This window comes from Pistacia vera, unplaced genomic scaffold (genome assembly GCF_008641045.1).
Source record: "Pistacia vera cultivar Batoury unplaced genomic scaffold, PisVer_v2 Contig980, whole genome shotgun sequence".
NCBI classification, from domain to species: domain Eukaryota; kingdom Viridiplantae; phylum Streptophyta; class Magnoliopsida; order Sapindales; family Anacardiaceae; genus Pistacia; species Pistacia vera.
The window spans coordinates 76,867-148,955 of record NW_022196868.1 but is presented as its reverse complement, the minus strand read 5'-3'; the positions used below and the strand labels follow the sequence as shown (position 1 = coordinate 148,955).

The 72,089-nt window shown below is 34.7% G+C and overlaps 4 protein-coding genes and 1 pseudogene across 4 annotated transcripts; 3 read left to right on the top strand and 2 right to left on the bottom strand.

Annotated features, from left to right (window-relative positions):
* Nucleotides 1–19,336: 19,336 nt before the first annotated feature.
* On the top strand, nt 19,337–23,471 carry LOC116121434 (urease accessory protein D-like). The gene is made up of 8 exons (XM_031407395.1): nt 19,337–19,454; nt 19,547–19,612; nt 19,711–19,830; nt 20,634–20,867; nt 21,764–21,846; nt 21,988–22,156; nt 22,586–22,738; nt 22,852–23,471. The coding sequence occupies exons 1-7, from the start codon at nt 19,350–19,352 to the stop codon at nt 22,697–22,699; spliced, it is 891 nt and encodes a 296-aa protein (XP_031263255.1). The 5' UTR covers nt 19,337–19,349; the 3' UTR covers nt 22,700–22,738; nt 22,852–23,471.
* An 11,100-nt stretch (nt 23,472–34,571) lies between these two features.
* LOC116121422 lies at nt 34,572–35,172 on the top strand. Its single transcript, XM_031407385.1, has one exon. It carries the CDS (start codon nt 34,607–34,609, stop codon nt 34,997–34,999), a length of 393 nt encoding a protein of 130 aa, XP_031263245.1. The 5' UTR covers nt 34,572–34,606; the 3' UTR covers nt 35,000–35,172.
* A 1,862-nt stretch (nt 35,173–37,034) lies between these two features.
* LOC116121426 (protein CHROMATIN REMODELING 4-like) lies at nt 37,035–40,567 on the bottom strand. The gene is made up of 3 exons (XM_031407387.1): nt 40,479–40,567; nt 39,392–40,049; nt 37,035–39,298 (listed from the first exon to the last, which is right to left on the bottom strand). The coding sequence occupies exons 1-3, from the start codon at nt 40,565–40,567 to the stop codon at nt 37,250–37,252; spliced, it is 2,796 nt and encodes a 931-aa protein (XP_031263247.1). The 3' UTR covers nt 37,035–37,249.
* Nucleotides 40,335–42,663, bottom strand: LOC116121435 (RNA-binding protein 2-like). Its single transcript, XM_031407396.1, has 7 exons — nt 42,620–42,663; nt 42,445–42,534; nt 41,704–41,847; nt 41,317–41,608; nt 41,135–41,196; nt 40,869–40,949; nt 40,335–40,603 (listed from the first exon to the last, which is right to left on the bottom strand). The coding sequence occupies exons 3-6, from the start codon at nt 41,815–41,817 to the stop codon at nt 40,881–40,883; spliced, it is 537 nt and encodes a 178-aa protein (XP_031263256.1). The 5' UTR covers nt 41,818–41,847; nt 42,445–42,534; nt 42,620–42,663; the 3' UTR covers nt 40,335–40,603; nt 40,869–40,880.
* A 13,444-nt stretch (nt 42,664–56,107) lies between these two features.
* Nucleotides 56,108–59,392, top strand: LOC116121425 (annotated as a pseudogene).
* Nucleotides 59,393–72,089: the final 12,697 nt, after the last annotated feature.

The following is a 72,089-nucleotide window of genomic DNA, read 5'->3' as shown; positions in this document are numbered from 1 at the left end:
AATCTCTACTCAAAAGATTTCTCAAATCTCAACTTGGTTGGATTTACTTACCTTGTGCTTGAGTAGTCTCTCCTAAGCTCTCTACTCTTGTTGGATTCCAATCTTCTCTTAACCCTAATCATAAACTTCATAAGAATTCAACCTTTACACAAATAAATCATAGATAAAGAGCTTGAATCCTTACCTTTTGATGCCTTGAATCAAAACCCTATGAAAATCTACTCAAAAGCCCTCAAATTCCTTGGAGAAGTGAATGAAAATTTGAGAGAAAAAAGGAGGAGGAGTGTGGGGGGTGGAATGAACGAAAATAAGGGTTTCAAACCCTTAACACTTTAATTTATAACCACACTTTCCCATTTTGCCCTTGCACTTTCGCTAAAATTCCATCTATGTCCCTTAGTCAATTACCATAATGCCCTCATTTTTATTGCATTCTCCATGAAATTTTATCTCTTTTCACTCCCCACAATTTCAACTAATTTTGAGTGAAAAGACCATTTTACCCTTAATGCAAGTTTAAGGGATTTTCTTCACATTTTTCTCAAAATAACTTTAACAAAATTCAACTAAGGGCCAACCAACCAATATTAACAATATACAAGCTCAATTGAGAATAAATCAATAAACATTCAAGTAATGCAACAATAATTTAACTACGTACCTCAAGTGGGGCGTTACAGTCTCAAAAGTGGCCACCCATCCGGCTAGAGGGTTCTTTCGAGAATGTTCCCCCGGGCCATCAAGTTGAGTTGTGACGCAAAGGCCGCCCTGATGCGCTCAAGATCCCCGATGGTGATCGAGGATTGGGGCTCCTTCCATAGTTTATGAACTGGAGACGGTGGGGATTGAGCCAGTTGGATCGAAGCACGGTCAGAGAAGCCCGCAGCATCGGGGTTCGAGCATTTGGCAACGAACTCTTCAAATATCTCAAGGGACACATCCCCTAATACTGTCGAGCCAACTAGTGAGTCGAACATCCTATCTATTGTACAACTGCTAGAAAAAGACATGGTTAAAGCTCGACTCTAGGTACTTGAAAAAAAAAAAGCGAACATGTGTTAGAGCTCGAACAATTTAGTGATCATTCCACATTCGCTTTCATCTTAGGCACCTAAAGTAGCTCGCGCAACACAATAAAGTCACGCGACCTACCCGAGACACCGATGACCACCATGGTTAAACCCTTTTAACACCCGAGACCATTAGAAATGCACCCCAAAAACCCTACTAAAATCTCAAAACAACCAATGTGGCCACTACAGTGGCCACCCTTTAGCACAAAAGTCAGAAAATTAAGTAAAGAAGGGAAAGAAATCTTACCGGATTAAAGAAGCGCACTAGAACTTGTAAGAAAGGCTACCGTGACGATGAGAGTGCAGTGGCAAGAAAAAGAAGGAGGGTGGAAGAATTCTCAGAATAATTATTCTGAATATTCGCCCCCTTTTATAGTGATTTTTGCATGGAAGATGAAAGGGCGAAGTTCAATCTCGACCATTGACTCACAATCGATCCTAGCCCTTCGTTTGTTGAGCGATCTCAGCCCTTGGACATGGCCACATGTCGACAATCCACGAGGTGTGACAAACCATTGAAAATGACAACCGTCGTCGCACGACGTCTCAACTTCGTGCATGAACAATTGTCATTGACCACGTGCAAGGAAACTTAATAGACAAAGGCTGTCGGATTTAATGCCGCACGACCATCCGAAAATTACATTTATACCCTGACTTTTGTATTCTGAGTTTTGACAGGTGGCGTAGGTAATAATGTCCAAGTGTGAAGAATGTCGACCAGATGTAAGATCGACCGTGGAAGCCCGATCGAGCATACTCTCAGAGACTCACTAGTAAAGCCGATCTTGACATCAGATCGAGCGATAGTCTCCGAAGCCCGAAACGAGCATCAAACACTAGGGGACAGATGTTGTGTGTGGTTTTTCCGCCAAGCTCGGGTCGACGCGAGGATATAGCTTAACCCAGAATGACCTCGGTGACTATGATTGATCGACCCAGCATAAGCTCGTCAAGCTATAGCTCGACCCAGCACAAGCTAGTTGCGGAGAACCCGTATGATCATTCAATCAATTCCCAGATAACTTCAGATCCCAGATATTATAGGAACGATCAGATTAACAACAATCTTTGCACAATCTTAGCGTCTAATCGCAAGAATATCGGAGTTGCAGTCCCAATCAATTGTAATCCCTTTATTTTCGTTCTTTCCTTTATTTAAATCTTGTTTATATATACCCCCCAAAACGATGAGGATGTGGATACCAAATTCTAGTTTAGAAGTAATATTGTAAGCTTTCACAGCAAATAAGCAAAACACAGTGGACATAGGCTGTTAACTTCGCCGAACCACTTTAAAAGTCCTTCTTGCCATTTATTTTCTAGCATTTTCGTTTACCCATAGCTAATTACCCGTAATCACGCATACATCAGTTTTGATCCCGACAAGGTCGATCAGATCTTGCTGGTTGGTGTAGATTTATGTATCAACATTTGGTTATTAAGGAAAAGGTAGTGGGAGTGAGTGATTGGGTTTTTTTTTTTTTTAATTATTTTATACTTCATTGAAATAACCTAAAATTTTTATTTTCTCTAATTGATATACACTACCAAATATAGAGGGTTGTAATTAAGTGATATTTGTTCTACTTGAGTTATTATAATGACTGTGTGGTTGAGTATTTGCCTAAAAATAATGCGTTTGTACTTCATTTTTAATTAATATTTGTATGAGTTAGTTTGATTGGAGGGGTTTTGGTAGGATTATCTAATAAAATCAGTGATTCGCTGTCATACTACAGCTGATAAAATAAATCAGTTTTGGTCCATGGAAAACCAAATTTCCGATTTTATTAAAAATAAAATTAGTTGAGACAGCGACCACTTGAGCGAAGAAATTCTAGTTGGTTTTCTTTTTGGAAAAAGGAAGAGAGGAACACATTGCTTGCCAAATTCCTCTGCATGAATGAGTTGAAAGACCAGGTGTGCTCATCTTGGTTTGCTTCAGTTGGGTCTGCAAGTGATTATCCACTTTGGTCCAAGTGGGTTTTATATGGGGAGGTGTGATTAGAAGCCATTCATTTTATGTTATCTGGTTTTATCTTGGAAATGATTGTATCATGTTGTTGATAATTTATACTGTAACATTCTTCAAAATTTGCAGTTAGGTAGTGACAATGGAGGTTCTTCAGATGAAATCTCTCCTATATACTCTTTGTGGGCCACATTTATTGGCCTTTCCATTGCCAACTATGTAGTGGAAAGGTCAACAGGGTGAGTAAGAATACCTTGCATGATACAGGTTTTGTTTTGAATGATATTGTAATCTCTTGAAAGTTTTTTGTTTTATGAGTTATGCCTTTTTTTTTCATTTCTGACTCTAATATGTTTCTGGTCTGCTTCCTGTTTTATTGATTTCTTACCATCATTAGGTTTGCTTGTTTTTTTCTAGATGTATAGTTCTTCTAGTTTAGAGAGATGTGTTCTTGCTTACTAGTAAAAGACTATTTGCTTTAATTTATCTGTCTTTGCATGTTGGCTATGTTGAACATTTCAAATATCTGTCTGATATTTACATTTTCTTTCTTTGTAGCTGTTGATACAAAAATATGCACCAACTAAAGAATTCCAATCGACCTTGGCAGGATCAAAATGGATGTGCGTGTGATTACAGATAATCAGCGATTGACAAGCATTGAATGCAATAAAGTAAATGGCAATAAGAATTTTTAAAGTGGTTCAGCGAGGTAAACTCTTAAGCCTCACGTTCATTGCTTTTTGTATTTGCTGTAAGAGTTTATAATGAGAATTCTGTGAAAATTTTGTAACCCGTTTTCCATTATTTGAGGGGGTTTATATACAAGGTTTGTACAAAGGAAAGAGTGAAAATAAAATGATTACAATTTATTTGAGCTGTAATTCTGATATTCTCACGATTGGGTACTGTGATTACACAAAGATTGTTGTTGATCTAGTCATTCCCATGATATCTGAGATTTGAAGTTATCTTGGAATTAATTGAATAATCTTTTGGGTTGTTCGTGACTAACTTGTGCTTGGTTGAGCTATATGTCGATGAGCTTATGCTGGGTCGAACAATTGGTAGAGTCGAACTAATTCTGGGTCGAGTTACATCCTCGTGATTACCCGAGCTTAGTGGAAAAATCACACACAACAGTAGGCAATGAGGGTCGTGAATATGTTCTAAGGCGTATTCTTCGTTGAGCTGTCCGATACAGAGGTGAGGTTCTAAAAGCTCAAGAAGGATTTTTCAATGGGCAGGCCGGACTATATGCTTTTAACTTAAATACCAAATTGGAATATTGTAATTTAAAATTGTGAGTAGAAATGAGATAGAATTATGCAAATTATCTATTTATATAATCCTAGTTTGAGAGTGGAATTAATTAAAGTCAAAGGTTAGCTTTTAGTATTGGCAACTCAGTAGTTCTCAAAACTCTTGGAGTTTTGTTATCTGTCCTCTAGCCTCCACATAATGCGATTTCTTGGTACAATCTGAACATATATATCTTGTTTTCCTATCCACTGTTTTCTTATACACTACTAAAAAAAAACCCTCATTCTTGACAGATAATAACTGTTGAGAAGGGGGTTTCTTGACAGTTTTTTACCCGTTATTGAAGCCTTTGTCAAAAAAGGGTTGTGACCATTTTTGAATTCTCAAGAATTTCTTGACGGATTCTTGACAGTTATAACCTGTTAAAGATTTGACGGAATTTTAACCAATTCTTGAAAGTCTTCGAATTGTCAAGAGTTTTTAACCAAAAATAATAATAATAATAATAATAATAATAATAATCAAATTTTAATAATAATAATTTTCCATGTTTGATAGTCTTAAAACTATCAAGGATTTTTTGTAAATATTTTTATTTTGTAATTAGTTTATTTTCCTGATTATTACCAATTGAATAATGGAATCAATAATACTATATGTATAAACAAATTTTACAAAGATTTGTGTACAAACTAATATGGCATAAAATGAATGGAAGAGTGAATATAAAAAGTCAAACTCATCATATTCACTCTTCCATTTATTTTGTACCACATCAGTTTGTACATAAGTCTTTGTAAGACTTGTTTGTACATGTAGCATTATTCTAATAGAATATTGCAATGAAATTCTTCATAATATTCCTCAACCAACAACAATTATCACAATTCATAAATAAATTTAAACATTCGACAAATCTGTCCTAGAGACAGATGAATGAGATTTTCATAATACTGTCAAATTATATGCATAATCATTCTTGCCAACACTCATATGCATTATCGAATTTTCATAGAATAGCATATACAATCTTTCTCTGAATTCTGAGACCATGAGTCAGATATAAAAACATAGAAAGTACACAATAGATAATCCTTAATGTATTCAAATAAAAAAGTAGATACAAAAAGGGACAAGCTAACCAGAAAAAGAAAAGGCACCATTCAATTGTAGGTGGCGCGGAAAAAGGAAACGAAACTATGAAGTAGAATACAGATCAATCAAATGGTTTTATGGAATGGAGGTCAACATACATGGCTGGGTGGAATGTGCTTTCCGCTTAAGAGATCCAACGGAACTGTTCCATAACTATAAATCACACTCTCAGGGATGACTTTGCCTGCAGAATTTAAAAGATCTAACAAAACTGTTCCATGACTATAAACTAAAATTAGAAACAAAGTTCTTAATTACCCGATCCATTATTCCAGTTAGTATCAAGAGTAATTTAAAAATTCAAAGTAAAAGATTATAACAGTACAGGCATATATGTTTAACATAATCCTAACATATCCACAGGGAAAACAACTATCATTAATTACAAAGGGTGCAATAGAAATTCATCGGAAACTGTCTAAATTCTTGATCTCTTCATAGAATTTAATTTATCTTCACAAGCAAATCCAATCCCATAACAACAACAAAACACAAATGTGTGCAGGATATAAAATAGCACAATCACACCATTCCATCGTCTTATTGCACGTATAAGGGATTTCCAGAAAACCCAAAACATCAATGCATCAATGTTCTAAACACAAGTGGATCACTCGTTACTTCCTTTCGAAATTTTCAAACATCTAATCTTGAGAAAATTCCTCTCAGAATGAGAATGGCTTCATTCAGAAATTTTCATTAGTTATTTCTCTATAATGCATAATTAGATTTCCAAGACATGATAATTTGAGAAGAAAGACATATAATACAATTAAATTTTAGTCAAATCCTAGAGAATATTTGTTATCATGTGATACATGTAGAAGTCTCACAAGCCACCCCACATTCCACTTCCACGCAAGCCCCAAGCAAATAGCCATATCTTCATCTAAAATGCACCACCAACCACATCTTCATCCTTTGAGACTAAATAAGAGCTTGTCTCTCCACTGCCAAGTTCCAAGATCAAGCTTTATGAGTCTTTTACTGCTTTTTAGTTATTAATTGGTTATGGGTAATTACCATATCCTAGAAAATAGGATCAATTACTGAAGTGTTGTTAGGAAGTCTTTATAAATTGGTTGAGTCATATGGTTTGTTTTCATGTTATTTTTCTGGTTTAGCAGTATTAAAAGAAAACTCCTTGGAGATCAAATCTCTCTCGAATGAGATTACTCATCCCTTCCTTCCTTATTTCTTTATTTTCTTAGCACAACAGGTCGTCCTGCTCGTAAGGCTTCTAAGGCCTCAAGCTCTCAGGTGCACATTTTGGTATCAGAGCCAGGTAGGTCAGAGGAGAGCATCAAGCGACTGGAAGCAGAGATGGATAACATTTCTCATACCCAAGACCGTAACCGCCTGGAGATGCACGAGCTTTTCACCACCATGTACACTCTCCTTGATCAGTTGAGTACTCACTCTAGAACTGACCAAGGAGAGACCTCTCATGGTTACACCAACGCTTCACACACCACTCAAGGCACTCGATCGATGGTAACTAAGTTAACCAAGCTAGAGTTTCCCAAATACTCTGGAGCAAATAATCCTACTAGCTGGATATGTAGAGCTGGACAGTGTTTTGAATTTTAACAAATTGCTCCAGAGGAGCAAGTGGCACTAGCAGCTTATCACTTGGATGGAGAGGCCTAGATGTGGTACCAACTTGCCAAGGCAGATGGCGAGGTTGAGACCTAGTCCCAACTCAAGAATGGGTTACAAAACCATTTCGGACTTATGCAGTTCCAAGACTTCTTCGGTGACCTATCTAAACTTTGCCAATATGGAAGTGTACGTGAGTATCAAACCTAGTTTGAGAAATTACTAACCCGTGCAAGTTCATTATCTCCATCATAGCAAGTGGGCTGCTTCACTAGTGGACTCAAAGAATCTATCCGTATGGAGGTGCAAGCATCGCGACCTTTAACCTTAAGAGCTGCGGTAGGCCTCGCTAGGCTTTACAAAGCCAAAGTCTCTGCTGGGGTGAAAAATTCAACAACACAAGAAGCTTCTTGAAACCTATCAATTTTCACTTTGCTTCTCTCAAATTGATTTAGCTCCTCTTGCATTGCATGAACCCAATTTTCATCATTAAGTGCTTCATCCACTTTCTTAGGTTCCACATGGGACAAAAATGCAATGAAGTGGCAATGTTTCTCATTGATGCTCTTGTTCTTACTCCTTGAGTGGGATCACCAATAATTTGAGCATCTTTCACTTCATCTCTCGCTCTCGGAAATGAGATCTCCTTTGATGATTCTTGAGGTTCCATAAATGTATCATTTTCATTGTTGACCTCTTCTTGATGTTCTTCTTCCTTGTTGTCGGTTAATGGCGAAGTTTCATCTTTCATTTCAAACTCTTTCATTAACTCATCAACTTCTTCTTCATTAAGATTTTTTGCATTCTTAGAAGAAGATTCATCGAATAACACATGTATAGATTCTTCAACTAAAAGAATTCTTTTGTTGAAGACTCTATACACTTTTGAATGAGAAGAATAACCAAGGAAAATTGTTGCATCTGATTTGGCATCAAATTTTCCAAGGTTGTCTTTACCATTGTTAAGCACAAAATATTTGCAACCAAAGGAATGAAAATATGCAATATTTGGTTTTTTCCCTTTGAATAACTCATAGGGAGTTTTCTTGAGGATAGACCTAATCATAGCTCTATTAATGATATAGTATGAAGTATTGACCGCATCAGCCTAAAAATATCTAGACATATTATGCTCACACAACATGGTCCTAGCCATTTTTACTAAAACTCTATTTTTCCTCTCAACAACTCCATTTTGTTAAGGAGTCCTAGGTGCAGAAAAATTATGCTCCATGTCATGTTTATTGCAATATGATTCGAAGAATGTATTTTCAAATTCTTTTCCATGATCACTTCTAATGCAATCAATTGCATAACCGACTTGGTTTTGCAATTTTCTAATCAAATGCAAGAATGATTAAATGCATCCTTTTTATGCCCAAGAAATAGCACCCATGTAAAACATGAATAATCATCAACAATCACAAAACAATAATGCTTACCTCCTAGACTAATTGTCCTTGTGGGACCACACAAATCCATATGCAACAATTGTAAAGGTCTAGAGGTTGATACAACATCCTTTGGTTTAAAACAAACATGGGTTTGTTTGCCTTTTTCACATGCATCACAAACATGATCCTTTTTTAAAACAAGCTTAGGCAAACCATGTACTAAATCTCTTTTTGAAAGCTTTGCAATAACATTCATGCTTGCATGACCTAATCTTCTATGCCAAAGCCAACTTTATATCTTCATCTTTTGTGGACAAAAGACAAAGGTTTTTGGATGCAATGTCACACAAATCAACAATATACACATTTGAATTTTTATGACCTATAAATGCAATCTTATTAGTCCTGGACTCAATAACTTCACAACACATGGATTGAAAAACAACTTTAAAGCCTTTGTCACTCAGTTGACTAATGCTTCAATCCATCAACAAACAACACATCATGAATAGTTAGAGACTTGTTGCCGATAGAGTCAATGTCAATGGCTCATCCTTTTAAGTTGTCACCAAAACGGACATTTCCTCCATTCTTTGGCTTCAATAATGTGAACAAGCTCTTGTCTCCCATCATATGTCTTGAGCATCCACTATCAAGATACCACTTGTTTGCTCCTTGCTTCTTTGATTCAAGACACACCTACACAATGAAATCATTCATGTATTTTTTGGTACCCAAATGGCCTTAGGTTTGTGGGAGTTAGTTTCAACCATTCCCTTAGGAATCCAAGCCTTTTTTACTACAAAAGGTTTGCTTTTCCTAATAGGACATTTGTGTGTGCTATGACCAACTTACTTGCAAAAACTACATTCCCTAAAAGATGTTTTTGGTTTAATGAATGGTTCATGCATTTTGTTAAAAGGTTGCTTATTTGAAAACATGTTATAGCCCAAACCTTCTTTGTTAAAGGCACATCTTTGTGAAGCAAGCATTTCATCAAGTCTGTTGCTTCCTAAAGTGAATTTACTCAAAATTTCTTTAGTGTTTTCAAGCTCATTTTTGAAATCAATGCTTTCATTTTGAAAATCCGCACAAGATAATTTCAAAACATCAATTTCTCTACTCAAAATGATTTTATCACATGCAACACAATCAAATTCATCTTTGAGTTGCTCATGTTCACTTAAAAGCTTTTCCTGATTACTCGAAAGTTTTTCATGCTCATTTTTCTCTTCAACATGCGATTTCTCAAAGACAATTTTTCATATTCTTCCCTTAATATTCAAATGCATATTGTAAGTCATTGAAAAAATAGTTTTTAGAGTCATTTACCTCAAATTCGAGTCTCCTTCGGAATTACATTCATTGGCCATGAAGCCAAGGTTGGCTTGCTCATCTTTTGACCTTCCACTCCATATGGCGGCAAGAACCATCTTCTTGTAGAGCTTTTCATTCTTGTTCCATTTGGCTTGAGAACAATCTTGACAAATATGACTGGATTTCTTACACTCATGGCAACTAATGCTTGATTTGCCTTTTTCATCTTCATTTCTTGGTTTGAACCTTTGGAAATTTCTTCATTTGAATCCTTTGTTCCTTCCAAGAAACTTAGTGAATCTTCTTGCCAAAAAGTTGATTTCATCTTCTTCTATAGAGGAATCACCTTCCTCTTCTTCATTTATCATCTTGACGGCAATCTCCCTCTTTTGTTTGCTTTCATCTTTTTTTGGCTTTCTCTTCATCTCAAAAGTTAACAAGCTACTAATGAGCTCATCCATTTTCATCTTGATGAGATCTTTGGATACCTTAATTGCGGTCACCTTCATTGTCCAACTTTCCGACGATGAACGAAGGATTTTCTTTACAAGCTCAAAAGTTTCAAAACTTTTTTCCAAGACCCTTGAGGTCATTTATCAAGTTTGAAAATCTCTTCTACATGTTGGTGATGCTTTCTCCAGTTTTCATCTTAAATAGTTCATAGTCATGGAATAACACCTCGATCTTTGATTGCTTCACTAGGCTTGTTCCTTCATGAGTTGTTTGAAGAATTTCACATGCATCTTTGGCCATTTCACATGCCAAAACTCTTCCAAACTATGTAGCATCAAGAGAACAAAACAAAATGTTAAGTGCTTTGTCATTTAAGCTTAATTTCTTTTCATCAATCATAAGTCATTTTTTCTTTTTGGAAGACTTGTATTAGGGTCAATGGGAACTTGATTCCCTTGTTCTACTATCTTCCATAAATTGTAATCTATGGATCTAATATGAAGTCTCATTCTAATTCTCCGTTGTGTGTAGTTTACACTACAAAACAATGGGAGTCTTGTAGTACAATGACCTTCATTAAAGAGAGGTGTTGATGAACTGGTCATATCTAGATCGATTAACTCTTGAAATCGTTAGGGTTTCTGCACAAGAGCCCAACCTCTAATACCAAATGCAAAACCCTATATGGCAAAATAATGCCGGGGGGGGGGGGGGGGGGGGGCGCGTGTGGTGAATATGATACTTTAAAAATATTTACAAAATAAAAATTTTCACCAACCCAAACAAGTTATGAACATACAACACCAACAAGATAAACAATAAATATGAATGATGCTAAATAATAAGGATAATCAATGTTAAACAATGAATGAGAAAAGAGATATGAAAATGAGCAATCAATGTGAGTTAATGATAATGATGCTTCAAGTAAATATGCAAGGAATAATAAATGAGTTGAGAGAGAAGAAATGCTTAGAGATTTATAGTGCTTCAGATCTCTATCCACAAGCCTCCTACATCCACTTCTTCAAGGCAACCTCCTTGAAGTTCCACTAGAATCAGATTTCGCCTCTTATAATAGTTTGACAAGATTTCACCTCTTAGATTTACAAGATTTCACCCACAAAGTGTTTGATAAAAAGTGTGAGAAAGATTGCCTCTTAAACTAGGCTTGAATACACAATAAGAACAATACTCTCAAAGGTTTACAAATGAGTACAAGAGAGTGATGTTTTTTTATTTGGATTTTAAGCTCAAAGGATTATACGTGAATGTTTCATATGACTTTGAATCTTTGATATTCTCTATGTCTTTTTTTGCAATGAAATTCCCTAATTATTGCTTCACTTCTCCCTTGGATGCAAAGTGTTGTTACAACATTTAATGCATGTCTAAAAAGACTACAGAAATAGAGGAACGAGCATTCCAATTTTGTGAACGGTCGTTTTTGGCACTAACGATCAATTCTTACAACTTTAGGGTTTCTGGTATCGCACCACCACCGTGAATGGTCATTCCACCACAAGGAACTGTTAGACCATTGGCTCCTTAATATCCACAAAAGTTTCGGAAGCATGAACGACTTCTTGGAATGTTGACATTCAGCCATAAATGATCTTTGAGTGTGAACTATCATTCCACCATAGAGAACGGTCATTCCACTTTTGATACCTGATCTTTAACACTTGTCTTCTAAGATTCATCAAAGGTGTGAAGTGATTGAATTCTGAGGACTTTGACTTTTGACTTGGATGGAACGGGTGTGTTGCTTGGTCGTGCCAGTGTGGGTGACTATGTTCCATTTTAAATAGAAGCATGCACGATCACACGAAATGTTGTCATGTGGAGAGGAACATCCATTTGGGCAACTTTGTAAACAAAGCAATGGTCGTTCCTTTGACTTGCACGATCGTGCCAACAAGGAAAACTGCATTTTGTTTTTGGTTATGACTTTTTGTCATACCTAAGCATGTTTGCTAGAAAACTAATTAATTCTTTGATTAGTTTTGTCACGTCAAAACACATTACGGCTCAACAAAATTACATACAAAAGGTGCTTGAATGTTTTAGCATGGGTAATTCCAAACCAGTATGTACTTATTTGGCGTCTCATTTCAGATTATCATCTTCTTTATCAACTTAGACTGAGGAAGAGGTGGAACACATGTAACGTGTTCCATTTGCTGATGCAGTTGGCAGTTTGATGTATGTTATAGTTTGCACTAGCCCTAATATTTCACATGTAGTTGGTGTTGTAAGTAGATACATGGGAAATCCAAGTAGAGAACATTGGAATGTGTTGAAATGGATTATGAAATACTCAAGAGGCTTTGCGGATGTGTATTTAATTTATGGAGGAAATCATGATGCAAGTGGAGTTGTTGTTAGTTAAGTAGATTCTAACTATGCAAGAGATCTTGATAAGAGACATTCTTTGGTTGGGTATGTTTTCACTCTTTCTAGGTGTGCTGTCAGTTGGAAGGTACACTTCAGCCTACGGTTGTACTATCGACAATAGAGGTAAAATATATGGCAGTAATAGAAGCAGTGAAAAAAGCGTTGTGGTTGCATGGTTTAGTTAGCAGTTTGGGATTGATACAAAAAAGACTATTGTCTTTTGCGACAATCAAAGTGTCATAAACTTGACCAAAAATCAAGTGTTTCATGAAAGAACTAAGCATGTTGATGTCAGATACCACTTCATGTGAGAGATCATTGTGTTAGAGTAGGTGCCCTAGAGCCAATCCATTTCGTAAATGTTGACTCTTGTAAATAATGTTTATAACTAATAAAGGCATTTTCTACAGTATGTAATTCTTATTTACTATATGTTATAATGTACGTCCTTAGAATGGTAAAACCTTGAAGAGGGTATCGAGTGTTTCAAATCTCAATAGTGAGGACCCTTGATCACATATGGTGGCCATTCTAGAATCGTTCGTAACCCTAGTATTATTCTAAATAATGACATAGATAATATGATAAGGCTATCATAGTGTTAAACGACCTTGTTGAAAGACAGTAACTGATCTCACTTGTCAAGGTTGTTTGTGAACAACCTGGTTCAACACATGGGTGCTTGTCATAGGCGAGTTCACTCGATAAACCCACCAGAGGATTCCATATAGATGGTAACCCCAGTGTATGTGGAATAAATCCTTTAACAAATGGTGGTGCATCTGGTCCTTAGACTTAAGATCACCAGAGCACCTTGTGTACCAATTAGTGTAGTTTGACACTAGCTCAACATAGTTCTACTCAAAGCTATCAAAACGGTAGTAATTAGCTACATCTAGAAGTATATCAAGACTATGATAGATTGATAAAGGATTCATCACTCCTGAGTACGGGAGAAATTATCTCACTAAGCAATTTGGTAAATGGGAACAACACTAAATCTATGGCCACAGTGTGATTGAGTTGTAGTTCAATCCAATCTATTTCCAATCATTGGTCCAATAACTGAATACCGAGATGTCAACGATATCCGAGGTTGACACTACTTTTGTACCTCGGTCTTGATGAGATAATGGATGATGAAAGGATTTGATTGCACAATAACCGTATCGTTGATAGATAAGCTGTTTCGTTGAATCTGAATCTGTCCGGTGGCCATGATGTCTTGCTAGAGGTCAATTTTGGTTTATGTTTAGTGAGACGATTGATTGTGTATCAATTGCAATATTGCTCATTGTCGATATGATGAGAAGCCTTGGGGCCACACACATAGAAGACAGATTAAGGATAAACAAGTGAAGAGTATTTTTCGTCATTTAAGATGAGAGCGCATTTTGGTAATCTCACAATACAATTAAATTTGTTGAGGTTTTTGCTTATATTAATTTGATATGGAAATTAAAATTAGTGAGATTATGTATGTATATATATATATATTATTATTTTTTAAATTGAATTTAAAATATGCCATGTGGAATTACCTTGTGATGGTAATTTAATATATTGATTTAATCTATTATGTAATATATTAATTCAAATTCCATAATAGATTAGGGTTTTAGATTTGAACTATTTAAATGCAAAATAAAAATTACATAACACTAATATTCTAAAAGACCCTAGCCATCCACTCTCTATCTCTCTCTCACTCTCCCAAGCCATGGTCGCCCATTGTTGGGGAGAAGAATCCTTGAACCTTGCGGTTTTGACTAGCACTTCGAATTGCTAGATAATCGTCGTCTTGTTTTCGTGTGGATACTGAGAGTTTACTCTCGTCTCAGAGTGTGAGCGATTCGCATCAAAGAAAGAGCCTCCAAACGGTGGTATAAAACCTTGAACGTTTTTATTTAGTATCGGTTTATATGCTAATAATGTAAAAATTGTGTGTAAGGATCTAGGGCTTATGGTTGTTGTTGGGGATCTTTTAATTTCCACTACGTAAAACTCCATACAACAACTAACACATTGAAAAGGGAAAAATCGTAGTTGAGAAGATACCTACAGCAGAGAATCCAACAGATATGATGACCAAACCAATTCCAATAGCTAAGTTCAAGCTTAGCTTGGACACTATTGGATGTTTCAGATAAGCTATAGTATCGAGGAGAGGCAAGAGAGGATAATATGTAATGATTGTAGGAATTCAAGCCAAGGTGGAGAATTGTGAAGGTGTCTTGAATTCTCCATTGGGAAGACACCTGGAGGCTTTAAGCGATGACCAAACTTCTTGATGGCAGCTGGACTCTTGGATGATTGTTGGCTCGGTTTGGTAAAGCAATTTGGAAGACTCTTATAAGCTAGAAATCTGGTAGCATGAAAGAAAAACACCTAGAAGCTATCTTCTTGATGGCAGCTTGAGAGAAAAAAGTTTGGAGCGGTTGAAGGCAACTGAAGCTATCTTTAGTGGTGACTAAGCTTGAGAGGAAGATAGCTAGAGTGGTGGTCGACTGAAAAATCTCTATATAAGGGCAACATAAGCTGCGGAGATGAGATGTGAAAATATGAGTAAGTTAGAGTGATTTTGAGAGGAAAAATCAAAATACCAAGTCTCATATTTGTATCCGTAGGAGAGTGTTGCGAGAGAGGAGAAAATTGTATTATCCCAATTACAAAGTGAATGGTTTTTTCCCGCAAGGGTTTTCACGTAAATCTTGTGTCAAATATTTTATATCTCCACAGCTTTACGTTTTTTGGCATTTTTCAATACAATACAAATAATATTGCGATGCCATATTATCCCAATACAGACTTTCACATGGAGAGAAATGAATACGAAAAGGAAGATTTAGATTTATTGGAAATTTTCTTTTAGGTAAGTGGTAATTTTATAAAAGAATAAACAATACAACCTAAAGAAGGAAACTCTCCTTTAGAGCCAAGCAGTGTACCTTGAACAGACCCAAGGGACCAAAATATACAACAGCAACAAAAGGGAAAAAGGATATACAATTTCTATGAACGAAAATACTAACCTTCAGACAAAGAATATCAGCAAAAACCAATGGAAAAATAGGCACAAAAAAAAAAAAAAAAACCCTCCTAGTACCATATGGGCCCCGAAAAGGTAGCCACTGTACACCCCACCAAAAATCAAGCAGATCTCCTATGGCGGAAATTTAGAGTGTCTCAGGTAGAGAGAATAATTTGTAGCACCAAAAGGAAGAGTCGATCTAGGCCTTTTGTCTAAACATATCCAATTATCTTTAAAAAAAAAAAAATAATTTCAATTTCAATTTCAATTTTTTTTTTTCTAATTTGTGAATTTGTCAAATTTGACTCTAAGTATAAGGTGCACGCAATCTAGCTCAAATACCCTCAATCATCAAAAAACACAATTCCGGTATAAGTGTTATATGTAAAAGATTACCCAACTTTCACACCTTCTCTATAGTTTTAGCTTGACTTCGAAGCAAGTTGCTTTATTCTTGCATAACTCAAGTCTTTGCTAGCCATGACCCACAAGAAATTTAGCATGTCAATAATATTACCACCCACAACCTTTTTATACAAACTTATATGACAAAAGATGATTGGATGAAAATTTATTTAAAATTTAAAATCACCCAATCATCTTTTGCCACATAAGTTTGTGAAAGAAAGTTTGTATAAAAAAGTCGTGGATACATATTTCCAAAGCCCCCACATTCTCACTATGTACCCAATTATGATTCCAGGTGGGTCTCTTAACCATTTAATTATTGGTCGTTTGATCGTTTCGTCAACCACTAACCTTCATTTCACTTACCCTTTTTATTTTAATTTAAGTTGACAAAAAGATCTATTTATAAAAATAGGGCAATAATACACTTACAACTCAATCTAACAAGTTTTCTCTAAAAAAACAAAAATGAAAGTTAGCAATTAGTCAGCTTGAAATAGGTATAGAATACACAATTAAGAAATACCACGTAAAAGTTATAAGAGAAAATTTGTAAAATAGAAATGTGAGACAATCTTTATTAATATAAATATCTTGACGAATCTGAAAATAACAAAATGGGAGTGTAACAATCTTTAATACTATAAAATTGTGTGCCCATATGAACTATTTATAACATGAAAATTTTAGGTCGATAAGATAAAAAGAGGAGCAACAAAAATCTCAAAACTTATATAATGGATAAATACAAAATGGGAAAACAAAAAATATGATAATCGTCAAACTCCCATACAATTGAAAGTGTACTCTAAACCGAACAAGATTTCCTAGTTATCGATTTTTTCAGTTTGGTTTGGTTCGGTTACTGGTTCCAATTCGAGTATTGGATATTTTTTAACACCCCTATTTATAAGTATCGGGAGCCATCTTAGAGATTTTGCTTTAATTATTGTTAATTTCGCCTAATGGAGGATAATTAACAATAAAATTTAATTATAAAGACCTCCCTTGAGGTTTCAACATATCACATATGCATAAAAAAAATATCATTAGCTTAATACAAACACCTCAACTCCTTTAACTTCAAGGGCTTCGTTAAAGAAATTTTACAAAGTAAAAATTTAAAAACTGAAAAAATTAAAATATATTTTTTTGAAAATTGAAAATTAAATATTAAATAGTAATTTAAAAAAAATAAGATTATCGGTTTCAACAATCTAAGAATAGTGGTTCCGACGATCGCTAATTGTTGGACACCTCTTTCGGAAAACAAAGTATTTTTTTTAAATAATATTAAATCTTAAATATATTTTATTTTAAAAATTGTTTTCTAAATATTTTTTTCTATTTTGAAATATTTAATTTATAATTTTGTGCTTTAACAGAAAAGGTCTACTTTTCCCTTCCCTCAAACCATCTTCAACCCATTGCACCAAGTTGGTGCAAGTTTTGCACTAAATTAGTACAAATTTTGGTGTAAAACATTATTGCATCTCCAACCCACTACACCAAATATTATACCAAAAAGAATATTCCTTAGAATATTCTCTTTCTCTTTCTTTTTCTTTTATTGTAATAATCAACAATTAATCTATTTCACTCATTATTTTTGTATATATTAATTAAATATTGGGACTGATATTTTTATTAAATAATAATTACTTTGAAAATTATACTAATTTAATAAAATTAAGCATTTATTTAATCAAATAAACATTACATTTAATATAGAAAAACATTACATAATATAAAATGATACCAAAAAGAAAAAATAATAAATAACAACAGCACAAAAATAAAATTTCATATTGATAGTAATTTAATTTTCTGAATTAGTATGTTCTGCCCACAAATGATCAATTAATGCATTTCGAAGAACATGGTGAGCCGTTGTATGAATTATATCATTATTATGAATTTATTATTATAAATATTAACATAAATAATAATCAAATTAAATTAAATACAAATAATCAAATTTGATGTAAAATTTAATAATCAAATTAACTTAACAAAATTTAAAAAAAAAAATTGATGGTGCTACAGTGCCACACCAATTTGGCGCAGCAATTAGCACTGGGTTGGAGCAAATTGGAGGTGCCCTCAATCAACTTTCACGCCAAAATTAATGGTGAAGGATGTAAGGGGTTTATTATAGGGAGTAACATGTTAGTTTTGTATATTGGAGGGCGTATAAGGGAAATAACCTTAATAGAAGTTAAAGGATCGGGGCAGTTGTGTTAACCTAATAATCTTTTCTACGTGCCTATAAAATATTGAAATCTCAGGGGAAGTCTAGTAATTAACTCTAACAATAATTAGAGAAAGAGTAATATTAGATCTATAATATTTTTTATACAACATGATATGACAAAAGATTATTGGGTGAAAGTTTATTTTTAATTTAAAATCAATCAATTATCTTCTGTCACATTATATTGTATTAGAAATGTTGTATAAAAATATTATATGTGTAGTATTATTATGCAAATAAAATTAACCGAACCTAAATGTACATTTGCTTGTACTTATTGCTTCTATCTCTTTCATCGTTTAACATTGTTATATAACACAATTTAATGTTCTCATCAATTGTCTAATTTGTCAAATAGCATGCTAAAAATGATTAATTGATTTTAAATAAAAAAATAAGAATAATACTACAAATACAATATTTTTATACAATATGACATGACAAAATGCCACAACACTTATTGCAAAGTATTAAATACCTTTAAAATTACCAAAGAAACCCTAAAAATTATCAGAAAATTGAATAAAAAATATCAAAAACCTCTTACAGATATTAAAAATCCCTTGCAAATATCAAAACCCTTTGTATCTGGAGGCATTTAATAGTTTCTAATAATCATTTGAACGTTTTTAAATTAAGCATCAATAATATTATACTTACATAAATTTTCATACAAAATGAGGTGACAAAAAATGAATGGAATAGTGAAACAAAAAGTCAAACTCATTATATTTACTCTTTCATTCATTTTTTTAATCACATCACTATATTTGTAAATCTTTGTAAAATTTCTTTATAAATATAGCATTACTCATAAACGTATGAAATCAATCCGATTTAAGTTGATTTAACTCAAACCATTATTTATTTTAACCCATGCATCTTTAGGAAAAATTAGGATTGGGCCGGCCCAGCCCAGCCCAACAAGTCTATAGTAACATTAGAATCGGCCCAGCCCAGCCCAACTCCTTTCGCGACCTTGATGCCATAAACCTTTGAAAACTCACAGAAGAGACCCTCAAAGTCAGAGATGGAAACAGTAACAGGGAAGTTGGTAGTTGAGAAAGTGAGAGGGAAATCAACTGTCACAAGATGCTTCTCTAAATACCCTCTTAAATTCATCATCCCCAATAAGGTTTTAAGCTTTTCTCTCTTCTTGTTCTCTCAATGTATTTATTATTTATTTAATTACATTTCTGGCCCGGTAACGTTACTGGTTCATTGCAGGTGGGTTCTTCGGAAACTGATGCGGTTTGGATTTATACTCTCACTTATGGTGGTGGGATTGTTTCTGTATGTTGCATTTCTTACTCTTTTGCTTTGTTTGTGAATTGTAGCTCTTCAAGTTTTGATTTTTTTTTTTTTTAATAAATATGTGTTTTTGTTGTTAGGGAGATTCTATTTCTTGTGAATTTAGTATTGGAGATGCCTGCACTGTTGTTTTAACTACCCAAGCTTCCACCAAGGTGTATAAGTCTCTGGGGTCTAAGTGTTCTGAGCAAATCATGGAGGTAAAATTCTTGTCTAGAATGCCATTGGAAATGCTTCTGTAGAAAGCACTTTGACTGATTTTAAGTAAATAAAAAGTAATTCAATGCTTTCTTACGAGAAAAGTGCTTTTCTTTTAGTTGTTTTGATGAAAACCAACAGGTATCAAGGTTTTTTTTGTTTTTCTTTCAGAAGACACTTAACCTATTGCTATGAAATTAGCACAAAAGCGCTTTTAATGGTGTCAAAAGTGCTCCAAAACACAATCTATCTCATTTTTTGTCAATCTTTGTTATGACTCTGGGGTCTAAGTGTTCTGAGCAAATCTTGGGGGTAAATTCTTGGCTAGAATGCCATTGGAAGTGCTTTTGTAGAAAGCAATTTGACTGATTCTAAGTAAATGAAAAGTACTTCAAGTGCTTTTCTTATGAGAAAAGTGTTTTCCTTCTAGTTTGTTCATGAAAAAAACAGCTATCAAGTTTTTTTTCAGAAGATACTTAGCCTATTACAGTGAAATTGGCAAAAAGCGCTTTTAATGGCATCAAAATTGCTCCAAAACAGAATGTATCTCATTATTTTTCAGTCCTTATTAAGACACTGCCTAGTGCTCAAGCCTTGGTTGTATCTTGTTTTTGGCTGCGTTAATTGATTGTTATGTCTTTCTTACTAATGCTTGCAGTTTAGTGCATTGATGTAAAGCAAGAAGTAAGACTTGTAATTCGATGTTTTGTAGACGCAGTCATAATAAAGTTAATGATTTATGAATTTATATTTGGTATGGTGAATGGTTTGAAGTGACAGCGGGTTTATCGTTGCCATGCAGTAGGCAAGAGTTGGAAGTGGTGCCCTTTTAGCTGTGATTCCGGATCCTGTGACATGTTTTTCCACTGCAAGATATTCTCAGAAACAAATCTTCAGAGTGGTTTCAGACTCAAATTTGGTTATTGTCGATTGGATTACCAGTGGACGCCATGAAAGTGGCGAGAAATGGGATTTTCAACTATATAAGAGCACCAACAACATATTTGTAGATGGCGATCTGCCTTTGTTTCTCGATACGGTAATTTTTCTCTCTATTATTATTGTTTCAATTTTCACATGGAAAATTTTCAGATATCCTCATCACTTGCAACTTATCGGTTTCATTGTCAGTTAATAAATGTGCATGCCTTAGTCTCTTGAGTTTCTTAGATATTGAAGTGGGAACATTTTATGTTTGTAGATAACTTGCGGGAGCTTATCATCCCAAAAGTTGAGACACGGAACTTCCTCTTGGAAGCATTACTATACAGATTGTTTTGTTAACCATTTTTTGCTTGACTATACCTCAACAGTTCCATAACAATAAACTTGTCATCAGTTAGCAGCCATCATTTGTTCTTCTTTATTTTAGTGAATGATAACAATTCCATTTATGGTTCTAACTTTCTGATAACGTCTACAATACGTTTTGTTTCTGAAATTTCCCGAAACTGTCCAGTTTCAATTTACATCCAGCCGTGCATATTGTTTATTTCTGGTTCTCTAATGGCATGTTACTTCTACTCCTGTGTCTACAATACTCTATTTGTAATCTCTTATGTGTAGTAGCTGGTATAATGATATATTGTGATTTATGTAGCTGAATCCGAACTGTTGGGCAAGAGACATATCTTAGCTTAGTGCTGTTTGTGGTAGGCATGGGAGAGATTTGATGCCAAGCTCATAATATGAAATTTCATTTGCTGTTCATTGGCACCTTTTTTGTTAAAATTTGAAGAACCTAGATATGATAGAACGTATGCAAACTCAGGTTATATAATATTTTCATTTATTTTTAACTTCCATGGTAAATTATTGACCCTTTTTTTCTTAAAAAATATTATTACAAAAGTTTCAGCCACATGCATTGAAGGTTGTAGACTCATACATCTTCATATATTTCAGTGTCACAATTAGTTAATTGTTTTGTTACAGGTACTGCTAGAACAAGGAGGCATTACCAACATTGCAGAACGCATGCGAGATTACCAAGTCATTGCAATGGTCATACTTTTGGGGTAGATACTTCATCATGTACTATAACTTATCTCCACCTTGATGATTTTACAAATTTTCAATGTGGTTTTGTTAGTTTCGTTATGATGAAAAGCTATTTTAGAAATTGAAATTAACTGATCAAAGTGATTGATGCATTATAGGCCAAAGCTGAAGCATATTCAAAATCAAGTTCAAGAAAATGTGAAGAGGGTGATGTCTGAGCAATTATACGCTCCTTCCATTGGATTGAGCCATCATGGGAAAACAAACTCTGATCATCGTTTGGCCAAACCAACCTTTATTGCTTCTTGTAGTGTCTTTGGTCCTAAGGTATGTTTGACCAATTTCATGGATTGCAATAGTTTCTGAATTTTATCCTAACTAAGACAATTTACACCTGTCTATTAGTGAGTAATATGATTTCATGTTATATGCTCTCTCCTGTGTGTATATATGATTGTATGTCTCACGATTTTTTGACATTTTTGTATTAAATGTTGATGTACAATGTAAAGTATTGATGGATTGTTTCTCTCTTTTTTTCATTGAAGGAGAATTGGATAACCAGTTAATCATATTATCATATACCATAGATTTATCATAATATACGGGATTTGCTCCTTTAGGGCAAGAAATTGTCTTTTTTCAAAGGGGTATGGGAATCAGTAGATATGAAAGCATCACTTCAATTATCCGGAACACTATTGTTATATCATCGTAACATGCTTCAAGGTTCCATTAAATTCTGTGTGTCTGCAGGGAATAGGTATTGTTGTTCGAATAGCTGCCATGACGACTGAATCAGTATACAGGTTCCTGCAGCATCAGTTATCTGGCATGGAGCCACTACTCGGGGTATCCCCGTATTGTTGAAAAGGGGCTCTGATAATTATTCGTCTCGTTGAAGTTATTGTGAGTATCAAATGAAGTAGCTTCTTTACTTTTATTAGGAACTTGAAGAAATTATGCTCCAAAATATGTATTGCAAAACCATTTTAGACGCTGAAGTTTGCAAAATTTTACAGGAACATGGAGGCTTTTTCCTGATGCGCTATCGTTGCATCAATCGGTTTAGAGAACAGGGTGGTAATAAACCAGTGGAGGACTTAACTTAAGGTTTGTAGCTCTTGCTATTTCTTTTGTGGGAAAGAAAAAAAATTAACCTTATGGACGTCTATCATGAAAGTAAGAGCTTAATTGAACTCATTGTATAAATTTTTTTTCTTTTTTTTTTAATGGAGATTGCTGTATGAAATATACTGTTCTTTTACAAAATTTGGAAGACACTCGCTGGAGCCCATTTTACGGTCAAAATAAATGGTTTTGCAGTCGTTTGAAAATTGCTACTTGAATTGCTTTAAAAAAAATCTTGGAAGCAATGGGTGTAACACATGCTCTAATTGCAATAATGTTACGTTTACAACCGCTTTCTCACAACTTTTCTCTCACAACCCTGACGTAACAGCTTGTAATTGGTCAGTTTGTAATGGATCACACTTAATAAAATTGCAGTTGACTAATTTCGAACTACCACGTCAAGATTGTGAGAAAAATGTTGTAAATGTAGCATTACTCCTCTAATTATACGTCAAACGAATAAGTTTGTGTTATGTATACATTATGCTCATGACTATATGTGGCAAAGTTTTTTCATTGACTTGGTATATAAATGATGTGATACGTGCATTGTACGTGACATGCAATCGATTTTCTCAATTTGTTTGCTTTTGTAGAATATTTTTTTCAACAATTATAATTTATTTACCCAACCCCACCATCACCGACCCAAACAAACATGACTCTGATACCATGATAAATAGACTTGAATAAAACTTGCTCGCAAAAGCTAGCTAAGAGCTTAAGAGAGAGTTTAACTATACACACACACATATATATACACCCAATGACAACCTATTAAATTGACGATACGAAACAAATATAACTTCTAACATCCACAGATAATATTTTCACCTATAAGATTATGGGAAGAAACTTAATTTCATAACTGAGATAATTAAACCAATTTAAATAAAATTTAATATTAATTCATCTCATGCATCTTCCCAATAAATCGAATTTGATGACAAGAAATACAAAATCTTGTTCCAAACAAGTAGTGCATAAATGCATGTAGATAAATAAAGGTACTAATTACAATGCTATTTGGTTTTTAATTTCCAAAAGATAAATTTGTACTTTAAATTATACTACAAAAACTAGGTTCATTTAAATGGGTTTGATTATTTATCGAATTAAAAAAAAAAACCTCAGTTTTTTGAACACCTTTTCTTTCTCTTATGGATTGAACATCAATTAACCATTTGAGAAATAGTCTATTGAGATATATATATATATAAGAGATTTTCTCTTTAGAGAGAAAATGAAGATAAAATAAAATAAAATAAATAAAAATATTAAGATGTTCATGGAAACTCATCCTGGGTAACTCAAATGGTAGAACCAATGATGTGATCTATGGTTAAGATGCACGATCTCAGGTTCGAATCCCTCTGACTTTCAAGATTTAAATAGGTGATTATGACAGTAATATGATATGCTAATTATCTATAGAAACTAGTCGAGGTGCGTATAAACTGGCTCAGACAACTAGTTTAAAAAAAAAATGTTCATAGAAGAAAATGATTAGTATATATGTGATATGTATTAAAATAAAATTGAAATGAGAGGAGATTCAAATTTCCTTAAATTAAGAGTTAAAAAGTAAAATATTAACATCAATGTTTGGGACTAAAAATAAAATATTTGAACTTAACAACAACATTAAAATAAAGATTGAAGCATGTCCTAAATTTTGGCTTTGCATAGAATTTAGCAAACCAAGATGAAGTTTTAAGTTTGAAGAATATATGCATGGCACATGACCTCCTAGTCAAAATGTTTGACCTGATTTTACTTAATAATTAAAGCAGTATTAGATTAAATTAAATTAATATATACACTAATCATGTTTTAAACAAAATTATTAAAATAATCCTTGTGATTAAGAAAGTACTTAATGATTGAATTGTTCAAAAACTCTCTTATGACCTTCTACATGTTGCCAACTTGCCAAATCCAAGACCCACCTCCCTCTTATAGAATCCATTTATCCTCAAATAATTTTTATTTACTTTTTTTTTTTTTTTAAGAAAGTGTTAGATATAACGAGTGTATCATGTTATTTATAGGTCTGTCTTATAATAGACTATTTGTTTTCATATACTTACTATCTACAACTTAGCCCCAACTAGACATAGATAATAACTTCTTATGCTTTTTATATTAGCAAAACTCTATCAGAATAATATATTCTCTGTTTTCGACCTGGGACGTGATCTTTTAACTTAAATTTGGTACATAAATTTTCAGTCGTGGATCCAATACAATCCAATGGTGTAAAATTTTTTGATATGGCAAACAAAATTACTATCTCCGAACTTTTTCTCACATCCATTAAATTGAAAAATATTCATGACCGAAAATAGTGTGTCTCAATTTAAGTCAAAAAATCAAGTTAAGAGATCTTGTTCCCCTAGATCCAGGTATTCTCAAAATCTAGTTTTCGGGTTTCTCAACCTATAACATCTCTTGCTTATAAAGTATAAACCATTAGCCTTATGGTCGGATGACAAGACTTTAGCCATTTGAGTGGGTGACTCAGAGGTCTTCTGTTTAAGTCTCACAAAATGATCACCTACAACATTTGTGATTTATCTAATCTATTAGACTTGTAAAGTGTTCAATGAACCACATGGATTAGTTGAAATATACACAAATTGGGCCGAACACTCGGTTATCAAAAAAAAAAACCATGGAACATGGAACTTGCAAGAAATTATGCTCCAAAATATGTATTGCAAAACCATTTTAGATGCTGAAGTTTGCAAAATTTTTACAGGGACATGGAGGCTTTTTCCTGATGTGCTATTTTCGCATCAATCAGTTTCGAGAACAGGGTGGTAATAAACCAGTGGAGGAGTTAACTCAAGGTTTGTAGCTCTTGCTATTTCTTATGTGGGAAAGAAAAAAAAAATTAACCTTATCGACGACTATCATGATTGTAGGAGCTAAAATTGAACTATATATATATATATATATTAATGGAGATTGCTGTATGAAATCTACTGTTTGCTGGAACTCATTTTACAGTAAAAAAAAATGGTTTTGCAGTCGTTTGAAAATTGCTACTTGAATTGCTTTAAAAAAAATCTTAGAAGGAATGGGCGTAACACATTTATTCTCATGAATATTGTGTGGCAAAGCTTTTTCATTGACTCGGCATATAAATGATGTGATACATGTATTACACGTGACATGCAATCGATTTTCTCAATCTGTTTGCTTTTGTAGAATAATTTTTTCAATATTATAATTTATTTACCCAAACCTATCATCGGCAGTCCAAATAAACATGACTATGGTACTATGATAAACGGATTTAGATATAATTCACTCTCAAAAGTTAGTTTAAAGGAAGATGGAGTCTAACCACATATTTACATTATAGTAATCTATCAAATCGGCGATGTGAGACAAATACAACTTTTAATATCTACAAATAAAATTTTCACCTATAAGATTGTGGGAAGAAATTTAAATTTTATAACTGTGATAATTAAACCAATTTAAATAAAATTTAATTGACTGTTTAAATAACTAATATTAATTCATCTCATGCATCTTCCCAATAAATCGAATTTGATGACAAGAAATACAAAATCTTCTTCATACAAGTGCATAAATGTGTGTAGATCAAGGTACTAATTACAATGCTGTTGGTTGTTAATTTCCAAAAGTTAATTTATGCTTTAAATTATACTACAAGAACTAGGTTCATTTACACTTAGTTTACTTCTTTCCAAGTGAACTGAATCTCACTTATTTCAATTTCTCCAAGATTATAAATTAATGCTATGAATATATCATTTAAATCAATAATGTTATTAAACGTTTTTCTAAGGAATAATAAATGTTAGAAGTTGTATTTATCACAAATCGCCAATTTGATAGACTATTATGGTATATATATGTGGTTGTTCTCCCTCCGCTTTTGAGCTAGTTTTTGGGAAGTGAGTTTTACACATGCCCACTTTAAATGGGTTTGATTATTTATTGAATAAAAAAAAAAAAAAAAAACTCATTTCTTGAACACCTCTTCCTTCTCTTCTGGATCAAACATCAATTACAACGATTTGAGAAACAATCTATTGGGGTATATATAGATGAACATACCCTACAGAAACATATAAGAGATTTTCTCTTTAGATCGTTCAGGAGAAAATGAAGAAAAAAATAAAAATTAAGATGTTCATGGAAACCCACCTTTGGGTAGCTCAAGTGATAGAAAGAGCGTTGGGATGGATGATTAAGGCGTACAGTCTCAAGTTCGAATCCCCCTAACTCTCAACATATAAGCAGGTAATCATGGCAGTAGGATACTGTACTAGTCACTTAAGGGATTAGTCGAGGTACGCGCAAACTGGTTCAGACACCCTATTTTAAAAAGAAAAATGTTCATGGAAGAAAATTATTAGTATATATGTGATATGTATTAAAATAAAATTCAAATAAGAGGAGATTCAAATTTCCTTAAATTAATAAATAAAATATTTGAACTCAACAACAAGGAGAGTGTAGATTCATGGCATACACATTAAAATAAAGATTGAAGCATGTTCTAATTTTTGGCTTTGCATAGAATTTAGCAAACCAAGATGAAATTTTAAGTTTGAAGAATATATGCATGGCACATGACTTCCTAGTCAAAATGTTTGACCTGATTTTACTTAATAATAAAAGTATTAGATTAAATTAAATTAGTATATACACTAATCATGTTTTAACCAAATTATTAAAATAATCCTTGTGATTAAGAAAGTAATTAATGATTGAATTGTTCAAAGATTCTCTTTATCTCTTATGACCTTTTACATGTTGCCACATCCAAGACCCACCTCCCTCTTATAGAATCCACTTATCCTCCATAATTTTAATTTTAATTTTTTTTTTTTTTTTTTTTTTTTTTGAGAAAGTGTTAGATATAATGATGTATCATGTTTTTATAGGTCTGTTTTATAATTAGACGATACAAAAATGATTGAAGAATATTCACGTTGAAATTTTTTGTCTCAACTGAAGTCAAAAAATTAAGTTAAAAGATTTTGTCCCTTGGATCCAGGTATTCTAGGAACCTCATATGTCATCAGAGACGATCCAGCCTAGTTTCGGTGGATCGTCATGGCCCACCCCATTTTTTTTTTAAAATACTAATAGCATATTTTAGATTTTGGCTCATCCTAATAAAAATTTCTAGATCCGTTACTGTATGTCATATACAAACTCGAAAACTCTTACATCAACAATATAAACTCTTACCAATAGTTTGTTTTCATACACCTAGTACCAACAACGTAGCCTTAACACGACACACATCATCACAACATTTAAAATAATTTTAAATTATAAAAATCATGCACATGTTAATGTAACAATAGTTACTAGGGCAATTTGTTTAATCCACCTAGGGCAGTGGTCATTCTTTAATTTTTCCTATTTAAAAACAAGCCAATTTTTTCTAATGGGTATTTTTTTTTTTTTTTTCCAATTTTGCACTTAGTTCTATGGTGATTCCCGTATAAAATTATCTTATTAATTTTGACATTTATTGTATTACAGTAGTAGAGTAACATGAACCTATATATGAAACCAAAATAAAATAATATATAAATAAATAAATATGTCTCTTAATATTAAAATAAATAGAGTAACGTGAAGCTATGGAACAGTCAACCGGCAGAAGCCCATAGATTTAGAATATTAAATTTAAAAAATTAAAATAAATAAATAAAAGTGTGGCAGTGGCAAGCAAGTTTCCCAATTGAAAAACAACTTTCAATTATTATTTATTTTAATTTTCAACTTTTGAAATCGCGTGGACTCTTAACTCTGACACCATCATATATGGGATTTGCTATGCCCACCTTTTTCTTTTTTTATTTAAGTACCTAGATTCGAAAAATCAAAAGATTTAGAGTGTGTTTCCAAAATTTTCCCCTATCTTGTCTTAAAAAAACATTTGTTTCCGAAAATACTATTCTATTTTATTCAACTATTAAAACCCCTTAGATTTTTTAATTTAACTAAACACCCAAAAAAAGTTTAAAATTTAACAAAAACACCCCCACCAACCAACATTTGCCAGCTTCCGGCCACTACCATCGAAATGTAGTCGAAATCTGATATAATGGTGTACTACCGACTAGATCTGGCCGGTAGTGCGCCAATCTATCCTTTTCAAAAAAGGCCAGATCTTTGGCCGTAGCTAGTCGTCAACGAGCCATCAACGATGACCATATCTTTGGCCGTCATTGATGACCAAACGCATCAAATCTGGTCATCAATGACTAGATCTGGCCATAGATCTAACATTTTCTGGCCAGATCCACGGTGGATCTGGTTAGAAAAGGTCATATTGACTCATGACTGGCCAGATCCAACCGGTCGTGTGTCGATACGGAGACTCTAATCACCCTCCGATAGTGGTGGCCGGCTACCAATATTTAATGGGTGAGTGGGGGTGTTTTTGTTAATTTTCAATGTTTTATTACAGAGGTGTAAGTAAATTAACAAACGTATAGGGTGTTTTTGTTAATTTTCAAATCCTACCTCGTAATAACCACCCAATTTTACTTTTTTCAAGTTATTATTCTAAAAAATATCAGAATAATGAACCAAATGCACCCTTAGTTGGCTCGATAATATCTATTAGTAATATATTTTAACTTTGAGGAGGTTGGGGTAATCCTCCATTAATGAAGTAATGTTATCTTATATTATTTAAATTATCACGTTTAGTTGTCAAGTAATATAAGATTTAAGTAGTTTTCCAAAATCAATATTAATTACTCTTAGTTATATAAGTGGTAATTTGAATACCATCATTTTCTTATGTATTTTGAAATTACTTGAAAATCTTATTTTGTTACAATTTGACCCTAATTTCAGGACAAAAATGCTCTTATTTAGAAATTAAATTACATGAACCAGCCATTACAATTTTACCCCTAATTAATTAACTGTTTTGGATAGTAATGCCCTCGTATTTAAAACAAATTGCAAGCCACCTAGGACCGTTATCGTCCGCCAACCACCACTACTGGCTGACATTGTCAGAAAGGTGCACGACCAATCGAATCTGGTTGGTCGTGAGCCGATGTGGCCATTTTCAGCTAGATCAGTGACCATAAACGTCGGATGGCCGTAGATCTGGTTGTTTTCGACCAAATATACGGTCATCTGGCCGTTTTCGATCAGATCTAGTCGGTCGTGCTCCGTTCCGATCACTATCATCATGGCTAACGATAGTGGCTGACGGCTAGTAGTGGGTAGTGGCTTGGGGTGAGTGGGGGTGATTTTACTAGAAATTAAACTTTTATGTGGTTATGGTGTTTTAACAAAATCTCAAATGTAAGAGATTCAAAAAATGATTCAAAAAATAATATAACATTAATATCTAAAAATGAGAACAATTTAATAATCTATATAACATATCCACCAATTTATTTTAACTTAACCAAGCATATTTCTTTAAACATTCACAATAATCTTCAAGGTATCTCTTCATTAATATAACATTCTTAATAATATAATATTCTCTGAATCAAACGTACCTTAAATACATGTATGAACTAAAAGCTAACAATTAGTCGTTTACTTAACGACGCACCAAAGTTTTAATATGTTTTCATCTTTTTATTCGCTTTAGAGCATTTGCTATATGATATTGACTGGATAATGTAGTCGAAGTAACTTAATACTAGAGATAAAATATCTCATACGTCGTCTTTGGCTGATTATATATACTATATTCGTTGTCGAAGATATTTTTCCTGAATAATTGAGAGATTTTGAGAAAGGGTTTTTGAAAAGGGCAAAAGGAATCCTGGATTAGGTGGAGACAGAGAATGGGAAATTTGTTAGGTAGATATGTTCGAGTTTGACTAGCTAAAAGTAGAGCCAAAATCCTCTTTACAAGCAATCTATTTTGAGACACAAAATAATAATTAAAGCATATATTATAAATACTTTATAATATAAATATAATGAATCCAAAGACAACTATACCGTTCTTGGCTAATGTGCTTGATTAATATTTTGTCATTAAAAGTACATTTGATTTTAAAGCATTTTTTGTCTTCTACTTTCAATTCAAATTCTACCTCATATTTGAGTATCCAATAAGATATATAGGTTAAAATTTTATTTTTTAAAAGTCTTATTTCTCCCACATAGTCAAATTGATAGACTGTTTTAGTGTATATATGTAGTTGGATTCCCTTTTTCTTTGAATTAGTTTTTGAAAATGAATTACTCAAACCAGTTTATCAAATTAAAGCCACGTTTGTCTCACACTATGGGACTCCTTCCTTGAGCTCTACCCATTTACCATACCCAATCTTATTCAGAATTGGCGAAAGTTCTCTTGTGAAGATGTTTATATATGTTTTTTTTTGTATCTCCAGTTTATGTCGGTCATTGACGAAAGTTCTCTAATGAAGATGTTTATATATGTATTTTAGTATCTTCGCTTTACATCAATCTTTTTTAGAATCGACGAAAGTTCGCTAATGAAGATATTTATATATGTTTTTTACTATTTTCGGTTTATATTAATAATAAAGATTGGTCCACAATCCAATCTTACAAACTTTCTCTCACAACTTTGTCGTGACAGCAATTGGACAAGCGAAACCCATTACAAGTTGGACAGCTCCAGTCAATGTCTGATTCTGCCCTGAATGATATACCTTGGTTCTATTTCATCTCTTCAACAAGTTTAGTAATGAGCATAACAGCCCTATTGTTCTGATGTAGAGAAGAACCTATGATTAGCTTTTCGGGAAATTTCCAAACGAACAATTTCAACAAAATCTTTCAATTTCTTATTTTACTATGTTCAACTTCATGTATTCCTCTATCTGTGGAGTACATTGAACGTACTGAAATGGTTATAACATACTTTCTGTTATTCGTATTAACAGCTACTCTAGGAGGAATGTTTTTATGACCAATTGTGAGTTGTCATTTCAATGTTATGAGAAAAAGTTTGTGAGATTGGGTTGTAAATATAGTATTACTCTTATATTAAAATCTAAAATTTTATAGTTAATCGATGCAATTTTCTTTTTCTTTTTCTTTTTTATTAAAAATTATCTTTTAATGTTTACAAAACTAATTAATTTATCTATTTAGAAATTATTTTTTTAAGTTAGGTTTATGTGAAGGTATAATGATAAAAAGAAGTAAGAGAAATGAGTGGGATTATGATTTGAATAAAGCCAAGAGTAAGTTTGATTCGTTTTTCTGAAGCATAAAATAAGATCCCGTATAGATATAAAGAGAGGACAGTTTAATTATTTGAGGGTGGAGTGGATATGATCAGTCATCCATCACAAGAAGGCTGAAGGCTTATGAAAATGGCAGACTTTTTCAGAGATTTATTTGCAGACTTTAAAAAATAAAAGAATAAATGTTTTCTTGTTTAAAGCTTTAATGTTTTTACCTTCATTTCATGTCTCCAAGTGAATGTCTATTTCCTCCATTTCAAACTATGCCCATGTGCTGCAGCTTCTTCTTCTTCGTCTTCTTCCTCTTTCTCCCTTATTACTTCTTATATTTTGTTCTGACTTAATTCTGAGCACCCATGTGATTTCTCTGTGTCCACACTTCTTTTACCCATTGCGATCCAATCCCATTGACTTGGAGACTCTCTTCGTCACATTGGATAATGATTCCAAATTACGGTTTAGTTTAACCAGATTTTATTAAACAGATATACATAGATAACATCTTCTGGGTGGTCGAAGGTTTGATAGAACTCTTGAGTGTATTACTTAAAAAATCTTAAATTCAAGTCCTTCTTTAGATGCTAATAGAGATAACCACTGATGCTCTTATCTAACTGATAGTTCCTGTTACAAGATCTTGGAAGAATAGTTGAAGTACACGTAAACTGACCCGATACCCTGGGTCATCAAAAAAACAAAAAAAACAAAAATGTTAGAATTGGTGTCACTGCTTCCATAAGCTTGAATCTCTTGGTCACATCGGAAATGACAAAGGGTTGATTCAGGTTGAGCATATCTAAATGAACCCTAAATTGAGAAGAATATGACTTGAATATACTTTCTTTCAAAATAATTGAATATGTCATATATATATATATATATATATAAGTCATTCGTAAATAGTCTAGATGGTTAGAGTAAATCGAGGATAATATAAATAGATGCACGATCATAAATTTGATTCCCCATCTAAAATCCATCATTTTAGTAGAGGACATCAAAAATTGGTTGAGGTGAACACACGTTGACTCAGACACTTTTATCGATTTTATAACATTATTAATCAAATGATATTAAATAAATCCATAAAACACAAGTGTGGGCCCACTGCATATGATCAAGCCACGTGGCATGTTGGATGGCCCTATGATTGATTTATACAGCTAAAAAATCACCATAGTTTAAGACGATATATAATTGGGACCCATGTGATCAATCTTCTCTGTTTTATTTCTGATCACCGTACAGCTGGCCTGAAATACATTAGGTAAGAAGATGTATTCACTGCCTTGCATCATTTCTTGTCGAATTGACGATCGTACCCTTGCCCATTCAGAAAATGTCAGCTATGACATCTGATTAATCCATTGATGGTTATCATTAGGCACCGAATTAAATCTCATTAATTAATCAATAAATTTGTCGTTAGAAGTGCTTCTACAATAAAAAGTGCTTTTCTGAGTATTTTTAGGATAAAATGGTGGTGAGTATTGTTAATAAAATTATTTATGAAAAAGTATTTGACAACGGTTTTAAAATTTATAAAATAATCTATATTCAAATCTTTAGATCAGGATAAATTGCTATTAATAATTTTTTTTTTATATTTAATCAAATGATGTCTTACTCCTTCGATGTTTGTTTGAACTCAATTGAACATGAATCATATATCGCGAGCTTTAGGTAAACATCGTTTATCTTAGATATTTGCTTTTAGACTTTACGAAAGTGTTATATACCTGAACGTGTCTTATTAGTTAATAGTACGTAGAACTTATAAACTAACCTAAGAAGTATTTATTTGTTAATGATCTATGTAAATATCAACAAATAATAATAGTAATTAGACAGAAATAAAAATATATACACATATAACAGTATATCATTAGATAGAGGTATGGATGATATGATTTCCGACTTTTTTTATTGTATAATAATGTATAAATATATTTTATAATTGTTACGTTATAAGTTTACAAATTTTTTATATATAATCTTTTTTCATTTTTTTATCATCGAGAATGTTTGAATCAATTTATGCGTACTTTAAATAATCTTTTAAATTCTGAATTGTTGATCTGATAAAAGTCATAATAACCACCCTTATAATAATATATAGAATACTCAAACTTAAAGTTCGTAAAACTTTTTTTTATTTTTACCGTCGGCTACCACCCGTGGTTGTTTTTATTTACAACCTGCCTTACTTTCGGTTTTCTCGTAACGAAACCAATAAAACAAGCTCCACGCTCTCCCTCAGCCGTGCAAATCACGCACTCAAATCTCTATAAATGAACCTTTCATTCACCTTTCCACACTCTCACAAACTACCAACTTTTCAACTCAACCCACTGAGAGAGAGAGAGAGAGAGAGAGAGAGAGAGAGAGAGAGAGAGAGAGAGAGAGAGAGAGAGAGAGAGTGAAGAGTCTGAAGATGATGGTTGAAATGTGGCTTCTCTGGTGGCCAAAAACCACCGCCACCACAAGCACCACCTCCACTAACACCTCCGTCGCCACCTCCGCTGCCTCACAAAAGGACTCAAACTGCTGCTGCATGAGCAAGAAAACCCTCTCTAAACTCGTCAAAAAGCTCAAGAAACATGGCGCCAAAATGCTGCACCATTCAAACCTCTCCACCTCCAGAACCAGACCACCTTCCTCTTCATTCCAATGCCACTACGACCCTTTGAGCTATTCTCTCAACTTTGATACCACCGGCTCCGGTAGCCTCGTTGACGACGAAGATTATTACTACAAATTCTACGCTTTCTCTTCAAGGTTCGTCGCCACCTCAAAGCCCTCTTCCTCTCCAACCTCGCAGTCCTAACCACCATTTTTTAGGGTTTTTGGTTACAATATCGAGACTGATATCGACGTCCAACGTGAAACTTATAACATTAAAACCAACGTTTTATGTAATCACGACCTTTTTTTTTTTCTTATACTTTTTGTAAGGTATATAAATTTTGGTGGAAGGTTGGAATGATCCATCTTCTTTGTTTTGGTTACTTGAGAAATTAAATATACTGGAATTTATTTAATTTTTTTTATTATAATTTTTATCGAGGTTATATTATGAATATGGACATATGGTTATATATTACAAATTTATTATTTAATTCTTAATATATTAAAATTAAAAAGAAAAAAGAGGGTTTGAAAGATGGTTGATGAAATTAATCTTGTTTGTTAGTGAAGGGCAGTTGAAAATGAATATATTATATTCATTGAATAGAGATTAAAAGTACAATATAATTAATTAATTAATTAATTAATCAAGTTTAATTAATTAATTAATTGTGTGTGTAAAGAGAGAGAGAAATGCTGGATCGCATGTGCAAATGAGCTTATACCAATTTCGAGCAATAAAATAATATTAATATATATATATATTTAATTCAAATAATTAATTATATTATGGCAGACAACTTTATATTTAATTGCATGAAAAATATAAATTGTTTACTCAAAAAGAAAAAAAATAAATTCATGGAGTTGTACGTATATATCATTTCGGATCATACCGACCACAGCTCCAAACCCACAAAAAAATTTCACCCGACCAATAGTACCAATTTTTGAACCGTAACGGGTTTCATGTAACCCATATCGGATTAATCATATTTTGAGTCTGAGCAATGAACCTATTAACCTATTTACAAGAAGTCATCGATTGATTGGTAAAATAAATAAAGAAGAATTTCTAATTTTATATTTACCAATTTATATAAGGAGAAGAGGTAATGACATTAATTCCCCAATAGTTTTCAAAATAACAAAAATTCATCTTCCATTAATGTGCTGTTAATAAACCTTTAAAATTTATGTTGTTATCATTTAATAAATATTATCAAATTACACTTTTACCATAAACTGTTAAAATTTAGGGCCCCTTTGGTACACAAATTTTCACTACTCTATTCCCTAATCTATCTAAAATACACATTTATTTTCTTACTCTCAAAATATTATTCTATATTATTCATTTTTTTTAAACCCTAGATTTGTATTCAATTCTTTTTAAACACCCCCAAATTTTTTTTTAGAAATTGACAAAAACACCCCAGCAACCCACATTTGTCAGATTCTAGCCACCACCCTCAGAAGCTGGCCGAAATCTGATATAATGGCGCACTGTCGGCTGGATCTAGCCGGTAGTGCGCCAATCTAGCATTTTCTAGCCAAATCCACGGTGAATCTAGTTGAAAAATACCAGATCTACGGCCAAAGATCTGGCTATTAACGGTCAGATCTTTAACCGTAGCAAGTCGTCAACAATAGTCATATCTTTGGTCGTCATTGATGCAGTCAGATCTAGCCATTAGCAGTAGATCTGACATTTTCCGACCATATCCACCGTGGATCTTACAAGAAAATGTCATATCGATGCACAACCGGCCAGATCCAACCAATCGTGCATCGATACGACGACTCCAACCACCCTTCGACGGTGATGGTTGACTGTCGGTATTTAATTAGTGGATGAAAGTGTTTTTATTAATTTTTAATATTTTATTATATGGGCGTTTAGTAAATAAACAAACTTAGAGAGGTATTTTTGTTAATTTCCAAATTCTACATCCTAATAAGTAATAATCACACAATTTTACTTTTTTTCAAAATATTATTCTAAAAAGTATCATAATAATGAACCAAGTGCATATGTTATTATGATTTATTAAATATTACCAAATTACCATTTTACCATAAACCGTTAAAATTTATGCTATTATGATTTAATAAATATTATCAATCTACCTTTTACTGTACATGCAACCGTTTTGTTCTCAATAGTAACTGGCCATTAGCAGCCACCAAAAATTGTTGAAACCTGTGCATAAAGCCATGAAGGAGCTGTAAAATGATAGAAGCAAATATCAACCAGGCAACACTATATATTTCATTTTTCTGTTACAGAAACTTTACACGAGAAGAGTCCTAAATGATCCTATATGTCCTAATTCATCACTCTGCACCATGGCTACAAAAATTCGCGCAGATCATTGAAAAGCCTGGAAACTCCAGTAGCAGGATGAAAGAATAGTACTGTCCTATTTTTTCACTCATTTATGAAGGGCTAGGGTTCATCGTCACTCACAGGATGATCTGACAGAGTTCCCTCAGAGGATATTTCCTCGACATCAGGCTGTTCAGTTCGACAAGGGTCTGATTGCGTCTTGCTGGATTCACCACTATCTTGCTGTTCTTGTTGTTCCAGTTGGAGCCGATCATCGTTAATGGGTGAGCTCTGTTCAGCTTTCATAGTTTCGGGTGAACCTTGTCGGTCTGGTAGGTCAACTTGGTCGGAAGATTTCGGCAATGGGAACTTGCTCTCAAGGAAGCTTGAGCTTGAAATGCCTGAAACTGATGGCAAATGCGGGCCTGGAGCAACACAAGATGCTACCAGTTGAAGCACTTCTGGAGAGGGGGACAGTCCTGAGCTCGTTTTCTTTGGGGGGATTAGGTATGCCGAAGAAGACGGTGGGTTCATCATATTTAAATTGAGAGGATGCAAATTAAGGTCAGATTCTGCTGAAGGAAGCCCTGGAGTTCCAGTAATATGTTGCGGGGGCATTTGAAATGGTGGAACCGGAAGAATAGAACTTGAAGCAGCATTGTTATTAGGGAGGCCACTTTGAAACATCTGGCTGCTCCCAGCACTGTCCCAATGCATATGCGACTTCCGCTTCTTCTTCTTTTTTAGACTACGTCTTGGATCCTTTGGTTGGGGAGGAGGTGGTGCCGGTATCTCAAATGGAGGAATGGTTGGTTTATCTTCCCCATATAGTAAGCGAACTGATTGAGCAATTGCTGAAACAGTAGGCGGCAGTTCAGGATCTGGCGGTTTAGCAGGGGCACCTACAGCTTCCCGAAGCCAATGAGGTAGTTTGTTCTTTGAAGAACTACTTCCAACTACTTCTTTCCCCTTTGAATGAGAATTGTTAAGCCCTTTGTTTGGTTCAGGGAGAAGTCCTGAACTGGTGGATTCACCACTTCCCACATTATTGTTGGAGTCACGCAACATATTAAAAGATCTGTCCAGAAGACTGCGCAACTTCCCACTTCTCGCTGAAATGTCTTCATCCCCCCTTCTCAGTAAATCAGAGCCACCAGAGTTCATACCCAGTGAACCCAAATTGCTCACTCCCAAAGAATTGAGCATAAAGGGCTTCTCCAATGGTACACTTGAAGAAGTCCCAGGTCTACCAGAGGGTCCAGCACAAGAATCTCCAACAAAATTTCCCCGAAATTTTTCAGGATTCCAAGTTGGAATGGGTGGAAAATGCTCATTTTGCAAACTAACTTGTTCTGATGGATCAAAACCTGGCAGGCCAGCGGTGAGATCAGAAAAGCCCAATTTCATGTCCGTTAAGTGTGCTTGAAATTTTGGCGGCAAGACAAATTTACTTCCTTGCAGTGCCCGTGACATCATTCCATCAGGAATGCTTGGAAACAAGGAAGATTTGGTAGATTTACTTGGCTTGGTAGTTTTTTGCACTGGAAAAGCGGGACCGTCCAATATCTTAAGCTGTTCCTCCTCCCACCTAGCTGCCAAATCTTCCGGAGTTTTATGCTTGGAGAATTTCATTCTGGGGTCTCTAAGCATAGCAGTCCAATTGCCCCGACCATGTCTGCGAACTCCAATCCAGAGAAAATCGAGTTCATCTTCAGACCAGCTATCTACTTTTAGTTTCTTTCTATACATGTTGGAAGCAGGCCCAGTCCTCATCATTATGTTTTCAAGCACTCTCCGGTGATTTTCAGGAATTGAAGAAAATGTGGATGGTGTCTGACCTAAACCCAATGTGGGATGAACTTCCCTCTCTTGCTGATTATATCTGGGTGCATCTTGTGGGAGGAATTTCAAATTTGGCAAGAGAGGCATTGCTGGAAGGTCTTTTATGCAGTCATTTACAGCTTCAAGTCTGCTCCCCAGTGACAAGCTAGGTAACAAGTCATGATGTGGAGCTCCTGTGCTGGTCGCAGGAAAAGGAAATCTAGGTGGCAATTTCTCATCAAAAGGTAAATTTGGTAACATATACTTCTCCTGAAATTCAGCAAATGCAGCAGCAGCAGCACTTTCTAGACGGTCAGAAATTTTTCCATGTGAGGAAGGCAGAGGATACTGCACAGAAAAAGAAAGCAAAAATATGCATAAACGGAGTAGCATATTTTTATAAGAGAACAGCATTCAAAATTCTATAGAGAAGGAGGTTACCGGAATAAATGGGAGTCGATTATCTGGCATGCTACCTCTAATACGATGTTGTAAAGCTTCAGCTGACACATCATGCAACTTTGTTTTGTCTGGAGTACCCTCCCGACCTTTTACTTCTGTCTCAATTGAAGTTCCAGAATTAGGAGCTAGACTAAATGGAAATTCTGGTCCAGTAGCTGACTTGCTATGTCTACCATGTGACCTTGAAAAGTTTCTATGTGATTCTATTTGACTAGCATTGGGAGCACATAACCCCAGAACCGGTAACAAATTGTTGGGAGGAAGTGTGCTTGTATAGCCTGTGCCCTGATAATGGTGACTTGGAGGGATATTGTCAGGAGAGGGCTGAGCAAGAGAATTGACAGAAATATCCAAATGACTGCCCATTTTGTGTTTTGAAAGCCTACCCAGCCTTAGAGCTAAGTCGCCCTTACTCTTTGGTGCCTCTGAGGGCCAAGTGACTTTCTCATCCTCTAAACCAATTGCTGAAGACTTTTCTCTGACTTCTTGAACCAATTCAGTCACTCGATCCCCATCTTTCTCATTAGCAGCAAAATGTAGAGGTAACTCAGGTCCAGGTGTTGCCTCAAGATGACGCAATTCTTCAACTGTATTCCTCCGTGCTAGCCGTTCTTTTTGTCTAGCACGGAGCTTAGAACTGTTGAATAACAATTAGAAAATAGTTAACAAAAACCTTAATGTCAAAACATTTACAGCAACTATTCAGTAAATCATCACCTTGATCTTTTTTCGTGTAAATATTCAAGAGCCTATAGGCTGTGCATAGATATCCAAACACCCTAAATAAGCAATTACTTAGTAATCTAAAACCTACCAATTGTTTTAAGAGTTTGATAATTAGAGCACAACTTTTAACTTTTAAGCTGAGTTCCAATTGTTTAGCCCATGAAGTTCATTCAACAATTTTATCACCTGCTTNTGCACCTCAAATGCTCATAATTTGGGTAGGGCGGAAGGATTCAGCTATCTAAATTAAGTTTCAGCAAAGTTTAACCACAACGGGCATACTGCCACAAACATCTAGATAGATAAATATATGTGTACCCCTAATGTTTAACCGAGGGACAATTCACCTCCTGCCACGAGTTCCAGAACTAGACCTTGGGCCTGGGAACCGAGAGAACTGTAGTCGCAATTATCTAGAACCAGAGTCATCTTTGTCCATCTTATAACCGGTACGCATAAATCCAACTGTAAAGTCAGAAACTCTAAAAATTTAAGATAACTCATGATGTGGGTATATATGTCAGACAATGAATATAGTCCAGCAATTAGAGATATTACAACCTTTTAAGACTTATGATGCCTTGCAAAATAGTAAGTCATAACAGATATGCAAAGAAAGGCAGCAGATGGCATTTGATGCCCACTTAATCATCTCCATTTCCAAATTTAAATGTCTGAATTTGAGTAGCACGGATAACTGTCAAGATTCATGAGAAGAATGAATAATCACCTTGCAAGGCACTCATTGCAGTGGCTGCACAGGCTGGACTTGCAAAATCGACAAAACAAAGATAAGAGGGTCTCCACCACGCTGCATTGTTAATGAACCATGGCTTTAGTATGGAAAAAGCATCAGACTTCCAACAACTTATTTGCAAAACATGATAAGAAAACCAAGTTGAACAAATGATTAATAGGTAGGAACATAAACTGAAACATTCTGGAGCTACAAAGATCGTTATTGATAGAGTTCGCAAAAGGATACTGTCCACTTACCTGTTTGGATTCTTTGCTCACAAGTCTCACTTCTTTATATCCCACAAAAGGTCGAAAAATATCTAAACAGTGAGGTAAAGGAATAAAAACAACTAATCGTGAGCAATATTAGTAGAATAGCATGAAATAAGAAAAACAAAGATCACTGTCATTTCTAAGTGCTAATGTATCAAAAAGGATACGAGCTACTTCTCTCCTTGTGGTGTCTGGAGGAAGTCCCTCAACATACAGAGTGTTGGAAACATCAGGAGGCAGAGGTAATGTTTCACGGTCTGGCCTAGCCATGGTCTCCACTGGGAGACGATCATCTAAATCCCTACTGGGACCGTTTGACACCATATCTCGACCAATGATTCCAGGACGACCGCTCACACCATCAGCAATTGGAATACCAGCCATTCCACCACTAACACCCATTCCTGACCTAGCTCCTCCTAATGCACTGGCTTCTCCAGAAGGAAAAGAAATATATTGCTTCAACATCAATTACATTGATCATTTTAGCAAACAAAAAACATGTATATGCCAAGGCAGTGAAACACATGCAATTTCAAGGTTGAAGAAGATACTGCACTCTGGAGATATCGACCATATGCTGATCCAATAGTTCTTGTATCCTTTACAGACCGATCACCGATGCTCACCACGATCATCATCTCGTGATAAATAACCATGCCTCTCATGACGTGAAGACATCCCAGACTGGGGAAGATCTGCAATGTTGTTAAGAATCAAAGACATTAGTGAACTATCAGCAATGGGCACAACTATCACACATTCATACTCCAAACATCACATAATAAAGAGTTCCCATTTCGCCACCTTCATAACTCACTTTCATTTCAATAGAGTTTGAGCTGAAAATGGAAAAAGTTCCCCAGGATGGAGGATAATATTTAAATATTGACTATAAAAAGAAGTTAATAAATCGCAACATCTCTAACTGCCTAGCAATTTATGTAAAGAAACAATTCTGATTGATGATAAAAAAAGGAAAATACTATTAATAATATCATTAACCTCCTCTGTAACTTTGATTACCATCATTTACACAACAATGCAGTAGTACAAAAATCTAAAGTGGAAGCAAAATTTAAAAAATAAAATCTTGAGACATATTTATCGACTGCCTGAGAAAAGTTAATTTTTATTATTTGTCCCCAATCACTTTCATTTATTTTCAAAATTAAATAAAATAAAAAACGTAGTCTCCCATAGAATCAAACAAATTAGAGAATCATCGCACTGCCACAAAAATAAACTAAGGAATTGAATTTTTTTCTGAAAAGTGAAAAGAAATACGAAGTTACTGTAATCAGAACGGGGTCGTTTAAGCATGGGACCAGAAGGGAGTAGAGACGCCTGCTGCCGATTCCAGTATCCCTCCACCATAATTTTCTCTATATGTTAAAAAACTATTAAAACAATTTCAGAAAAAAAAATATTAAAATCAAACCATAACTTAAAATCTGTAATTGAAGAGACCTTGGCGAGGATAATTGGAAATTGATAAAACCCTAGGGCTCGGACTCTCCTCTTGCTATGGCTCTGCTCACTACTTGTCTAGTTGTCCACTTCCACTGCGCAGCGTTTTTACATTTTTTTTTTTTTTTTATTAAACTATTGGGAGAACGACTTATACATACCCAACGTTTGTCGAAATGACAACTTGGTACCCAAAAGGTTTTGAAACGACAAATTGGTACCTTCCGTCATGTTCTGTTAGTGTTTTTCGTTAGATAATAGTGAAAAGACTTAAATGCCCTTAAAAGTTTAATTTTTAGTTTTTTAAAAATCTCTAAAAAACCCCCTATGTTTGCTAATTTGACTAAATACCCCAATATATAAAAATTTTATAAAATAACAAATACACCCCCGCCACCATAGTGCCAGATTCCGGCCACCACCGCCGGAATCTGGCCGGAAAAGGCCAGATCTATGTCTGGCCTTTTTCGGCCTCGACGGCCAGATCTTACGACACAGATCCGATGGGTCTGTGTCGTAACACATTTTTCCGGGAAGCTTCCGGTCTCGACGGCCAGATCTGGCCGTAGATCTGGTCTTTTCCGGCAAGATCAGCCACGGATCTTGCCGGAAAATGAAAGATCTACGTGCTACGACACAGATCCGATGGGTCTGTGTCGTAACGCAATTTTCCGGCCAGATTCCGGCGGTGGTGGCTGGAATCTGGCACTGCAGGTGGCGGGGGTGTTTTTGTTATTTTATAAAATTTTTATATATTGGGGTGTTTAGTCGAATTAGCAAACCTAGGGGGTTTTTTAGAAATTTTTAAATATATAAAAAACTAAAAATTAAACTTTCAAGGGCATTTTAGTCTTTTCACTATTATCTAACGAAAATCACTAACAGAACATGACGGAAGGTACCTATTTGTCGTTTCAAAACCTTTTGGGTACCAACTTGTTGTTTCAACAAACCTTGGGTATGCATAAATCGTTCGGCCTTACACTATTTTCGCAAAACAGCAACAGTCTAGGCTTTGGTTTATTATTCCTATTCCCAAAATATTTGTTTGTTTAATTATTTAAGAAATACTTTTTTATTTTTTAATTACTTTTTATCCCTTTAAGTTTATTAATTTCATTAAATACCCTTAAAAACAAGTTTAAAAATTAGCAAAAACACCTTCACTCATCCATAGTTGCCAGATTCTGGCAATCACCATCAGTGGTAGCTGAAATATGTCACAACGGCCTATAAACGACCCGAACTGGCCAGTAATTCACCGATCTGGCCGAAAAAGACCAAATCGATGTACGTCCGGTCAAATCCGACCAGATTCCGATGGTGGTGGCCAGAATCTGGCACTGTAAGTGGATGGGGGTGTTTTTGTCATTTTACAAAAAAATTATATATTAGGGTGTTTAGTTAAATTAGCAAACCTATGAGGTTTTTTTGTTAATTTTTAAATTTTACCTCGTGATAATCACCCTATTCAACTATCCAATATTATTTCTAAAATCTTATCCAAAATAACAAAACAAACGCACCCATAAAAATATTTACACCCCCAAGAGATTTACCATAATACCTTCCTTTCTTTTTTAAGCACATAAATTATCAAAATGTTAAATGTGACTTTATTAAATTTCACAAGTTTCTTAGTTTTCATTCTCTGTGTGTATTTTTTTGTTCAATTAAGTATTATGACTATTAAGCGGAGTTATATATGAACATTCTCTTTTTCCTGAACGAATTTTATCCCTAATATACAATCTATCTTCGAACTTAAAAGACTTTTGATTCAATATCATGATGAATAAATATCTCATTGAAAAAACTTAGTTAAACAGTAAAGACTTAAACTTACTGTTCTTAACCAATAATTAAAAAAATAATAATAATTTGTATAATCAAAAGTGATAAGAATTTGCCATTTTAAGAAAACTAAGAGGTTTGATTTGAAGTGAAGTAATCCTTTTTCAGCAACTAGACTGGATGTCAATTTATAAGTATTGTGACGGAGATTGGAGAGCAGCAAGGCAACATTTCATGTTTCTCTTACTCTTAAAAAGTGCATCTAAATCATTCTCTATTCCAATTATTGAACCCAAAAGATTTCTGTGTCAGGAATGATTTCGACATGACAAATTTCTGGCCCAATCTGCTATATCACTTGGATAACAACCCTTTTTTCCATTCCCACTTGCTAAAATTCCTTTTTATCTTCTAATAAACATTAATACCAAGATGTTTGAGAGAAACCTTTGATCATCCAATTCCAAGCCATTGCCTATGTAGTCATAGTAGCCAACCCATAATGCCTCTACTTTATTCTCAAGGCGTACGTGTTGGGATATTGTGGTTCGCTTTGCTATTTATTTTCATATAAATTTGTATGTTATACAAAAAATTGTTTAATAAAGAATAAAATTGTAAATAGTAATAGAATTATAAAAGTTTTATTAAGAAGTGAAATTTGAATAAATATAATGTCTCATATATTACTTATAAATATAGAGGTGAAAACTAATTCATACCAGATAATATGAGAACATAAAGTATTTGATGTAAGAGTTATTAAACACAATTGGTAGAATATCTTAAAAACTAAGATTATTTATATTATGTTGATTATGTACCGGATTGTTTCCGCTCTATTAATTATATATCAGATTTACAATGTTGTATACTTTTATATATCATATTTATGAAATTATAGTAGATTTCTCTCATCTGTGGATGCAAGCAAGTTATGTCAAAATAAGTAAATATTGTGGTATAATTTTATTACTATGTTATTAATTTCGAATATATATTTTTCATTGGAAAAAGTTCCCCAGGATGGAGGATAATATTTAAATATTGACTACAAAAAGAAGTTAATAAATCGCAACATCTCTAACTGCCTAACAATTTATGTAAAGAAACAATTCTGATTGATGATAAAATACTATTAATAATATCATTAACCTCCTCGGTAACTTTGATTACCATCATTTACACAACAATGCAGTGATACAAAACTCTAAAGTAGAAGCAAAATAATTTTTTATCTGTGCCAATTTCTAAAATCATAGGGACGTCCACGTGATTATCCCGATTAGTTTATATATTAAATTTTTGTTCTTATAATTTAGAGCTGACGGATGTTGAACAATGGGTGGTAGGGCATGTCGGTTAATATTTTTTCTATAGTAGACAAAATAATTAAACTGGAAGTGGGATCCCTGAAATTTACGTAGATGTCAAATAATTTTTATGTTAAAAAATTAAGCACATCGTCAGTTTATTTTACAATTATTTTAAGTCTAAATCTCACCTAATTGAACATGGGGCATGCATCTTCGATCTTAGACATATTCTTTTGAAGATGCCATGCGATGTGAAGATTAGAAGTGTTGATGCTCGTTTCCGGCACCAACCAATTGAACACACGTGATAATGGAAAGAATGAAGTGAAATAAATGCAAAGAAGACTTTTAAAGTGGTTCGGATGCTAAGGTAGCAAATCCTACGTCCACTGATTTGTATTGATATTAGTGTCGGTCAAGTCGCGAAGCGGACTGACGTACATAAGAGTTATGAAAAGTAAGTGTTTTCTTTTACAAGAGAGAGAGTTGTTTCCTGTAAAGAGTGGCCGAATCCCCTTAATGGAGGGGTCTTTTTCCTTTTTATTTCAAACTGAAGCGCGTAATCATCATTAAATCCATGGGTTGGTGTGATTGTCAGGATATAATCCGGCTTTTCGTCCCATTTTCCTTTTTCCAAGCTGACTTCGCACGACTTGCTGCAGAGGATGGACGCGTGTGAGCTCCATATTATTTTGCAGGTCTGACGTGTGCGTGTTGCCCTGACGGGAGCAGGTCACCCTTAACGTGACTTTCCCACGTCATTCATCTCCATTCCAAATTTAAATGTCTGAATTTGAGTAGCACGGATAACTGTCAAGATTCATGAGAAGAATGAATAATCACCTTGCAAGGCACTCATTGCCGTGGCTGCACAGGCTGGACTTGCAAATCGCAAAACAAAGATATGAGGGTCTCCCACGCTGCATTGTTAATGAACCATGGCTTTAGTATGGAAAAGCATCAGACTTCCAACAACTTATTTGCAAAAACATGATAAGAAAACCAAGTTGAACAAATGATTAATAGTAGGTAGAACCTAAAACTGAAACATTCTGGAGCTACAAAGATCGTTATTGATAGAGTTCGCAAAAGGATACTGTCCACTTACCTGTTTGGATTCTTTGTCACAAGTCTCACTTCTTTATATCCCACAAAAGGTGAAAAAATATCTAAACAGTGAGGTAAAGGAATAAAAACAACTAATCGTGAGCAATATTAGTAGATAGCATGAAATAGAAAAAACAAAGATCACTGTCATTTCTAAGTGCTAATGTATCAAAAAGGATACGAGCTACTTCTCTCCTTGTGGTGTCTGGAGGAAGTCCCTCAACATACAGAGTGTTGGAAACATCAGGAGGCAGAGGTAATGTTTCACGGTCTGGCCTAGCCATGGTCTCCACTGGAGACGATCATCTAAATCCCTACTGGGACCGTTTGACACCATATCTCGACCAATGATTCCAGGACGACCGCTCACACATCAGCAATTGGAATACCAGCCATTCCACCACTAACACCATTCCTGACCTAGTCCTCCTAATGCACTGGCTTCTCCAGAAGGAAAAGAAATATATTGCTTCAACATCAATTACATTGATCATTTTAGCAAACAAAAAACATGTATATGCCAAGGCAGTGAAACACATGCAATTTCAAGGTTGAAGAAGATACTGCACTCGGAGATATCGACCATATGCTGACAATAGTTCTTGTATCCTTACAGACCGATCACCGATGCTCACCACGATACATCATCGTGATAAATAACCAGCCTCTCATGAAGTGAAGACATCCCAGACTGGGGAAGATCTGCAATGTTGTTAAGAATCAAAGACATTAGTGAACTATCAGCAATGGGCACAACTATCAACATTAACTCCAAACACACATAATAAAGAGTTCCCATTTCGCCACCTTCATAACTCACTTTCATTTCAATAGAGTTTGAGCTGAAAATGGAAAAAGTTCCCCAGGATGGAGGATAATATTTAAATATTGACTATAAAAAGAAGTTAATAAATCGCAACATCTCTAATGCCTAGCAATTTATGTAAAAAACAATTCTGATTGATGATAAAAAAAAAGGAAAATACTATTAATAATATCATTAACCTCTCTGTAACTTTGATTACCATCATTTACACAACAATGCAGTAGTACAAAAATCTAAAGTGGAAGCAAATTTAAAAAATAAAATCTTGAGACAATATTATCGACTGCCTGAGAAAAGTTAATTTTATTATTGTCCCCCTCACTTTCATTTATTTTCAAAATTAAATAAATAAAAACGTAGTCTCCCATAGAATCAAAAAAATTAGAGATCATCGCACTGCACAAAAATAAACTAGGAATTGAATTTTTTTCTGAAAAGTGAAAAGAAATACGAAGTTACTGTAATCAGAAAGGGGTCGTTTAAGCATGGGACCAGAAGGGAGTAGAGACGCCTGCTGCCGATTCCAGTATCCCTCCACCATAATTTTCTATATGTTAAAAAACTATTAAAACAATTTAGAAAAAAAATATTAAATCAAACCATAACTTAAAATCTGTAATTGAAGGACCTGCGGCGAGGATAATTGGAAATTGATAAAACCCTAGGGCTCGGACTCTCCTCTTGCTATGGCTCTGCTCACTACTTGTCTAGTGTCCACTTCCACTGCGCAGCGTTTTACATTTTTTTTTTTTTTTTATTAACTTTGGAGAACGACTTAACATACCAACGTTTGTCGAAATGACAACTTGGTACCCAAAAGGTTTTGAAACGACAAATTGGTACCTTCCGTCATGTCTGTTAGTGTTTTTCGTTAGATAATAGTGAAAAGACTTAAATGCCCTTAAAAGTTTAATTTTTAGTTTTTAAAAATCTCTAAAAAACCCCTATGTTTGCTATTTGACTAAATACCCCATATATAAAAATTTTAAAAATAACAAATACACCCCGCCACCATAGTGCCAGATTCCGGCCACCACCGCCGGAATCTGGCCGGAAAGGCCAGATTATGTCTGGCCTTTTTCGGCCTCGACGGCCAGATCTTTACGACACAGATCCGATGGGTCTGTGTCGTAACACATTTTTCGGGAAGCTTCCGGTCTCGACGGCCAGATCTGGCCGTAGATCTGGTCTTTTCCGGCAAGATCAGCACGGATCTTGCGGAAAATGAAAGATCTACGTGCTACGACACAGATCCGATTGGTCTGTGTCGTAACGCAATTTTCCGGCCAGATTCCGGCGGTGGTGGCTGGAATCTGGCACTGCAGGTGGCGGGGGTGTTTTGTTATTTTATAAAATTTTATATATGGGGTGTTTAGTCGAATTAGCAAACCTAGGGGGTTTTTTAGAAATTTTTAAATATAAAAAAACTAAAAATAAACTTTCAAGGGCATTTTAGTCTTTTCACTATTATCTAACGAAAATCACTAACAGAACACTGACGGAAGGTACCTATTTGTCGTTTCAAAACCTTTTGGGTACCAACTTGTTGTTTCAACAAACCTTGGGTATGCATAAATCGTTCGGCCTTACACTATTTTCGCAAACAGCAACAGTCTAGGTTTGGTTTATATTCCTATTCCCAAAATATTTGTTTGTTAATTATTTAAGAAATACTTTTTTATTTTTAATTACTTTTTATCCCTTAGTTTATTAATTCATTAAATACCTTAAAAACAAGTTTAAAAATTAGCAAAAACACCTCATCATCCATAGTTGCCAGATTCTGGCAATCACCATCAGTGGTAGCTGAAATATGTCACAACGGCCTATAAACGACCCGAACTGGCCAGTAATTCACCGATCTGGCCGAAAAAGACCAAATCGATGTACGTCCGGTCAAATCCGACCAGATTCCGATGGTGGTGGCCAGAATCTGGCATGTAAGTGGATGGGGGTGGTTTTGTCATTTTAAAACAGTTATTTACCATCTCTGAATCCCCCAAACTTTTCCTGTAAGGATTTGTGTTACACCATCCAATCACCAATTGGGCCACAGCTTTGTACCCCTTCAAGAAGCAGAAGATTTTACTGAAGTTTTACCCAAATTTTTAGGTGCAGAACAAAGAAAATGCAATTCCCCAGTCTCCATGCTGCTCCAAGTCTTGAACCAACTGTTGAGGACCGCCAACAGAGTCTCAAGTCTTGAAACACTGTAGTGTTATAAACATTCTAGAAACCAATGAGCCCACCACAGTTTTATTAATACACAACTCATACACTTAGATTCCCCAAATGTATTAGCTTCCCAATCCATGAAGGGGTCACAAAATTTCAAAAGTGAAATTAAATTCATGCCAGCCCCAGTTGCCATTAGCTACTTAGCCTGTTAAATATGCTCTTAATCTTATTCACAGCAGCGTATTTTGTGGCGTATGCCACAAGAACATGTTATAAAATAGTATGACGGGAACAAAATGAAAATCATTCAACGATCCCAAACATGAGAATAAATATGCTATATTAATTGTCAACCTCAAACGGTCAAGGTTTTTTCATCCAACAACTAATTTACAACAATCATGTTCAGTTTCTGCAATCCATCTGAGGATTTCCGATGCTTAAATAACATGATTAAACTGTAAATTCTTCTCAGCCTCATCTCTAAATATTTTGTGCACCTCAAATGCTCATAATTTGGGTGGGGCGGAAGGATTCAGCTATTTAAATTAAGTTTCAGAGAAGTTTAACCACAACGGGCATACTTCCACAAGGCATCCAGATAGATAAATATATGTGTACCCCTAATGTTTAACCAAGGAATCTCCACGAAGGGACTATTCACCTCCTGCCACGAGTTCCAGAACTAGACCTTGGGCCTGGGAACCGAGAGAACTGTAGTCGCAAGTATCTAGAATCAGAATCATCTTCGTCCATCTTATAACCTGCATAAATCCAACAGTCAAGTCAGCAAACTCTAAAAATTTAAGATAACTCATGATGTGGGTATATATGTCAGACAATGAATATAGTCCAACAATTAGAGATATTACACCCTTTTAAGACTTATGATGCCTTGCAAACTAGTAAGTCATAACAGATATGCAAAGAAAGGCAGCAGATGACATTTGATGCCCACTTAATTATCTCTATNCCAAAAAAAAAAAAACCAAGTTGGTGGGTGATAAAGGTCTAAAACCCCTAACTTGTGTAACAACTTGTAATGAAGGTTGCTACCAAGTGCTTTAGTCAGTAAATCTGTTGGCTGTTCTGCAGAAGGGATGTAGGCAGTTGTGATGAGTCCAAGCTTGAGTTGATCTCTAACAATATGACAATTAATATCAATATGTTTTGTCCTCTCATGAAAAATGGGATTAGAGGCAATATGGTTTGCAGCTTGGTTGTCACAATGGAGAGGAATAGATAGCAGTTTTGATCTTGAAAAACCAAGTTCAGTGAATACTTGTATCAACCAAAGAAGTTCACATACAGTAGACGCCATTCCCCTATACTTTGCCTCTGAAGATGATTTGGAAATGGTGGCTTGCCTCTTAGATTTCTAGGAAATTAAAGACTTTCCAAGGAAAATACAATAGCTAGTCACTGATTTTCTTATCATAAGACAAGATGCCCAGTCAGAATCACAAAAAGCTGACAAATTCATGGTGTTTTCTGTTGGAAAAAAAAGTCCTAAACCTAGAGCTGACTTTATATATAGAACAACTTTGAGAGTTGCATTCATGTGGGACTGTTTGGGCTTATGCATGAATTGACTTAGCAAATTGACAGAAAAACTTAAATCTAGCCGTGTCGTACATAAGTACAGCAGCTTCCCTATTAATCTTTGATGGATACTTGGATTAGAAATCAATGGACCATGTGCAGTAGGAAGAGGTCATCATAAGCTGCAGATGTCAATTTTAAGGTTGAATGACCTCATAAGCTGCAGATGTCAATTTTAAGGTTGAATCCATTGGAATGGCAGATGGTTTAGAACCTGACAAACCAGAATTTGAAATTAACTCAAATGCATATTTTTGTTGGCACAAGCTGATCCCTTTAGAAGATCTTGCAACCTCAAACCCCAAAAAATACCCAAGCAAACCCAAGTCCTTCAGCTTGAATTTAGAATTCTCCTTAGTCTGCTGAATCATCTCATCATTATTTCCTGTTATCACAATACGTCCACATACACTAGCAATATCACAATATCATAATCAACCTTCTTAATGAACAAGGAATAATCTGATTTGGATTAGCAAAAACCACCAGCAATCAAAGCTTGTGTAAGCTTGTAATTCCAGGCTCTAAAAGCCTGTTTGAATCCATGGAGGGATTTGTGAATCTTACACACTAGATTCTGCCCCCCTGCTTAACAAAACCCTATCGCAAAGTCATATAAATCTCTTTTTGTAAATTCCCTTGGAGAAAAGCATTATCAACATCCAATTGATAAAGAGTCCAACCATACATGGAATCTAAAGATAAAACGGTTCTGATAGTGACCATTTTACAATAAGGGGAAAGGTTTCTACATAATCCACCCCAGCCTGTTGAGTATACCCCTTAGTTACCAATCGAGCCTTGTACCGTTCTAGAGAACCATTTGCCCGATATTTCAACTTATAAACCCATTTACAACCAATGGGAGTCTTACCATAGGGTAAAGGGACAAGGGACCAGGTCTGATTATTTTGTAATGCCTCAGTCTCTTTTTGCATGGCAGCAACCCAGTTTGGATCTTAAGAAGCTAAAGAAAAGGAGCTAGGTTCTACTAAATTGAGTTGAGACAAATAGGCTTTGTAGAAAGGAGAAATGTGATCATAGGTGATAGAATTAGAAATAGGATAAAGAGTAGTATTGGCTGAGGAGGAAGATGAAAGGGATGGACAAATAAAATCTGAAGTCCAAATGGGAGGTCGTTTAGGTCTGCTGGACTGTCTGATAGGAGATGCAACAGGCTAGGTAACAGGATGTGAGGTAGGCTGATTTTCATAAGGGGAAATAGGCTGATGTAGTAAGGGATCTGCATGGTCAATAACTGGCTGAGTAAAAATGGGAGAAGGAACAGATTGTGTTGATTCTGTGGATTGGACAACAAAGAATTCATCATCAAGGAAATTATGATCAAGAGGAAAAACATGTTGTGAAGGTTTAGACCATGTGAAAGGAAATATATTTTCATAGAAAATAACATCTCTGGAAACTAAAACTTTGTGAGAGGAAAGGTTATACAACAAATAACCTTTTTGTGTCAAAGAATAACCCAACAAGACACATGGTATGGACCGAGGGGACAACTTATCTTGTGAGAGAAGAACGGTAGCATAAACCAAACATCCAAACACCCTAAGATGATCTCAGGAAGGAGGTTTACCAAAAAAATTTTCAAAAGGAGACAAACCTTTCAAAACAGAATAAGGGAACCTATTAATCAAATAGACAGTAGCCTGCACACAATAACCCCAAAGATGGCTGGGTATATTAGCCTAAAATTGCAGGGCCCTAGCTACTTCAAGTATGTGCCTATGTTTCCTCTCAACAATACCATTTTGTTGAGGAGTATAGGCACAAGAACTTTGATGCACAATACCTTTGCTAACAAACAAGTCTTGGCAGTTTTTATTAAAAAATTCAAGCCCATTATCGGTTCTAATACATTTAAGTACAAAATGATATTGGGTTTGTACCATTTGAAGAAAATGTTTGATGGTGATAAAAGAATCAGACTTATATTGTATAAGAAAGATCCAAGTGACTTTAGAAAAGTCATCTACTATAGTGAGAAAGTATTTGGCATTACCATGGGTTGGTGTCCTATATGGACTGCACACAAAAATGCTACTAGAATGAGTACTACTATTGTGAGGAAAAGGGACTCTAGTTTGCTTTGCTAAAGGGCAAACAAGGCAGTGTGGAGGTATAGACATGTTTATTTTCAGGTTGTGATGCATTAGTTGCAAAGTTGAGTAAGGAATATGACCTCGCCTTCGATGCCATAATTCAACACTAGTAGGTGCAGTAGTAGACAAAAAAGAACTAGGTAAATCAAGATTTGTATTTAATTCCAAATCAAAAGGTACAGCAATTTTTATTTTCGAAGACAAAACATTTGAAAGCTTACTAACAGCTTTATTTGGTTGCAATTTGCTTACATCTGTAAAAATTGAATTAAAACTTGAAGAAATTTTGGAAGCTGGATCAAGAAGGTATAGACCTTGGTTATGCTTACCAATCCCCCTCAACTTGCATTGTAACAATCCTAAATGAGACAAAAATCAGGATAAAAAGTGATAGCACAATTATTTGAAGCAGTGAATTTTGAAACTGAAAATAAATTGTGTTTAAATTTTGGAATGTGTAATACTTTGGAGAGATGAAACCCATTGTCCAAATCCACATAGCCTATATGTTTAATATGTGTTTTGGTGCCATTAGGTAATCCTACAAGGGTTTGTGAAGAGGGCTCTAAGGGAATCGGTGATTGTAAACTAGAATAATTGCAAGTCATATGATCTGTGGCTCCCTTATCTATGATCCAAACATCATTATTCATACAAAAGAAGTGAGTATTAATAGGGTTAGGAATTATACTTGCAAGATTAGCAGCTAGAGTAATATTCTCTTTTCCTAGTAGTTGAAGGATCTGATTATACTGGTCAGACGTCAATGACCAACAAGGGCATTACCATTACCATTTCCAGCATCTGATGATTCCGAAATTGGACTCTACATAGTCATTTGATTCGCAACAACTTTTGTTTTACAATTTGTTCTGCTTTTTGTGAATTGGTAATCTGCCGGATACGCATTCAACTCATAGCAATTCTCCCGTTTGTGACCAGGCAAATGGCAATATTCACATTCAATATAGGGCTTTTTACCCTTATAATACCTCTGACCTAAATTTTGTCCTTTGTTAATATTCTAAGCATAGAAGGCAGTGGAGACTTCCAAATTAACATTCATACTAATGAGAATTTTTTGACTTTCATCCTGATTCACAACTGAGTATGCTTGTTTAGCACTTGGCAATGGATTCATAAGTAGAATTTGACTCCTCGCCATAGAATATGAGTCATTTAAGCCCATTAAAAATTGTAACAACTTCTGCTGATTAACGTGCTCAAGAAATGCTTGTGCAGAAACACTATCTGGTGTAGGTAGGCTTACTAGTGAATCCAATTCGTCCCAAAGAGACTTAAGTTTGTTGTAGTATTCTGCCACAGTGTTTGTTCCTTGCGGGAGATTGGCAATTTCTCGGTGAAGACCAAAGATTTGAGTTCCATTAACCTTATGATATTGCTCTTTCAAGTCTTACCAAACTTGAGAAGCATCAGTTGAGTAAACAATTCCATTGAAAATTTCCTTTGATACAGAGTTGAATATCCATGCAAGCACCAATGAATTACATCGTTCCCATTGTGGCACTAATTGAGAGTGAACAAAGGTCCTTGTGCAGGTTCCATTGACAAAACCTAGCTTATTTTTTGCACACAAGGAGATAGTCATTGCCTTACTCCATATCCCATAATTCTCAATACCTTGTAGCTGCTCATAGACTAAAACAGAACCAGGTGTATCTGAGGGGTGAACATAAAGTCAATCGAAGGAATTACACATTCTTCAGTCGAAGATGCAATAATCAAATCAACAAGATTGAAGCTTTAGAAAGACAAACTGAAACTTAAAGAAGACGAGCTGAAACTGGAAGAAGACAAGCTGAAGCTGAAGAACGGTAAGAACTAGAACAGAAGAAGACGAGCTGAAGCTAGAAGAAGATGAGCTGAATCTGCAGAACGGTAAGAATTTCAAGCTCCTTTAAACTTAATCAAAGTGAAATTTGAGCTTAATCAAAGTGAAATTCGAGTTTGATTGACCCTGATTTTGCATAAAATTTGTTACTCTGATACCATGTTGAATATGTTGAGAGCAATCGAAGAAGAAGCATTTTGGGGAAAAATATATTGTTCTGTTATTCTGTATAATGCCTTTTACAAATCTTTTATACAATAACTGCTGCTAACTAACCCAACTAACTGCACTTAACTAACTGTGGTTAATAATTAACACAGCTATACAACTTGTAGCTTAACATACAACTTACTGCTTAACTGCTTAATATACAACTTACTGCTTAACAAAGACATTGACATGGTCAAACATGATATGTGTGAGGACAAAGAGAATATGACAAGAGGACAAAGAGAATATGACAAGAGAAGCGAAAAAATGATAAAATTTTCTTAATGTGAAGAAAGTAAGAATTTACCTCTCAACATCAAGGACGCCCAATCATACATATGCTTTTGCATATACAACCAACATAAATTACTAGTTCAAGCAAAGAGTGTAACAATGGATTCAAGACTGCTTTTTTTCTTCTCTTTTATTTTCATGCATCTATTTGCTCTCTCCATAGCTCAGCAAGACTTTAGCTAAAAATTATGTTCAAATAGTAGTGGTATTTATACAAGTAATAGTCTCTATCAAACAAATCTTAATAGCACCCTCTCCTCCATCACCTCAAACACCATAAATTATCAGTTCCATCATGAGTCTTTTGGCCAAGAACCTGACCAAGTAAATTCAATTGCTGTTTGTAGAAGAGATCTTACAGTGGATGTCTGTCAACGTTGCGTCAGAAACGCTACTTAAAAGATCCTACAGGTCTGTCCCAACCAAAAGTAAGCAATTGGATGGTATGATATATGCATGCTACGATACTCCAACAAATCTATCAATAGTGTGCTTGATACTCAACCTACGTTTGCGACCACAAATGTAAGAAATGTTTTGGGCGATGTGAAAGAGTTCAACTAGGCACTACAAAATTTGCTAAGGAGCCTAAGAAGCACGACTGCTTCTCGGGATTCTCGTCTCAAGTTTGCCACTGGCAATACAATAGCAAGTTTTCAGATAATTTATGGACTTGTGCAGTGTACTCCTGATTTGACTGAGCTGCAGTGCCTTGATTGCTTAGATGAAGCTATTAGAGAAATTCCAGGATGTTGTGGAGGGAAGATAGGAGGGAGAGTGTATAAACCCAATTGCCTTTTGTGGTTTGAGATTGAGCGTTTCTTTGATCCAACTAATAATTCATTACCACTGGTATCTCAACCAACAAAAGGTAGATTTCCCATTTAGGACATCCTTTTCAATTTTGTATATGTTCTAATCCACAGACGTAGAACTCTCTGTTTTTCCATTTCTTCTGAAATGAAAAGCTATCACTGATTTTTTGCAGGAAATGGTGGTAACACAGCTAGGACTGTCATTATCATCATTTTCACTATAGTTAGTGTTGCGATACTTATCATCTGCATCTGTATCTTTCTACGAAAGAGGAAAGCCAAGGAAAAAGCTGAAAGTAAGTGACGTTCGGAGGCGATAACTAGGGCTGTTCAATTCCGGATATCCGATCCGAATAGGACTTTTCCTAATCCAATCCGAATTTTCGGATCAGGCTATATATTGATCCAAATCTGATTCGAATTATGTGGATATCCGATCTTACGGATATCCGATTATTCAGATCGGATAATCGGATATCCGAAATTGATCCGAATTTTAAAATTTTCTTATTAAAATCAAATAATTCTAGCAATAAAATTGAAATTATAATTCCCTTACATGATAAAAGTATCTAAAAAAATTAACATGAAGCACAAAACATTTAACCTATGTTGTCCAAACACTGTCACAACCTAAATGACTATGCTATCTTCATTGCCAATTCCTACTCGTCATCATCCTCCTGTACAAAACAAAACAAAACAAATAAACCATTTCAATAAACAACTTTTAAGATTAACAACAAAATTAATTGCATAAGGAATAAATTNGTAACACAGCTAGGACTGTCATTAGCATCATTGTCACTGTAGTTAGTGCTGAGATACTTATCATCTGCATCTGTATCTTTCTACGAAAGAGGAAAGCCAAGGAAAAAGTTGAAAGTAAGTGACGTTTGGAGGCGATAACATTCAATTAAACCTTCCCCTCAGTATATTTAACTTTGTACAAAGTGTATGCTGATATGTTGTGATGATCACTCCTTAATTTACCCTAAAGAAGAATCTTATGTTTTGTAGAAGTTATAGCGAGTCATGAAAAAAAATGCATGTTTTGTTAATACAATCACTCTTCGATATCCTTTTTGCTAATTGATGTTTAAATAGCGCAGTTACTTCATTTGCATTTAAGCTGACTATAGTCCTTGCAGGTGAAGCTGTGGATGAAATAAGTAGAGTACTGGAAGCCTTGCAATTTCAATTCAATACCATCAGAGCAGCAACAGATGACTTTTCTGATGCAAATAAGCTTGGAGAAGGAGGATTTGGTTCTGTTTACAAGGTAGTAATAAAGCAAATTATTTACCTGCCTCAGCATATTAAATCAAGAAGTTCAAATTTTAATAGTGCATTCCAATAATTTCAGGGTAGGCTTTCCACTGGACAAGAAATAGCTGTGAAAAGGCTGTCTATGGGTTCAGGACAAGGAGATTTAGAATTTAAGAATGAGGTCTTGTTAGTCGCAAAGCTTCAACACCAAAATTTAGTCAGGCTTTTAGGTTACTCCTCGGAGGGAAAAGAAAGACTTCTCATCTATGAGTTTGTGCCCAATGCTAGCCTGGATCACTTCATTTTCAGTATGTATGATCAGTTATTGTAGTTATAATCATTCAATTTAGTTAGTGTACATTAATTATAAGTGAACACTAAACATCTCAGGAGTCAGTGGTTATCTAGATACAAGTCTATTCAATTAATTTGGTTGCAATCAAGGGAAAAACAACTAATTTTATTTTTTATTTTTTTAAGTATGTTAGAATCATTCTGTGTGAACATGCAGAGCATATGAAACGTCCACAATTACATTGGGAAACATGTTATAAAATTATTGGAGGTATTGCTCGAGGACTTCTTTACCTCCATGAAGACTCTGGCCTTCTAATTATTCATCGTGATCTAAAAGCCAGTAATGTTCTATTAGACGCTGAGATGAACCCTAAAATTGCAGATTTTGGCATGGCTAGGTTGTTTGAACCAGATGAAACTCAACCAAAACAAGTAGAATTGTCGGAACCTAGTAAGTGCCTCAGATTTAGGGATGATAACTCTAAAGCTTTAAGTCAAAGAAAAAATCATACCTAACCATTGAAATCAAAATGACTATTGGTGTTATTATTTATGCAATGGCTACATGGCTCCAAAGTATATAATGCACAGACAATTTTCAGTTAAGTCAGATGTTTTTAGTTTTGGAGTAATAATTCTTGAGATTGTCAGTGGTCAAAGAAATAACAGTTTCCATAAAGGAGAGAATGTGGAAGACCTTCTAAGCTTAGTGAGTAAAAAGAAATTCAATTTTCTGGAACTATAAACAAGATTGGATAGGGCAAAAGTAATTCTTTCTCCATGTGTGCCTAAAATTATTATTATTATTATTATTATTATTATTTTGCAGACATGGACAAATTGGAGGGAAGGAACAACAAATATCATAGATTCCAGTTTGAGCACTGGTTCAAGGAATGAAATAATAAGATGCATTCACATTGGGTTACTATGTGTTCAAGAAAACGTAGCCAACAGACCAACAATGGCTTCAGTTGTACTAATGCTTAATAGCCACTCCCATACTCTTCTAGTACCTTCACAACCGGCATTCTATATGCACAGAACCATATCAAACACATCATCAGGAATTAAAGAAAAAACTCAACCCTAGAGTGAAAGTCTTTCAATGGCAGTAAATGAGGCCTCCACCACCGAACTACATCCTCGATAACCTTCACAACTCATGCTTCATTTATGAACATGTCTAAAGTAATTTTTTCCTTTTAGAAATTGGATCAGTTCATTTTGAGGTATCGATAACATATTATTGTTAATATTCATTGTTTGTGTCACGCAGGGACTTGGGATCTCGAAAGGAGGTTGATAAATTTTGAAAACAAAACTAGAAACTGTAATTTGAATAAATCCTTAATACATTTTATACGAAAATAATTTTTACTTTTGAAAACATGATTGCACTATTGGATGCTATGGTGATTCATATAATGCTCACTCACATAGTGTTTATATCAAATACTAAAACCATACTGATACTGAAAACATGCCAATGTTGATACCATGCCACACCAGTACCCCAAGACTTAAGTCATACCTCTCATATATAAGTCCCTAATACAGTGAAACAACTTGGCCAACCAAGTCTACCCTTTGGATGGCATATCCTCATCCCACCCAAGTCTACCCTTTAGGTGGGTGTCATAATATGATATCACATGAAGTCCCGCCCAAGTCTACCCTCTAGGCATCCAAATATCATCCATACCACTACTGAATCCATACCACACCAATACCCCCTCATAAAGGTCCCTAATACAGACAAACAACTAGATACTCACCTAGGCCAATTCCCATCTAGTGAAACCATCTCAAGCCAATACTCGCCTGATAATCCATCCCAAGCCAATACCCGCCTTAAAATCAAACCCACATAGGCCAATACTCACCTAGTGTAAACATAATCCCACCCAAACCAATTCCCACTGTGTGTAATCCCGCTTGGAGCTCGTCAGGCATTCGCCTTGTCTTGGTAGGATATTGAAATCGTTTGGTAGAACAGACTATCTCAACACATGTATGAGGATAAATAAAATTCTAGCCAATTGTTGGAGGGGGGACGGGTACTATAGAAGTGTGATCTCAATTTGAAAGATAACTTATGCTAACACATTAATGCCTTGAGTTTTATACCTAATACATAATTTTAGATTCACATATTAAAATTTATTATTATTAAAACGTAAATGTATATTGAAAATCTCCTTTGGGAGATATAACAATATACGATAATTAAACTTAATTGATACAATTTTCTTGATTGGTAATCAAATGTACTTTTGTTAGACATGTTCGTTATCATTGGATATACTAAACACACCCAATCAAGTACATCAATTAACCTCAGTTATTTCATAATTAGAGGATTAACTAATCTACCTTTGGACGATCCATAATTATCCTATAATTTATGAACTCCAAATTACTCATGTTCGATATATCATGTCATCTCATTAAAGCATCTAATGATCATGAGTAATTGAATCTAACAAATTGGCCACTTTGGTGAGTAATAAATTATACATAAAATAGTTATCAAACTTAAGTAATAACTATAATTTTATCCTAAGTGAACAATCTAGCTTTCCTTAAAGAAAATTATACTTTAGAAACCTGTACACATCCTTCATGCACCCACACGCGCCAAACACCCGCCTTCACATGCCCACACACACCATCATGCACTGCCACACTCTCTCACATGCCATCACGCACTGCCACACTCTCTCACATGCCATCACGCACTACCACGTGCCTCCACGCACCTCTACTCACCAGTTAGCCCATTTTAACCCTTAGACCAATTTAGTTAATGGTTTGAACCGATTTGACCCGTTCATAGGTTTGAACCGTTGACTGGACCAATTCACTTTTTCGGACCGTAACTGGGTTGGGTTGCCCCATTTGGCCAAGTCGGGTTGACCTGATTATACTAAACGGGTTGGGCTTCTTTATGGGTTATTCTTAATGGGTTTGAATTGGACTCACTTAATAAATAAGGCTTGGGTTCTTTTATTTGGTTTTTATAAACTAAAAATAGGCTTTAAAAAATGGGTTGGGTCATCTAAAGAAATAGTGTTATTATATGGATCAATATTTGACTCGAATTTCTGGAAATTTTATTGATACACGCATTTGGAAAATCACATTTCAGCATAAAAAAAATTCGATTCCAGCCAACTTTCCAATGACTTAAGAGGTATTCTTGAATCTATTTTAACCACAACCTTCCTATTTGTCAATTTCCAAACCCAATCTAATTTTTTTATACCATAAGAAACTTGATATATAAAAATCAACTTAATGGAAAATACATCAGTTTCTAAACCTGAATTCGCTGTGATACCACATGTAAAATTTAATTGCAATTTTATCAATGGCAAAGAATCAATAATATAATCATACTCTATGACCTAAATCGCATAAACATAAATCTCAAAATCTCAAACTTGATGAATTTTCACTATTTATGAAAGAAGTAATACATACTTGGTTCCATGAGTAATTTCTTGATGAACTATGAAAGAAGATAGTGTATCTCTCTCCTTTTCCCTTTCTGTCAATTGCTTATTTCATTTGATGGAAAAAGAAAACTCACATTAGGAATAGAGAGAAGACCCCTTTTTATATAGTAGACTGCCAAACTGTAGTTGTTTTATTAACTACAGTAACCTCTCCGTCAAAGGTAAATGACCAATATGCCCCTTAGCCAATTTAATTATTTCAAAACAACCATGGACCACCTTGTGTGAATTAAAATATTTATGTTGAATATTTTGTCAAATTATGTTACTGTGTATGCACAGGTGTTGTGTGCTTGCACAATCTTGTCAAACTTATGCATTTTTGCATTGTATGTTTTTTGTGTGTGCACCAACATTGTGTGTGTGCACAACTATGTCAAACTTATGTCTTTTTCATTTTCATTTCATGTGTGTGCACAGATGATGTGTTCTTGCACACTTACATCAGACATATGCATGTTAGAAATTAATTCGCATTTTATCACGATTGTGTGTACACTTCTTTACTGCGCTAACAACTACTATTTGAATCACTTTACATATGTGACAAATTTTCCTAACCTGATTTTTTATTGTGAGGACCACTTACAGGTGTCTTAAAATCCTCAAGTGGTCCAGGGAATTAGCTTTTTCCCATTTTGGTTACAATCCTAAAAGTATGGTGGAATCTTTTCCCATTTTGGACCAACTAATGTCAGCCTTAATTTGTCTGCTAACTTGGCAAGAACTGTTGAGCAAGAAATTTGTCTATATCATCTTCATTCTTGCGCATTTTTTGAGCTAACTTGAATATTCATCTTGCCGGTGCTATGAACTTTTCGGAGAGTTTATTCCTTAACAGGTTCTTTCTCTGTATTTGTGCTCAAATCATATTATCTTTCATCTTTGTTGAATGGTGACTAGAACTTGGTTCATTTGTTGAAGTTGGAGTGTTTGTAGTTGGAGTGTGTCTTCAACATCTGAAGTTTAAGTGGAGCTCAAGCTTGTCCAAGAGTGTTCCTAGTGTGAAGTAATCCTAGAAGTGACGAAGCATTAGGGATTTAGAATGTGGTCTTTAGTGTAACGTAGATTAGGAAGTTCTCATTGCTGTATCTAAAATCAACTCTGAACTTTATCTTGTAATGTTTGATGTTATAGTGGATTAACTTCGATCTAGACAAGGTCTTATGGATGTAGGCTAAGAGTGGTTTTAGTCAAACCATATATATGCTTGTGTTCTTTTCTTTTCATGCTTATGTATGTTGATTCACACTTAACTTGATATTAGTTAATCAACTTGGTAAAATCATTCCGTTGTGCTTTAAAATGGGTATCCTACCATTAACAATAGTTATCTAACTCTAACAAGTGGTATCAAAGCGAATTTTGGTAATTTTTTTAGTTGATCCTCACCCATTTGTTTGCTTTCGTGTGCATCTAATTGTGTCTTTATTAGTTGAATCTACTCTGTTAATGTGTTTTTGTTTTTGGTCTGTTGTTTGCATGTGTGTGCACATCTATTGTCTGTGCTCACATCTGTTTTATTGGTTGTCATGAACTTCTTTAATGAAGAAGGGTTTGCTAATAGACCACCCTTGTTAGAAGGACCTAATTACTATACTTAGAGACCTATAATGCATGCTTTTTTAAAGTCCATTGCTGAAACAGTTTGGGTCCTAGTTGTGAATGGTTGGACAGTTCCGATTATTATAGAAAATGAAGTAACATATTGGTGAATGGACTCGTGATGAGTTAGAACTTCTTAATTTTAACTCAAAAGTCATTCATGCTCTCTTCAATGCTGTGAATGTGAATCAAATGAAAGTCATTGCCAACTATGAGCTTGCCCAAGATGCTTGGGATAAGCTTCAAGTCAAAAATGAAGGAACTGGTGCTGTTAAAAATAATAGACTTGGAAGACGTGTGACTCATTTTGATAACTTGGTTATGCATGACGATGAAACTATAATTGACTTTCATTATAGGCTTTGTGATGTGTCTAATGAATGTTTTGCTTTGGGAAAAATCTATATTGATGTTGAACTTGTCAGGAAAGTTCTTTACTCTCTTCCCAAGAGATGCATGTCTAAAGTAACTTCCATTGAAGAATGTCGTGACCTGGACTCCATGGACATCGATGAACTCATTGGCTCCCTTCAGACCTTTGAGATGAATCTGAAAAGGTGGGACATTCAGAAACCAAACAAAGGTTTGGCTCTCAAACATGAGGTAGACTCTGAACTTTTTGAGAATGTTGATTCTAGTTGTTTGGATGATAAATGTGCTTTACTCACAAAGAACTTTGCAAAATTTTTAAAGAAAAACATGAAAAAGCCAAATTTTGGTAAAAATGGCAAACAACCTTTGTGAAAAATTTCTATGAATAGCCCAACCCTGGTGCCTTTTCCAATAGATATTCAAAAGAAAAAGAAAAGAAAAATAAGGGCATCAAGTGCTATGAGTATGACAGGTTTGGGCATATCCAATCTAAGTGTGCTAACACACTGAAAAAAGAAGAAAGGCAAAGCAATGGCTACCACTTTGAGTGAGAGTGACCAAGATGAGAGTGAGAGTGAAGGAGATGAGTCTATTAATAGTGAAAATGTTCTAGCCTTTACTGTGAACCAAGAAGATGAGAAGAGTGAGTCTTCTGATGACTCCAATTATGTCTATGCTGAATAACAAGAAGCATATGACAAAATGTATGAACAATGGTTGAAGGCTGTTAAGAAGTTATAATCCCTTGGAATTGAAAATGCAACCATGTTAAAGCAAAAGAAAATATTGTCCCAAAAAATTGTTGTATTGACTGTTGAACTAACTGAGGCTAAGGACATTGTTGAGAAATTTAATGCAAGATCAACCAAACTTGATGAAGTACTTGAGTAAGGAAAGTCTTTTGGAGATACGTACGGTTTGGGATTTACTCCTTATACTAAATGGATCAACTGAAAACATAGTTTTGTTGATAATCCCAATTGGCATTACAAAATCAGTGCAACTTTGCACAAAACAAAAAAAAATTCATAATAATCATTATAATTATTATTAATTATGATTAAGAAGAAGATAATTATAATTAGGGATACTAATGAGCTTAATTGCTTCCCTGCCAACCCCAAACACTAAATGATTCTGAAGAATGGGAGGATTCAACGAGACTAAGGCAAGTTAAGTTCATTTTGTGATAATTAAAAACGTCGAAAAAAATCCGGTCAAGGATATCACTTCTTCCTTGTGATTCTCCATCAATTCCTATGCAAATGCTCTCTACCAAGTGTTTATAAGGGCCATCAATCAATCAAAATTTGTAGAAATGAAATTAGAGAGATGGGTCGTGTAATGAATAAGATAAAGAGAGAAGAAGATGAAGAGGATGGAAATGAATGGAAACGTATAGATATTTAATTTGAAACTTAAGAGTTCGTAGAATGTGAAAAGACTAAATACATCACCAACCACCAACTAATCACTTGCTACCACATATCCACAAACCAATCACACGCAAACACTTGCACAAATTTTAGAGCTTTTGAGATCCTACGTGGCGCTCAAATAGCCTATGCTTCATGATTGTATAGATATATAGATTCCTCAACAAATGCTCTCTAAAGGATGTTTATAAGGGCTATCAATAAATCAATATTAGTAAAAATGAAATTAGAGAGATGGGTTGTGTAAGGAAGAAGATGAAGAGAGAATAAGATGAAGAGGATGGAATTGAAATTGAAACATATAGATATTTAATTTGAAGGTGAAGGGTTCGTAGAATATGAAGAGATTAAATACATCACCAACCACCAACCAATCACATGTTGCCACATATCCTCCAACCAATCACATGCAGACACTTGCACCAATTTTAGAGTGTCTGAGATCCTACTTGGTGCTCAAATAGCATATGCTTCAGGATATATATATATATATATATATATATATATACACTTTCTGAAAGGAAAATGAACATTTTTGCTCCTCCTTTCCTCTCCCTATATATGATACGCAGGATATTCTCACTTGAGACACTTAAATAGAGCAGTGGATTATCCAGGCTATCTCATGAGCTTGAATGCACCCCAAAGCATGAAGCAAATTAATAATGTTCATGGCAAACGTAAACAAGTACACTTTACAAACATTGAACTAATAGCGTTCATCTTGCTTTGCAGTATATATATAATAACCAAATTTCAGATGCAACACAAGAACTAATCATAGTTAAGAGTTTAATTGTACACAGAACAAATAGCCTTCACTGTGGTCATTCAACTAAAACATGAATTGTGAACAATTAATATGTATAAATGCTGTTGTCACACTAGTATAATCAAACTATTCATACAGCATATGTTCTATTTCTTGTTTCTTCTGACATTCAAATATGAAACGAAATGTAGATTTGATTTTCAGTCACCTGATAAATCAATTAATAGAATCAAACATAAAATTATAGTTGTAATCTCCAATATATATAAGATAAGGGACTGTCTGCACATATATATATATATATATATTTATGATCTCTTCCGAGAAGTGGGACAAGTCAACTTGTAATAANTGGTGGCCGGAATCTGGTAAATATGAATTACTGGGGTGTTTTTGTAATTTTTAAAAAAATATTTAGGGGTATTTAATTAAATTATCAAATTTAAGGGGTTTAAAAAAAGTTGAATAATATTGGGAGTAGTATTCCCAAAAATCAAAGTTTTTGGGTATTTTACTGTTTAACTTTTTTGGGAATACTAAAAGTAGTATTCTGAAAATTGAAACAAACGAAGCCATAGATACTTAATTTGAAGGTGAATGGTTTGTAAAATGTGAAGAGATTAAATACATCACCAACCACCAACCAATCACATGCTGCCACATATCCACCAACCAATCACATGTAGACACTTGCACCAATTTTAGAGCTTATGAGATCCTACGTGGCACTCAAATAGCCTATGCTTCAAGATTATATAAATATATAGATTCCTTTGCAAATGCTCTCTACCGGATGTCAATAAGGGTTATTAATCAATCAATATTTGTAGAAATGAAATTAGAGAGATGGATCCTATAATGAAGAAGATGAAGAGGATGGAGATGAATTGGAAATGCATAGATATTTAATTTGAAGGTGATAGATTCGTAAAATATGAAGAGATTAAATACATCACCAACCACAAACCAATCACATGCTGCCACATATACACCAACCAATCACATGCTGTAACATATACGCCAACCAATCACATGTAGACAATTGCACAAATTTTAGAGCTTCTGAGATCCTACATGGCGCTCAAATAGCTTGTGCTTCAAAATTATATAGATATATAGGTCACTCAACAAATACACTCTACCAGATATTTATAAGTGCTATCAATCAATCAATATTTGTAGAAATGAAATTAGACTAATGGGGGTTGTGTAATGAAGAAGATGGAAACAAAATGGAAATGTATCATTATTTAATTTGAAGGTGAAGGGTTCTTAGAATGTGAAGAGATTAAAAACATCACCAATCACCAACCATCACATGCTACCATGTATCCACCAACCAGTAACATGCAGACACTTGCACTAATTTTAGAACTTCTGAGATCCTACGTGGTGCTCAAATAGCCTATGCTTCAAGATTATATAGATATATAGATTCCTCTGTAAATGCACTCTATCGGATATTTATAAGGGCCTTATAAGGGCCGTAAGTCAGTCAATATTTGTAGAACTGAAATTTGAGAGACGGGTCGGGTAATGAAGAAGATGAAGAGGATGGAAATCAAATAGAAACGTATAGATATTTAATTTGATGGTGAAGGGTTCATAGAATGTGAAGAGATTAAATACATCATCAACCACCAACTAATCACATGCAGCTACATATCCACCAACCAATCAAATGCAAACACTTGCACCAATTTTAGAGCTTCTAAGATCCTGCATGGCACTCATATAGCCTATGCTTCAAGATTATATAGATATATAGATTCCTCAGCAAATGCTCTCTACCAGATGTTTATAAGTGCTATCAATCAACCAATAATGAAGAAGATGAAGAGAGAAGAAGATGAAGAGGATGGAAATAAAATGGCAACGTATAGATATTTAATTTGAAGGTGAAGGGTTCATAGAATGTGTAATAACTGCTTTCTATTCATATGCTCGTAAAATATACATAATAAAATACATGTATCATGACATAAATAGTTGGGCCCAAAAATTTTCTTTTATTAAACATATACACTCTTTACAAAAGTTAGTATCATGTACAAAAACTATCAAAAACTATGTGGACAATGTAGCCATTCCTCCTCGCATGCCACCGTCCATCCGACCATGTCCTCACCTCGATCCTACAAAAATATAGAAAGACAACAGGGTGAGCACAAATAATGCTCAGTAAGTAAACCCTCTACTCATTTATCCCCGTAACTCTATCACTCTAATTCTTTCCTTACAAGTCTCATTTACTCTCTCTTCTATGTTTCTCTCTGTTTTCTCTTTCTACTAACTATCTTCTATAATCATGGCCCCATCTTACCAGAGGCACGGCCGAGACTCGATCCCGCTCTCCGTGACTTTTACTCATTCTCAGCCAATCGGACTCGATTATGCATGGATTCGGAACCCTTGGCCATATGAGTATATAATCTCTCTCTCGGGTACTCTCGGTATAGCCCTCATCTGCATGCACTCTCATGGGCTACACCACTTTTTTCTCTCATACTCAAGCTGCTCTCTCTCTTTGCGGCGTACATGCGGGAATACTCTACCCATTACTCATGGGTTCCTCATCGCATAACCTACTCTACTCTCTTTTCTCTTTTCTTTTAGAGAAGCTCACACTCAAAGTACTCTACTCTTTTTCTACTCTTTCTCTAATGCATAATTAATGCATATGGATGATTCATGCTCATTAATGCATTCATGAAATGCAATTATGCCATGTAGCAATAATTAAGGTTCTCTACTCTTACTCATGCCTTTCTCAAGCATTTTATCATACAACTCATGTGCATATAAAACTCTACTTTAACTATAACTCTTCTCCTCTCTTTAATCACCCACAAATGAGAGAAACTCCCTCATACTCTCTAAATTCCTATCAAACAAACTCACTCCCCTAGGGTTTGCTCAAAACTCTCTCCAACTTCTATCAACCCAACTCAACATCATAGAAGCTCAACACTTCTCATACTTAAACATATTCAATAATCATATATAACTACTCATCTCATCTCATCTCAATTTCTCAACAAGTATAATTCATACACATACATACACAAATCTCTACTCAAATGAATTCTTAAATCTCAAATGAATTCTTAAATCTCAACTTAGGTTGGATTTACTTACCTTGTGGGTAAATAACTTCTCTAGCACTTTTCCTTCCCCTTGTTGTCTTGTCTTCTCTCAACTTTAAACAATAACAGCATAAGACTTCCACAATTATAAGCAAAATTCTCATCTAAAGCAAGAATCCTTACCTTAGGATGCTTTAGATTAAATCTCTACTAAAAACTACCCAAAAGTCCTTAGAAAATCTTGGAAGATTGAGTGGAGAATTGAGAGAAATTAGGCAATGAGAATGGCGATGGAGATGGTGAAGAGTGAAGAGCTTTCAACACTTAAACCCTTTTTAACTCAACTTACATACCATCATTCCCATTTTGCCCTTACTCTTTCTTGGAAATTCCATCCTTCTCTTTTAATTCCTTGCAATCACACCCCTAACTCCAATACATTCTCCATGAAATTTCCTTACATTTTACTCTCCACTTTTCTTGCTAATTAGGGGTAGAAATGTTATTTTACCCCTATGGAGAATTCTCTAGAAACCTCAAGAAACTTTTCTGCCGTCCTGTCGCCGCGGCGAAGAAAGTTCCGTCGCCCCGGCGAAAAATTACAGAGCTGATGTCGTCGTGGCGAAGACTTTTCTTCGCCCCAGTGAAGACTGTAATTTAGAAATTCTCCAAGTTTCAACCAATTTCAGGGCAAATACTCCATCAACTCAACCCATACATTCAACCAAGGGCCAACCAACCAAAAATAACAACATACAAAGTCAATTGAGGGTAGAACAATAAACATTCAAGCAATTCAGTAAATCTTAACTACGTACCTCAAGTGGGGCGTTACAGAATGTGAAGAGATTAAATACATCCCCAACCACCAACCAATCACATGCTGCTACATATCCACAAACCAATCACACGCAAACACTTGCACCAATTTTAGAGCTTTTGAGATCTTACTTGGTGCTCAAATAGCCTATGCTTCAGGATTACATAGATATATATATTCCTCTGCAAAGACTTTGTACCGGAGGTTTATAAGGCTTTCATCAATATTAGTAGAAATGAAATTAGAGAGATGGGTCGTGTAATGAAGAAGATGAAGGGGATGGAAATGAAATGGAAACGTATAGATATTTAATTTGAAAGTGAAGGGTTCGTAGAATGTGAAGAGATCAAATACATTACCAACCACCAACCAATCACATGCTGCCACATATCTACCAACCAATCACATGCAGACACTTGCACCAATTTTAGAGCTTCTAAGATCTTACGTGACGCTCAAACAGCTTATGCTTCAAGATCACATAGATATATAGATTCCTTTTCAAGTGCTCTCCACTAGATGTTTATAAGGGCTATCAATCAATCAATATTTGGAGAAATGATATTATAGAGATAGGTTGTCTAATGAAGAAGATGGAGAGAGAAAAATATGAAGAGGGTGGAAATTAAATGGAAACATTTTGATATTTAATTTGAAGGTGAAGGGTTCATAGAATGTGAAGAGAATAAATACATCGCCAACCACCAACCAATCACATGTTGCCACATATCCACAACCAATCACAAGCAGACACTTGCACCGATTTTAGAGCTTTTAAGATCCTATGTGGCACTCGAATAGCTTATGCTTCAGGATTATATAGATATATAGATTCCTCTACAAATGCTCTCTACCGGATATTTATAAAGGCTATCAATCAATCAATATTTGTAGAAATGAAATTAGAGAAATAGGTCGTGTAATGAAGAAGATGAAGAGAGAAGAAGATTAAGGGGATGGAAATGAAATGGAAACATATAGATATTTAATTTGAAGGGGAAGGGTTCATAGAATCTGAAGAGATTAAATACATCGCCAACCACGAACCAATCACATGCTGCCACATTTCCATCAATCAATCACATGCAGACACTTGCACAAATTTCAGAACTTCTAAGATCCTACGTGGCGCTTAAATACCCTATGCTTCAAGATTATATAGATATATAGATTCATCCGCAAATGCTCTCTACTGGATCTTTATAAGGGCTATCAATCAATCAATATTTCTAGAAATGAAATTAGAGAGATGGGTCGTGTAATGAAGAAGATGAAGAGACAAAGCGATGAAGAGGATGAAGAGAGAAAACGATGAAGAGGATGAAAATGAAATGGAAACATATAGATATTTAATTTGAAGCCGTAGGGTTCGTAGAATATGAAGAGATTAAATTCATCACCAACCACGAACCAATCACATTCTGCCACTTATCCATCAACAAATCACATGCTAAAATCCACCAATCAATCACATGCAGACACTTGCACCAATTTTAGAGCTTCTGAGATCTTACGTGGCACTCAAATATCCTATGCTTCAGGATTATATAGATATATAGATCCCTCTATAAATGCTCTCTACCGGATGTTCATAAGGGCTATCAATCAATCAATATTTCTAGAAATGAAATTAGAGAGATGGATCGTGTAATGAAGAAGATGAAGAGAATGGAAATGAAATGGAAACTTATAGATATTTAAGTTGAAGGTGAAGGGTTCGTAGAATCTAAAGAGATTAAATACATCAACAACCACCTACTAATCACATGCTGCCACATATCTACCAACCAATCACATGTAGACACTTGTACCAATTTTAGTGCTTCTGAGATCCTACGTTGTGCTCAGGATTATATAGATATACAGACTCCTTTGTACTTGCTCGCCACCGGATGTTTATAAGGGCTATCAATCAATCAATATTTGTAGAACTGAAATTAGAGAGATGGGTCATGTAATAAAGAAGATGAAGAGGATGGAAATGAAATGGAAACATATAGATATTTAATTAGAAGGTGAAGTGTTCGTAGAATGTGAAGAGATTAAATACATCTCCAACCACCAACCAATCATGAGCTGCCACATATCCACCAACCAATTGCATGTTGCCACATATCCACTAACCAGTCACTTGTAGACACTTGCACCAATTTTAGAGCTTCTAAGATCCTACGTGGC

Coding starts and splice junctions, on each gene's coding strand:
- LOC116121434 (XM_031407395.1), top strand. CDS start 19,350: ATGGAAACAGTAACAGGGAAGTTGGTAGTTGAGAAAGTGAGAGGGAAA. Junction 21,847..21,987: donor GCAATGGTCATACTTTTGGG/GTAGATACTTCA, acceptor GATGCATTATAG/GCCAAAGCTGAAGCATATTC. Junction 22,157..22,585: donor GTAGTGTCTTTGGTCCTAAG/GTATGTTTGACC, acceptor GTGTGTCTGCAG/GGAATAGGTATTGTTGTTCG.
- LOC116121426 (XM_031407387.1), bottom strand. CDS start 40,567: ATGACTCTGGTTCTAGATAATTGCGACTACAGTTCTCTCGGTTCCCAG. Junction 40,050..40,478: donor CTCGTGGCAGGAGGTGAATT/GTCCCTCGGTTA, acceptor GTTATTCAACAG/TTCTAAGCTCCGTGCTAGAC. Junction 39,299..39,391: donor ATCGACTCCCATTTATTCCG/GTAACCTCCTTC, acceptor TTTTCTGTGCAG/TATCCTCTGCCTTCCTCACA.
- LOC116121422 (XM_031407385.1), top strand. CDS start 34,607: ATGATGGTTGAAATGTGGCTTCTCTGGTGGCCAAAAACCACCGCCACC.
- LOC116121435 (XM_031407396.1), bottom strand. CDS start 41,817: ATGAGAGGCATGGTTATTTATCACGAGATGATGATCGTGGTGAGCATC. Junction 41,609..41,703: donor GTCGATATCTCCAGAGTGCA/GTATCTTCTTCA, acceptor TTGATGTTGAAG/CAATATATTTCTTTTCCTTC. Junction 40,950..41,134: donor TGAGCAAAGAATCCAAACAG/GTAAGTGGACAG, acceptor TTAACAATGCAG/CGTGGTGGAGACCCTCTTAT.